Source organism: Agelaius phoeniceus, chromosome 4, assembly GCF_051311805.1.
Source record: "Agelaius phoeniceus isolate bAgePho1 chromosome 4, bAgePho1.hap1, whole genome shotgun sequence".
NCBI classification, from domain to species: Eukaryota; Metazoa; Chordata; class Aves; order Passeriformes; family Icteridae; genus Agelaius; species Agelaius phoeniceus.
The window spans coordinates 1,940,913-2,009,962 of record NC_135268.1 but is presented as its reverse complement, the minus strand read 5'-3'; the positions used below and the strand labels follow the sequence as shown (position 1 = coordinate 2,009,962).

Here is a 69,050-nt window from a genome sequence, read left to right as displayed (position 1 = left end):
GCACAGACACTGGCTTGGTTCTGGAGAGCTTTTAATGCATTCAGATGGAAAGGGAATGAGAGGCCAGGGCACACTGAGACTGCTCTACCTTGCACAGCACTGTCCATTTATTCTGCAGTTTTGGGATGATTTGGGGGCTTTCAGCAAACCCAGGGGTGCCTTTGTAGCCCATGGCCTAAACCCCAGTGTTCTGCAGGCTGTGGTTCCCAGGATTAGCTCTGTGAAAGTCTTACCCAAAGAAACACCAGCCAGGAGAGCTCTGGACTGGAAATGTGGGTTCCTTCTGGGGGCCCCAAACCTGGGTCTGATTCTTTCAGCCCTTTTTATGGGAGCCCTCTAACAGGGAGGTGCTTGGGCCTCCTCTCATCCCAAAGCAGCAGAGGCACAGCCAGTGTCACAAGGGGCCTGAGGAGAGAGAGCAGCTCCCTGCTCACTCTGCTTCCAGTTCTCCAAAATCCGTGGCAGTTCTGTAGCAGGGATCACTTCCATAGCCAAAGAGAGTGTGGCTGGTCCTTGGGGTGTTGGAAATCACAAAGCCTTGGCACTTGTATTTCCAACAAGCCCATTATCCTGAGGGGTCCTGAAGGGTGCAAGATGAGAAAGATGCAAAATGGTGCAGATGGGGTTTGAGACTGGTTTATGATGAAAATCAAGAATTTTTCCTTTTAAGAGTGCCAGTGTCTTCATCCCAAGGGAAGCTCACTGTTCCCAAGGAGCAGTCATTTCTCCTTTCACCCCACACGTTCAGCACTGATGAACATAGCTGGGCACCCACCTGCAGCAGGGGTGCTGGGAAGTTCCAGTGGAGTCATCAAACACAGAGGAGCCACTGACCTCTCTCCTCTCAGAGCTTGGGAAAAACAAACTGGCACAGTTAATCCATGGACAGCTGTTAGGGAAGCCTGGCACTGATACTGTGGGGATGGGCTCTTGCTTAGTCCGAATCTTTGTTCCTATAAATGTTGGAATATTTACAGCAGGTGTGTTTCCATACAGGGTAAATGCTATGAATCCCTTTTTTGATTAAAATTGGGAATATGTAGGCTTGAATACAGCCAGTCATGCTCTGGAATTGCATGTTCTGGAAGGTTTTACTGAAGTATTCATTTTTGCTGTAAATATTTCATTGGGATGAAGCAGCCCAAGGAAGCTGCCCATGGTCCCTGGTGTGTGCTGGGACCAGCAGTGGATTTGTTCCCTGTTGGTTTTGCTCTCTGGTTCCCCGAGGCAGCTGCAGGTGGGCTCTGGAAGCAGCTGGGACGCGCTGCCCTCACCTGGCCAGCTCCAGCAGCTGGAGGCAGGCGGAGCCTGGTTCCACCCCACCTGGGGGTTTGGCAGCAGGACAGTAGGACAGCAGGACAGCAGGCAGGGAGCCAGGGGCAGAAGGAAGCAGCAACTGGTGGCATTTGGGCAGGTGGTGCTGTTGGATTTCTCTTTAAAGGCGTGGGCACGTTGGAGTTTGGGAAAGGGAGGAAAAGTGACCAGAGCTCCTGTTGGTGCATCCCCACTGGAGTCAGTCCCCCACTGCCAGTCTCGGTTTATGCCCAGAAAAATCCCCTGGCTGCTGAATTTCTCTGGAGCAACAGTGACACCTCGTGGGTCAATTTTAATCGTGTTCCACGTGGAAATGTTTGTTCCACCCCCTCCACCTCTGCCTGTGTGGAAACCAGCAGTTGGAATTCAGGCAGCATCCTTGGCCATCTGCTCATCACATCCCCAGACCTGGCAGCACAAGAACTGATGGATGGCAGAGCTGCTCATGAACCAGGGTGCCAAGGGCTGCGTGGAAATTCAGTTAGCAGGATCATATTATTGGGAAATAGGGTTTTAATTGGCAACTGATTGGTAATTGGATATTGCACATATTTCATTAGGAAGGCACAGAGAAAAAGCTTGGTTGTGATGGACAGCAGAAGGCTGAGGCACTTGGTTCCACACAGGAGTTTAGGGATGGCAGTGTCCTTGTTTTAATTTGGGAGAATGCAATTAATTAATGTGCTTCAGGTCTCCATGCCCACCATGGTAACCTCCCCCTTTATATTTTGGTTTCCATCTCTGAGTATAGCTTTTGCTGCTGTGTTTGCCAGTCTGCTTGCAAGACTTTATTGGATTCAGACCTAATTTTTTTTTCTTGGCATATTGAATTTGTTGCTCCAGAGGATTCTTCATTCCAGCTGGGCTCCAGTTATTCTCACCTTCCCTCAGGTTCCATTCTGAGTCCTGCTGTGATTTGCATTTGTAGCTTTTCAATGAGTAAACATCAGAGCTCCTCCAGCTCTGTGCTGGCACATCCTCTCCATGGCACTCAGCTCCTGCTGGACTTGGGAAAAAGATGGATGCTTTGCATAATGTTTTGTATGACATTCAATTAGGAGATCCTCACATTTAAAAAAACCTGGAACTGGGAGAAGAGTGATCTGCTATTAATTAGCTGTCTGATGCCCTGGACTCATGCTGATAATAATGGTTCCCTTTGGCTATGGTTTTAGTAATGTATAGGAAAACATGCCATTAGAGATATTAAAAATTCATTTCTGAATTTATACTGGCAGCTTGAAAAGTGGCATTCAGTCTTTTAATTTACTACTCTTTTAACAGAGCAGTTTTAAATAAAACCTCCAGATCTGAAGTACTTATTTCCAGCAAACTTGAAGTTAACATCTTTGTGTGAGCACATACTTTGTACACAAGCTCTGCAATGTCTGCTTAAAGGAGCTTTGAGATCTCTGTTATTGAACATCCATGGGGATGGATGAGGTTTCTAAAGATGAAGCACCCAGGCTGATGGTTCAGGTCCTTTCCACCTATTTCTTCCTGATCCACAAAGCCATGCCCAGACATTTCTGCATATCCAGGCAAACTTCTTCAGTGGCTTTTTGGAAATGGATGTCAGTGGCACACATCTGCTCATCCTCTCTCCTTCCTTGTCTCCCTGCACCATCCTCATGTTAAATCCAGCCCCTGCCTTGCCATAAATGCAGTGCATTGCTCTGGATTTAGGACTGTCCTGCATCTTCTGCCTGCCATTGCTTCTCCCAAGGTTTCCCTGCAGGCTGCCAAAATACTCCTGGGAAAGAGAGAACCGTGGTTTTCTGTATCCCCACACATCACCTTTCTTGTAAAAGCAGCAACATCTACAAGGATTTTCTTCTTGGAATCACAGCTTTAGAAGTGAAGAAGTAGAAAATAGAGCCCACAAGCTAATAATCTCCTAATCTTGGGAAGTGGTAATTCATCCCAGTGCCATTATTTAGGAACATTCTCAATCAAATGCCTTCCCTCTGCCTGTAAGGGTGTCTGTAGCAGATTGGTGGGGTTTAATTTATTGAAAAGAAATTAAGGGAGATAACAACCCAGCAATCTATCAGTTCCAAAACTACATTCTGTTGGGCATTAAACATTAGTTAATAACATAATGCAGGTAGAGTTTGCATTTTTCAGTGCAGTGTTTCAGTTTTATAAATTTGTAAGGATTTTGAGGTCTGTATTTTCACCCTGTGTGCACATTATCAGGGCAAGGGGATGCCTGTCAGAGCAAGATGTATTGATGCATCATCCCTTAGAATTTATTCTGCTGCCTTTGGAGGAACATCATTTTTACCCACAGTGCAACTATTGGGTTTTTCACCAGGTTCTTTTGGCCTTTTTAGGTTGTGTTCATCCATTTGCCTTCCTGCACTTTTGCATGTTTAATAAATCCCAAGTGTTTCTTAGGTGTAGGAGCACCCTTAACCTGTGAGATGTTGTCCCTGGGAAGGGAGTTCCTGATCTGCAGCAAAAAGTGCTGGCATTCCTTTATGCCCATTTGTAGCCCTCTGTGTGAGCTGTAAGGGCAGCAGCAGCTTCTGAAGATTGTTCTCCAGGTGTGTTTAGGTCTCGTTCCTTCTTTCCTCAAATGGTTTCAATGTGTGACTGAGGAGAACTTTGTTCCAGAAGGGAGCAAAGGCAGCTCCTTGCTGCAGGAACGCTGCTGGCACAGCCCCTGCTCTGTCCAAGCTCTGTGCAGCCAGCAGCTCTGAAACCAGGCCTGGCTCTGGCATGAGGATCCAGCTTCTGGAAGGGTCCTTCCTTTAGGCTGTGCTCTAAGAGGTGTCTTTAATTAAAAGCCCTCAAAATGATGAGGGAAGATACTGCCCAAGTGCTTGCAGTTTATCCTGAGGGTCTGTCCAGCTGGCAGGCTTTTCATATGTCTGGAATTATTAGAGCATCAAACTGCATTTTTAAAATTATTTTTAATGACATGAAAGCTAACTGGAAAATTCAGATCTAAGTTTTTCTGAACACGAGAGTTTCCAGTTACACTGTAGTGATTGAAGCAAATCTCAGTATCTGTATTTTTTTCAATAAGGCTCACACTCTCACCTTCCCATATCCTAAACTTTATTACACGTGGTGCTGAGCACTTTTCACACAATTTACCCTGCAGTTCAGGGAAGTTTGGGATTTTGCCTGGTGTAGCTGAGAAGAAAACTGCCACCTACATGGGAAATGCAGTGAATTAAAACAGCTCCTGATATTTAAAAGGAAAAAAGACACTGACAGGTACGTCCTGCAGACCTTGCTAAGGCTCCTTAATAATTTGCCTGGATTTCAAGAAATGCCAAGTGCTTGACAGGCGGTGAAGAGCGGCATTTACTGAAGTGATGGAAAGGGATGGAGAACCTGGGAGTTCTGAAACACAAATGGGGATTGTTCTGACTGCAGCCTTTCTTCATGTCATCTTCTTAAAGACATCATCAACTGAAAAGTTTAGATACAAAACTGAGCGACAGCATCTTCTTATTGCAAACTTTAAGCCACTCGATGGCATTTTGCTGGGAGGCAATCCTGAACTGGTTTTGTTGCCAAATGGCAGCTCTGCCAGGGGGCAGCAGCAGGGACATTGCCAGGCTCAGCAAGGGGGCTGAGAAAGTGAGAAGGCCTTTTAGCAGAGATGGGCTAAAAAAGGGACAGAGAGCAGCTCCTCCTTCCCACAGAAATTCCTGCGGACATAAAAGCTGGAAAGTTAGGAACTATCTTCAACAGTAACAGCCATGAACTTCTCAGAGACAGGTGCACACGGTTTGGTGTGTTTGAAAGATGTCTGGTGTAACATTCTGGGGGATGAGGTTGGTGGGTTTCTCCTCTTTAAATAAAGCTGTGGCATTTGAGGAACGGCACGGAGGAGGCACTGCTGGGCAGCGCCGTGGGTGCCGCTGGTGCCTGTTCCAGGAGCAGCGGGAAGGGCGATTCCTCAGCCCGGCGCTGCAGGCAGGGCTGTGCCCGGAGCAGGCGGGGCTGATTCTGGCCCAGGGGAAGCGGACGGGGCTGGGGCCGTGCAGGGCGGGCGGGCCCTCAGCAGCACCAACAGGGGCAGCGATTTCAGCGGCCTCATCTTCTGTGCCAGGGCTTCCTTGGGAAAGGCAAAGGGAAAAGCAGCCCGGGCCGATGCGTCTTTTGCAGTTACAAGAGAGAACATTTTCCTCCTTGTGAATTTTTCCTCTGCAGCTTGGCCATGCATACAGAAATGGCAGGGTGTGTCTGGAGCGTCATCAGAGACACTGTCATTGCCCTTGGGTGGTGGGACCACAGCAGCTGAATGGGATACTGGCTAGAGAGGCTACAAGAGGATCACGGCTTGGAAGGTCTGCAAGGAATTCTGCGGGTGTTGGTGGCATGGTGCAGCATGGGGCAGAAACTCAGAAAAGGCTTTGAAGAGATATGACAGTCAATGTTTATTCTGAAATAGCTGTTACTCATTTTTTTGTGTTTTCTGGAAGAGGATTTGAATCCAGGCTACATAAGCTGGAAAATGAGAGGGAGAGATTGTGGCTAAAAGTGAGAAATTGAGGGATTTGTGAGGAAGACAAAGATTGTGGCATGTTTCAGGTTTTTGGTTTGTTTTGTTTTTGAGGTAGGGCTGACTGGTTTTTGGAGAGAAGCTGTGAGGTACAAACAGGGTGTGCTTTATGGCCCATGAGCTGAATGCACAGAAACATTAACAGCACCCTACATCACCCTGTGGATTTGTCACATATGTGACGTTTTTGTCACTGGGCTCCTGGTCTGAAGGCACAAAAGCAGCTAGAAGAGGCATTGAGACAGCTGGTCCTTGTTCACCTGGGGATGGAAAACTCTGCTGGCATGTGTGCACATCCTTCATCAAGAGATTATTAAAACCTAGCAAGACTTCTGATGCTTGCAGTAATTTCTCATGCTGGCAGTAACTTGTAGGAGTTGCCCACATTTTTTCTTGTTCTTTGTATGTCATGATTCCAAGTGTGTTTCATGTATGTGGCACAAAGGGTGGGGTAGTAACTGATTTCCCCCTCACCACTCCATGTGGACATTTCAGGGGCAGGAACACGTATTTCATCAGGCAGTTTGAATTTTGACAAGAATTTGAAAAGTGTACAGATAATCCAAAAGTCACTCCTTGTAGTTAACCCTGTGTTGAAAAGACTTCCTGTGTTTTAAAAATCTGTTGAAGCTGAAGGATTATGCTAAAGTTAGCATTACAGCAAGAGCTGTAGTAGGAACTAAAATCTTAACAATGGAAATATTTATAGCTAAATTCACATCTAATGCATTTCCTTTTGTAGGGAGGTGAGGGAAAGGAATTTGTGAAGCCAAAGGTTTCTTGGGCCCTATTTTTCTGTAAGTCAACATAAAATCAAAATACTTGGTCTGGACAGAGCAAATCCACTATTCTGAGTGCAGATGCTTTTGATAGGTGTGCTGGTTTTGGCTGGGAAAGAGTTCCCTTTCTCCACAGCAGCTGGTACAGGGCTGTGTTTGGATCTGTGCTGAAATCAGTGCTGCTGATTCAGTGACTTTGTTATTGCTGAGCAGCACACTCACTGTCACTTTTCTGATTCTTTCCCCCACCCCACTGAGGGGGGTGAAGGAGGGGCTGTGTGAGCCTTCCTTGCTGGCTGGGGTTAAACCAGGATGTGTTTAAGGTCTGACTCGTTCTGTACTTCCAAGAGATAATTTGTGTGTTTGTTACAACGTTGTGATTTCTGAAGCGCTCTGGCCTTTCCTGGCCTGACCCCAGCTGCAGCAGTGCCTTAATGCCTGCGCATCCCACACAGGGCTCTTCTTACCGAGCCCCTTTTCCCTCTCTGGCCAAAGGCCCTCCTGAGCCTCCAGGCTCCTTCAGCAGAAGGAAGCTCCAGTGCCTCCTCCTTCCTTCCCAGCCTCTCAGTGGATCCGGTGGAGTCTTGAGCATGGGATGGAGAGCAAAGCTGTGCCATGGAAATCCTGGTGGAAATTCCATGTGCAGTTTGGGGCCACTCCTCAGCACGGTGGTAAATGAAAAATAATAATGCCAATCTCTGTAGCACAAAGCCACAAGGAGCATGAGATGCCCGGTGTTTTCCTCAGCCTCATTTCTGATTCCTGTTGGTGACTGCTGGTGCCACTCTCTGGCACCTGGCCAGAGATCATCACTGATCCAGCTCCATTTATTCATTTCCCATCCTTGTGGCTGTGGGTTACAGAGGCTGCAGAGTTCAAAGCTGCCTCTGTTGGCTGTGATTTGTCTGCAGCGTTACTGAGGGATGTTTTCAGAGGCTGAGCTGGGCTAACAGGGCCACTGAGTGCTGTCAAGCTGCATTTAGCAACAGGCAAAAGGACTTTTTTTTTTTTTTGGTAAATACTGAGGAGCTGGTCACAGGCTGCTGGTGGGAGGGATCCTTTCTGTGCTGTCTGTGGTTTGCAAACCCCTCCCTCCCACTCAGATCAGCAGCTTGACTCACACAATTAATGGCCCCAGACAGAATTTGGTGTTGGCCTAAAGCAGTTATTGCCATCCAGCTGCTGGTTAAATGTGTAATTTTTCAATTCCATTCACTTCTTTCCTTCCTGCTGGTACCAGCCTGGCAATCACTGCAGTGATTTCCCCTCCGATTGCTCCATGGGCTCCAGTCCCGGGAAGTCGGGCAGGGCTGCATCAGGCTCTGAGTTCAGATCCCATCACTGCTCCTGAGAGGGGCCAGAGGCAGTTCAGGAGCTGTGGGCACCACCCTGGAGCAGCACCTTCCATGCTCTCCTCTGCTCCCTCCCACAGGAGCCGCAGCAGCGCCGGTGTCAGGGCTGGCAGGCAGAGGGGCGGGGCTGCCATGGTCCGTGATGGGCAGGGCAATGCTGCTTTTTCCTTTCAGGAGAGAGCATTTCCCAGGCAGGAGCGGGAATTCTTCCCTGCTCCCCAGGGGCTGTTGGAGGCTGCAGATGCAATGGCCACGTGCTGTGGCTTGGGCCTGCAGGAATATTCACACTCTGGGCAGGATTATTGTTCAGCAGGGCAGGCTGGGCCCAGTGAGGTTGGGGTGTTTTAAAAGGGGCCCCTCAAACACCAGCACTGACTGGGCTGCCTCAGCTGCACACATTGCACCTGCACACTGAGGGGACACTGCAGGGAATACCTGCAGCAGCACTGGCATCAGCAGTGCTCAACTGGGCCCCAGAGAGAAACCTGAATGGGATGGGGCATCAGCGAGTGGGGTTTGTTCCTCTTGGAGCACCAGGCTTTGCTTTGCTTCCCTTCAAACTCTCTTTTCTTATTGATCTCCCCATTTTCGGGTTTGTGTTGGACAGTGCCAGCCTGTTTCTGCAGCACCTCATCCTGTACCTCATCCTCCTCTGGGCTCCTGCTCTCTGCCACCCCAACATCTGTACTACTCCCCAGCTCTGCCACCCCAACATCTGCACTGCTCCCCAGCTCTCTGCCACCCCATCATCTGCACTGCTCCCCAGCTCTGCCACCCAACATCTGCACTGCTCCCCACCTCTGCCACCCCATCTGCACTGCTCCCCAGCTCTGCCACCCCAACATCTGCACTGCTCCCCAGCTCTGCCACCCCAGCATCTGCACTGCTCCCCAGCTCTGCCACCCCAACATCTGCACTGCTTCCCTGCTCTCTGCCACCCCAGCATCTGCACTGCTCCCCAGCTCTGCCACCCCAACATCTGCACTGCTCCCCTGCTCTCTGCCACCCCAACATCTGCACTGCTCCCCAGCTCTGCCACCCCAACATCTGCACTGCTCCCCAGCTCTGCCACCCCAACATCTGCACTGCTCCCCAGCCCCTCGGTGCCCCGGGCCCAGGGAGGGCAGGGCGTTATGGGATCCCCAGGGATCCCCAAGGAGCCCCTGTGGAATGGCTGCTCCCAGCAGCAGGGCCCGACATCCCAGCGCGCTCCCAGTGCCCAGCAGGGTGGTTTGCCTGCAGGAGCTGTCAGGCAGAATTTCCTGGGTTGGTCACAGCTCTGATTTCTCCATCCCCCAGAGTGGCCTTGCTTGGAGGAAGCATTGATTGCTGCCAGCCACGTGGGAATGGGATTCCCTTCAGCCCAGTCCTCAGAATAACTTCTGTGAGCTGTTATCCCTGCTAAAATGAGCCTTTTCACAGTTCTGTATTTCCACCTAGCATGCACACAGTAAAATTAATAGAGGGGAGCTAAACTTCCCTTGGCTTGGGAAGAAATTTTATGGTGTTGTAGGGGACTCTTTCTGAAGAAGTAACTGAAGTTCTCTTTCTACTGCAGCAATTTATATGTACCCCCAACACTGTGTTTATTTGGTGTCAATATAGGGTCAGCAGAAAGCAGCACAGGCAGCTGGAACTAAAGGTCCTCTTGTCCCATTTCACAATATTAGTGTTAAAAATGTAAACTAAAGGCCAGCTTCCACCCCAGTAATCTGGCTAAGAGAATAAGGGCTTATTCAATAGTAAAATGCTACACTCAAAATGTTTCTTTGCATTAGGATTTTCCCAAGTATCTCATTTGGCTTTTGTTAATAGATTAAAGAAATGGTGTTATAGTTTGGTAACCCTTTTTTAAGTGTACATATTTTCTATGTTAAATGGATGAACAGGAGTACAAACCCCCATGGACGAGGGCTATTGGAGAAATCCTATAAAATTGATTGTGTCCTAGAGACCTGAGTCATCATTTTGTCCTATTGCAGCATCTCTTATTCTTTCAGTTCAGATGAACCTGTAAACAATTCAACCTTTAGAGCTTTAATATTTTTAAAGAGACATTCATGTCCAGAAGGTGTCTCAAGGTGTTTGTTCCGTCAGGCTGGGTTTGATATCCCTATTAAAAATATATATGGCTCACTTGATGGGAAAATCTTCTTCAGAGAGAGGGATTTTTCTTCAGCTTGAAATCTGAAATATAAAATTGAGTATAATAAAGTGAAGAGGCAAGTCATGATGCAAGGGATAGAAAAGAAAAATGACTGTGACCATGTTCTACTGAAACGGTTTGGATTTAATAGGAATGTGATGAACACTCGAGGTTACAGTGACAGATGATCTCTAGGGATGGGGAAAGGTGCTTGCCTGTATGCAAGTTGGTCACATAAAGGAGATAAAAACCACACAAGAGTTGTTCTGACCTGTGCAAGGAGCAGGGAATGACCTTTAGAAGCCACTGGATCACATGAAGGTCACATTGTTCAGGTTCCTTAGAAACAACTATAAGCATGCAGCTTCCTAGAAAACACAAGGAAAAAATAAGCTACCGGAAGTGAAGCTGTAATTTGGGATTTTTCATCACTGCTTTGTCCTGCTACTGATAGTGAAATGTGTTCACTTCAAATACTGCATTGTGTGAATTTTAATTGCAAACATACTCTTCATGTTACATGTTGGACTAAAGTAGCACTGAGTACAATTTATCTCTTAATACCTGCTGGCTTCTGGTATCTAAAAGACAACCAGGACTGGAACTGGATATTGAGAGCACAGGATATTGATCATGAGAAGGCCATAGAAATATTATGCTTAACTGGGGAAATTGCTGCAGAATAAGATGTTGGCCCTAATTTTCACTGATTTCACTGAAGAAGCTCTTTTTTTTTTTTTTCTCCAAATCCAAAAGAGGAGCACAGTTATACTTTCAGGAATTAATCTCCTTGTTATGTACATGACTGACTTTGGAGGAGGCGGGTTAAATGATGAAGTTATTAATCAGCATGTGCAGACAAAATGAAAACAGTTAAGAAATATTCTTTATTAGTAGGATACCTTAGATACAGGTAGTAAAATGGTGTGCTGGGCTGGCTGCTTGGCAAATAACCAGAATGGACAGATGGTTTTTCATTATCTGTTCTATGGAAATACTAGGTTTGTAACAGTGTGTTTTGTATTGATGCTTATTCATCTGTGAGAGAGTCATTTTCAGGCTGCTTGTCCAGGAAACATTCTACATCTACCTTTGCATCTGCAGAACAGCTGCCTAAACTAGGATTGTCAGTGTCAATGTTATATTTCTGGGGAAGCTGCAGGCTGTCCTAATGTCTTCCCAAAGCCAAAGAAATGAGTAAAGATAGGATTTCAGGGCTAGGATGGAGGGTTTTGTGTCTAGGAGCATTCTTTATTTTGGTGTCTAGAATCTTACTCCATACTCACTCTACTCCTGCTAACATATGATGTCAACAATTAGCTCAGAAAACCCCAATTTCCCTTTGTAACAGTTTGCAAATGGTGGGGGATACATTGAGTTTAGGCATTCATGCAACTGGGATGTTTGCTGGAAAGAAATATGGTAAACAATAAGGCCATGGTATAAAATCCTCATAGTGAAGAGATCTGAGTTGGTTACTCTGGAGAGGGAGGCTGGGATTTCACATCTACAGGACATAAAAATTAGAAGTTGTAAATTCCAGTGTCTGTTTCAAAGCTTCAGTATGGAAGTTGTACTAGGTAAGGTGCAGAGTTCAAATCTTTTAGGTAATCAATATTTAATTTCTCATGTGCCAATAATGCTGGTATTTTTGTCCAATTCTGCCACCCCTTGCTGTTGACTTCCATTCCTTGCAATAGCTATGGGGAGCATAAACCCATGTCACAAGCTTGGAGAGAAGCTGTGGAACAGTCCCATGGTTGCCTCATGTTTATGGTATTGACAGGGGCTGGAGGAAACTCAGGATGAATCTCTCTGAAGCGCACACAGGTATCCCATGTGTGGGGCAATGCCACTCCTTAGACAGTGTTTTTCACTTTGGCAACTTCATCCTGGTGTTAATTCTGTGAGAGATACTGAAGATGAAGAGGAGTATTTTTCACGTGACCGTGCAGTAATGTGAATGTGTTGGTTTTTTTCAAAACTTCCCTCAATACGGGTGCATTCTATTGGGTAAAAATTAGAAAAACGTCTGCAGCATGATCATTTCACTTTATCCCGTTCTTTTGGATAATTGCAACATGAGGTTATCCTGACGTAAAATTTTCTCTAATGTGGTGATTGTTCACACAAAGATTTTTAAGTCACAAGAACACTCTAGTACTATTTTTGAAATGGTAAATAAGTGTAGATGATGAAATAATCGAGGTCAGAGTCAAGGGTTTTTTCCCATTTTGGGAAGGTTTAACCTTATTCCACCTGCAGACTGTGTGTTTCAATGGATGTTGCTCTTGAGAAGCAACGGTCACTATTCTGACCTGAGCTTTTCTATCTGTTGGATAAAATTATCTCCTTTGTCTTGGCTCAGCAAGGAATTTTAATTTTTCTGTGTTTCTTTCCTTTCTTTCCTTTCTCTTGTGTTCAGAGTTTCATTATTTCTATCTTTCCATTACAGTGAGCATGTCCTTCCACCTCTTAACTTGGTCAAGGCTCTGCTTGTAAAGATGTGGAATGAAACATTCAATCATGCACACCTTAGATCTAAGCATAAAAAGACCTTTTTCCTCTGAAATATTTTGAAAATTGTTGGGAATAATTTTCAAAATTTGAAATAGAAGAAAGAGCCAGTAACACAATATCATTTAATCATTTAATAGCTTTATGTATTAGGGTTTGACTCTTAGCCAGAGATATTTTTCTTGGCAGCCTGGCAGCTCCACTGTGGAACTGTGTGCAGGTCAATTCCCTTGAGAAGGATGGGTAAATCAGCTCCTGGGAGATGGGCACTGCCTGGCCCCGATGCTGCAGCGTGCTTGGGGTCAGGCTGGCTGGCTGACTGTCTAATAATAGTGTGTAATAACATAATTAATACTCTTTTTAATGGCTGATAAATAAGGTTTTTAAAGTTAAGTCTGTTTCATCAGTGACCTGCCTGACTTTAGCCTGAGCTTTCCAGTTCCTGCTTTTCTTATTTTCTCTCCTGTCCTTCTGAGAGGAAGTGATGGTGGCTGGAAGTGTGCGGCCAGGGGGGCCGGGGTACCACAGCACCCCTGCACACTCAGCCTTGGAGATCTGGTCAGGAATCTGCTGCTGGGTCTCAGCCTTCCAGTGCAGAGCCTGGCCATGCTGCCATCACTGTGCTCTACACCAGGGAGTTCTCATCTGTTGGGTCCAACTCAAAAGCAGCCTTCATTTTCAAGAGGAATTCTTTGTGGGTGATGCTGTGAGGAATGTGCTGTTTACACTCACCTCATACTGGCAGTAGAGTAGAACAACTCCTGACTGATTTGGCAAGGAAGACCTCGTTTTTTCTTCACTAAACCTGCCCTAGCAAAATTCACAGGCTGGTGATAGCTGTCTCTAAAGTGGAAAATGTTTATTGACTTTATTGACAATTTAATAGACTTTGTCAAGCTTTGTTGTTCAGTTTCTATTGATCCTGAGACACATGGGGCTACTTTTGCTTCCTAAGGGATTAAACTGGCAAGCACTTAGAATCAGATTTGGGGAAGGTGGGTGCAGAAAACTTTCTAATTCACTTCTGAAAAGCAGAGTAATAATTAATATTTCAGATAGAAATGATAGCATTTAACAAAATATGTGAAGTTTTTATTATGTGGGGTTTTTTTTTAAATCCTGGATAAATGAAACGAGGCTTTTGGAGATAGCATGAGCTGGATTTTCTATTGAGTTTGATAACCTCTGATTCCGCTCTCCTTTCTCTTTCTGGTGCAACTTGTGGCAAACTTATTAGGTCAAAGTATAATTTTGTAAGAATTATTTTTCAATTTGAGCCTTTCCCACTTGATGTTGGGGAGGGAGGGGAATGGAGAAAAAATGGCTCCTTTCACAAATAGAATTGGAATTTCATACTGATGATTTGACCCTTTCTAAGATTTCACTGAGCACTGGGTCTGCTTGAAACTGAGGGGACTACTCATGACTGAGGTATGAAAACTACATTTCATTCCCTGGATTAGGAGTTTTCTCTTGCCCACAAGGAAGTTAAGGGGGAAAAAAAAAGAGAAATGGGTTTAAAATTTCCTGTGCTATTTTCAGTTTGCTCACCTTTCTGGAGATACCTTAGCAACTGTAGGACATCTGAAAAACTTTGAACTGTGTCTTTATTTTTGAGGCTCTGTTGGACATTGCTTTTGTTATGATGTTCTTGTGTCAGTACTTTGAACTTAGCCAAGCAATGTTGGTATCAGCAGTGACTCTGATAAAGCTATGCCTTTCTCATTTATAATGCATTCTTCATGAAACAAAGAATATATTTCCCTGTGTTTTTTATAACCTGATGAGTCTAGGACTGAATGAAGTCAATGCCAAGCAGCTCTAAAGCAAAACACTGGGTTTTAATGTCTTTCAATGTAGGTTATGAACAAGGAAATAGACATTTATTCTTCAAATTCAGCTACCTTTAATTACTTCCTCTATGCATATTCCAATTCAGATTGATGAATGTTGAACCAAAAGCAGACCTAAAAGAGTTAATTGAAATTCTCCTAATTCAGAGGCAAACTGTTTTTATAGCTTTGTTTTGAGGGGTTTTTTGGTAAGGAAATGGCAAGTATTTATTTATCCAGCTCCCTCCACGTTTCCCACCATCATTATTCCCAGGGATCCCTGCAGGGATAAGTGGTCTCTGACCCTCACCAGGGTGAGCTGCAGGAGCCTTGCAGCCGTGCCTGTGATTTCTCACAGTGGCACAACAACTGCAACAGCACAGAGATGTTTTGCTAAAAGCTCCTACTGTTCCCAACAGGTTATTATACAGGCAGAATAAAATGCTTTCTTAAGGACCAACCACATTTTTTGTCTGCCTGAAAGGTCACATTTCTTTCGTTTTTTTTCTCTTGTTTAGGTGAGAGATAAACAAATGAAGATGAAACTCAGAAGAAATGTTGAAAATAGCAGCTGGCAGTACTTCTGCGTGAGTATCTCCATTTACACCTCACCTTGCTCTTAGAGACCTTTGAACTCTATTTAAAATGAATTTTGATAGGTGGTGGCTGCTGACTATCTGCATTTCTTCTTCCATTTGTTTTCTGTGCTTGTTTGGCATCACTGCTGAATGTCACCAATAAGGAAATTGATGAGGAAGAGATGAGGAACCAAAACCCATTCTTTTTTAATCCCTCTCTGTTATGCTGCCCATCCCAGGTTTTGTTGTTGTTTTTGGTTTTGGTTGTTTTTTCAACTTCATTCTGCACCCCGTTCTTACTTTTCTTCCTGTGTCCTCTCTGCTGCCCCTCCCTCTTTCTGCCTCTCTCCTGTGACTGCGGGGCTGGGGAGGAACTTCTGGGGGCTGCCCCCCATTCTTGCAGCAGAGTCCCATTTGGGAGAGATGTACTCGTGGAAAGGGCTTGAATAAAGCACCACTCTGCTGTCCAGGGCAGTTTGATTCCTTCTGTGCCTTCTTTGGGGGTGAGGAAGGAAGGCTGAGCGAGAGGGGCTGGAGACCTGGGGGCTCTGATGGCATTTGGGGCACCGCAATGTCCCCAGGAGGGAGAGCCAGGCTGTAGCCATGACATTTTCTGACAAATCCTCTCCTTAGCATTTTTTCTCCTGAGAGGCCTCAGGAACAAAATGTAAACAATGATTATCTGCTGCTGTGGAATGCAACAGGTGCATCTGGGATTGGTCTCATGTGGTTGTTTCTAATTCATGGCCAATCACATCCAGCTGGCTCGGACTCTCTGTCCGAGACACAAGCCTTTGTGAAATCATTCTTTCTTTTTCTATTCTTAGCTAGCCTTCTGATGAAATCCTTTCTTCTATTCTTTTAATAGAATATAGATCATAAAATAATAAATCGAGCCTTCTGAAACATGGAGTCAAATCCTCATCTCTTCCCTCCTCAGACTCCTGTGAACACGGTCACACCAGGCTGTGATGGAGGAGCAGGTGAGTGGGGAATGAGGGGGGGTCATGCTGGGTTACCCTGCCCCAGAGGGACCAAAAGCTGCCAAAAAATTCACACGGAGGGGTGGGTGTAGAACACCAAAACCTGTCAAGTTTTTCGTTTTTATAGGTATGGGCAAAGAATTGGAATTTATCTCTAAAACCATTTGGAAAGAATGATTTGGAAATAATCTATCCATTCTATTGTATACAGGAATGCAGGAAACTCTGACTAGAGATGCGTAGTCGTTTTGAAACCACTGTTATAACGTTTTTACCTAGGAATGAACCAATCAAGTGCCCTTAAACCGTAGGAACAGCTGCTGGGGCTGAAGGAAATCAATCCAAAATCAATCTCCGGCAGCTTCGGTCTCCGTTCCCTGCCTGCCCCAAGGCGCGTCCGGCCCGGCCCGGGCAGGGGGGCGGTGCTGCCACCTTGTGGGCACAGAGCGGTGCTGTGCACAGAGGGCAGCGGTGAAGCACAGCCAGGAGTGCAAAGGGGCGCGGCCGGGCTTGAGCGGCCGCCGTGCGGGGCGGTGGCTGGGAAGAACGACAGCGGCGGGGCCGGTTTCGGCGGGCGGCGGAGGCGCGCAGGGGACAGAGCTCCCGTTTCAAGACGGGGAAGCGCCCGCGTACCAGGATCCTGCGTGAGCCGGGTCGGGCTCCAGCCGCACTCAAGATGGCGGCCGCGGCAGGACTCTGGCAGAGGCGACTCCGGCAGAGGCGTCGCCGCCGCTCCCTGCCGCGGTTCGCGGGGCTCCGGTGCCGCTGACCCCGCCAACCGTTTTCTCCCGCCGGGAAAAGCAGCAGAAAATGGCGCTGAGAGCGTCGGGACCGGGTTGAGGCAGCCAGCAAGAGAAACGCCTGTGTGAGGAGCGGGGGATGCTTAAGGGTACCCCAACAAAGATGGCGGCTCGGCCGGGAGTGGCTTCTGCCAGTACCAAAGATTGCGGAGAGGAAATCCAGGAGAAATGGCTGCTGGCATCCTGGGCTTGCCAGGCAGGTTTTGTAAGTAGTTTTCCTGCCTCTGCAGGGGGTGAAAACTGGAAAGGGGAGGCAAAAAAAGGTCCTTTTTACGCCACACCCAAGATGGCGGCTGAGGGCGGCACTCACTTGCCCTTCCAATGATGGCGGCAGTTTGCTCATGCGCCTTGGGTAGGGGGAAGAGAGGGCGGTACAGGAAATACCCCGCTCCGGCTGATGGTACGAGTGCTTCCTCCTGGGTCTGGGCGGCATTGAGGTCGCAACGAGTTCCAAATTATCCTTGTGCCTCTCCTGTTGTGACTAAGTCGGTGTTCCCTGAGTGGCTGCAGTTCCCTGCGTGTGGAGGGAAGAAGCCTGTGCTGGAGAATGGGAGGAAGGTCCCTGCTGGTTGCTGTGTCCTCGGTGGGCACAGAACTCTGGCCAGATGGCTTGGTGAGTATTGAAAATGTGAAAAATGCGTATTTTGTGAGTGGCTTTTAGCAAATATTAAAATGAATATTATATGTGTATATATAAATGAATATTATATGTGTTGTGTTAGAAAGTAATGCTGTATTAATTCTCTTCAATAGCGTGTTAAATATAGTTTTAGGTTATAACAAAATGTTAAAATAGAAACTATGTTATGTAGGAGACTTTTTTTAAAGAAAGGACTCGCAGTGAGATAGCAGCTACAGGACACCTAAATCTTTCAGAGAAAAAGAATTTATTGCTCTCTTATTAGAAGAAACTAACTTCTTCCTGCCTCGAAGGCGCCGTTAGGATTCAGAGGAAGAAGTTGATGATGACCAGACAGAATCCTGTGTCTGAATGGAATTTATTCCTCATGTATGAGATGTATGAATATGCAACAGGCTGTTGTTTTTAAGGGTTAATCCTTTGTTTACGGGGGTCCTTTTTCGGGCTTATGCTGCCCAGAAAAAGGTACCCGGACTGCCTGTAACTCTTTGTCTCTATTGTCTCATATTGTCCTAATTTAATTTGTCCAAATTATTAGTACTCTGATTGTATTACTATTTTTATAAGCATGTAATTACTGTTAAACTTTTAAAATTTTAGAAAGAAGTGATTGGTGTTTTTCACAGGATCACTCCTGCTTCCTTTTCACTGAATTGTTGTAATGAGTCGTCAGCTTTTAGCCAGCCTCAGTTCCGTTTCTTTTTCATGAATCTTTTTGGTTGTTTCGATCCTGAACTTGCCAAACCCTTAATTTGCTAAATTAACCCTGAGAAGGTTCCACAAGCCAATGCTGAGGGGATTGGGGATTGGATAGTTAGGATCTTATGGCCTTTCAAGGGTTGGGTTCACCCCCTGTTTTTGGTGCCGAGGGAAACTCCAAGTTAACACAGATCAAAATAGGAAACAGTTCCCTCATCAAAGTCAGCTTTCCAAACCTCTGTTCAGGATCCAAAAGAAATGGGAATGCCCTTGGCAAAAAAGGGCATTTTGCCTAAATTGCCCTTGCCAATTTAAGCAAGCTTAAAATGCCTGTAAGCAGGAAATCCAGGAGGAATGGCTGCTGGCATCCTGGGCTTGCCAGGCAGGTTTTGTACTTGATTGCAAGGCAGTTTTCCTGCCTCTGCGTGGGGTGGCACCTGCATCCCACTGGAAAGGGGAGAGAAATAATTCCCCTAATTCCCTGGCCCAGCCCTGGAGTGGGAGCAGCTTGCCCTTATCCTGGAGTTCTCCTGCTCCTGCCCAGCATCCCTCTGGTACCCTCATGTACTTCCCAAGCTCCCAGTACTGATGGATCTAAACAAGGAGAACAATCCCTGTTCCTTCTCTTCTCCATCCTTCATGTTCCTGGGCCCTGCATCTCCCTGGTTATTCCCTGTCTGACTCCTCATCTCCATCCCACCTTCTCCCTGGTCACATCTGAGCCTGAGATGTGTTTAGCAGCAAATCCATTCCTTTAAAGGAAGCCCAGTGCAAAGAGCATCCAGCTGCAGGTAAGTCTTCCTGCATTTCATTTTTCTCTGTCCAGTTTTGGAGGGTTTCCCTCTGTGCTTTCCTGTGACCCAGATGTGTCCCTTCATTGTCCAGATCCAGTGCCAAAAGATTGAACAACTGCTGAGTGGGGTCTGGGATGAGAATGGTTCTGCTAAAATGAGGGAAAGAATGCTAGAAGAAAAATGAGCTTCCTTTGAATGTCTGGAATAAAAGCACTGGGAAAGGGCACTTTTTAATTCAATTTGGTGACACCTCCCCTTTTTTATGGCTCATACTCCATGGTGAGCAATCTAAGCCAAAAGATGAAATGCAGGAGGCTTTGATTCTGCAGTGAGCTTAACTTCCCTTTTCTCCTCTCTTTCAGGACAGGGAGAACCACTGAAGTTGTCCTGGCCTTGCCAAGGTGTTTGAGCTGCCAAACCCAAACTGGTCCTGATGATGGAGGACTTAAGAAATTACTCAATCCAGCTAAATGCTTTAAAAAGGGAGATGGTTTGGTTATAGAAATATTTCTGCCTGAGACTGGGAAGAGATTGGGAAAAGTTAAACCCCCCAATTCTGCATAACAGCACAAGGAATTTTTAATTCTTTGCTTTTTTTTCCCTTCCTTTGGATGGGTTTGTTTGTTTCCCCTTGGAGATGGCACACACAATAGGCAGATTTTCAAATTAAGCCATTTTTTCCCACTTTTAGTCTTCAATGGAGCCCAGGTGCCAATTGTTTGCTGCTTGGTTTCTGCCTTCCCTTTCCTGCCTACAGCTTAAGCCCTTTCTCTCCTTCCTGCTTTTTGGCCATCACTGGTCATGCAGATGATGCTGATGCAGATGGCTGATAAATAATTATCAAACAGCTTGGGAATGGTCTGTATCAGTAACATTAAAAGATGCAGTATATGGACCATCAAGCAATGAATTTAGCAACAGTTGGATAGTAACTAATCATCTTTCCTTTGAAGCCCTCTTCATAGCATATTTCCTTATAAAGGGAAAGCATTTGGTTTTTCTTTTAAAAAATACTACAAATCACCAACAGCCAGCTTAAGCGAGCATGGCAGACTGACAAAGACATGGTAATGTTTTTTCTTTTAAATCCCTCACAAGCCCATCCCCTACTGGGGAGGCAGCTCAGCGAGTTTCAGCCCTCAGCTGCCATCCTGTGCTCATGGAGAGCAACCTCTCCAGCTGTCCCAGCCTCAGGAAAGCACAGAAGAGGGCTTTACACAGATCAGGGATGAAGCTAGACCCAGGTTGGGCTCAGCTCAGTCACCATGGCACTGTTAGAGGCCTTAAACCCTTTTTCTATCAGATTGATTGATGGTGGTTGTGGTGCAGCCACTGTGTTGCTGTCTGTGTGCTCCCCTGCAGCCTAGCCTGACATGGTGAGCAGGGGCTTGGGGTTCTGCCTCATGTGTTAAACATCAAACCAGAAGATAAACAACAGATAAAACCCCTGCCCTGCCACGCGTCTCACTGCACCACTGCTATGAGAGGAGGGTGAAAGACCCAGTCAGTTTTAGCTCTGTAAAGAAGCTACAGAGCAGTGATGAGTGCCTGAATCACATCCCCTGCAGCCATCAGGGGAGTGAGGGCAGGGAAAAGGGCAGAGAAAGGGAAATAAAAAACCAACAGAGCCACCAAGACTGGAGGATGTGAGGATGAATCCAAAACTATGCTCTTCAAGAACTGAAAGAACACATTTCTTAAAACAAGACATCCAAACTGGAATGAGGGACTTGCACTCTTTCCAGATCTTCCCAGCACCATAACTCATTAAAAAAAAAAAAAAAAAAAAAGCCATCTGTGGAAATGGGATGCTCCTTTAAGCCTGGCAGAGACTTTCTCCAGCACCACAAACCACCCTTCCTGTTGCTCTTCCTTTACCACTCAGGGCTGAGCCATGGAGACCTGCTTCTTTAGTGTGTGTGTGTGTGTGTGTGTGTGTATTTCAGGTTTTTTTTAAAACCAAGAAAAAAATCAATATCATATTTTAAAAAGAACCCCCAGAGCTTTGGGGAAAGTGGGCATAAATGTTAAACAAAACACAAAGAAAGACTGAGCTACTAAGGGATCTTAGAGCAGCAGTGGTGGGGTGGGAGGGAAGAAATATAGCAGACAAATTTAACACCATTTAGGAGGGTTTATGCACAGTGTTTTCATTGCAAGCAGCATTTAGAAGTGACAATTCAGTGATTTATCATATCCCAGCACACTCCTTCCCTGTCAAAGTGATGGGCAGAACCAGCAGAGCAGCTCTGAACACACTGTTCACTACAAGGCACCACCAACAAATCCAGAACAGCTCCACCCTTGGCCAACCCTGTCCCCTTGGGCCTTCTGAGAAGCTGGGATTTAAGAAAAGGTCTTGCAGGGGAACAGTGTTTCAAATGTCAAAGGCTTTAAAAATCTACAAGGCTATGAAAGAACATTTCAGGGTTTTTTTCAGCTGATTGTTTAGGAATTTACTTGGAATAAGCTTCTTCCCCAAGAGGGATTTCAATTCTACACATGCACAAAGAGGAGAAAACATTAATGCAGCATTGAGACAGCTCCGTGCTGAGAGCAGTGGTTTTAAGGTAAGGCCCTTGTATATCTGGGAGGGTGAAACCTCTGTGTTCAACCCTCTGGGATCATTCACTTGGGCTTCCTGTGCTTCTCAAGCTCTCAAAGTAAAATTGACCTACCAAACTCATCTTTGTCTCAATCCTAATCCCTGCATCATCCTTCAGGTGTGTTTCCTCACAATGAAATTGGAGTAGAAAATGCTTTAGGAGATGCTTTGCAGCCCCTTCATCCCCAAAGGCCCAATCTGCTTTAATTTTTAGGAATGCTCTTCAAGCACAAGGTTTGGATGCAGCCAGTGAGACTCACATTTCAGAAGGACCATCAATGGCCTGATAAAGACGCAGCACTTGCAAGCAGGCTGCTGGGACTGAGGAGGATATTTGAAAGCTGTTGACGTGCAGTTCTAGCAGAAGTGCAAAATGAAATGTAATGTAGTAGAAGTGGAAAATGAAATGCTGTTAGACAAGGCTGCTGCCCAAATTGGCTCTCCCTGGATCCACCTGGCCTGCAGCACAGCCTTCTCCCTTTCTCCTCCCTGCCCTCTGCTCAGCACCAACCCAAACCTGGGCTATTTCAATTCCTGTCAGACACAGAGCAGCTGATGGGCAGCAAATGCAGCCTTCCCAAAGTGGCTGCCCATGGCCCAGCCTGCAGGGCAGAGCTCAGGGAGGAGGTGGCAGCTTCCTCAGTGGCTTTTCATGTCCTCTCTCTGCCATGCAGACACTGGCATGCATGGCACAGCTCTGTTTTGGCAGCCGGTCCCTTGGCAGGGCTGGGTGAGCACAGGGTGAGCACAGGGTGAACTCTCTGCTCCTTGCTGTGACACCTGGGCTGGCAGGGATGACACAGTGACCTCGGCCAGCCGATGCTGCCTGTGCTATCACCTGGCACTGACGTGTTTGATGAGACTCCTTTGCTGGGATTTTTCTCCTGAGAAGCCTCAGAACAGAAATGGAACCAGTAACAATCTGCTGGCTGTGGAGTGTGGGCTGGAGATGGTTTAGCAACAGGGGCATCTTGGATTGGTCTCCTGTGCATTGTTTCTACTTGATAACCAATCATGGTCCAGCTGTGTCGGGGCTGTGAGCAGTCCCAGGTTTTTATTATTCATTCCTTTCCAGCTTTCTGATGTCTCCTTGCTCTTTTAGTATAGTTCTACTATCTCATTTTCTTTTAATATAATAGAGATCATAAAATAATATTTCAGCCTTCTGAAAGGTGGAGTCAAGATTCTCGTCTCTTCCCTCGTCCTGGGGACCCTCAAACACCACCACAATCAGCGGCCGAGCGGGTTTGTGCGAGCCTCTCAGTAACCCTCGGCCAGTCCCAAGTCGGCAGAAACCGGGGGGGCAGCCCCGACACGGCCGAGAGCTGGGAGACACTGTCTGTGCCCCGAGGGTGCTGAGGGCACCTGGGCTGGGGGGAGACACTGTCTGTGTGTGCCCCGAGGGTACTGAGGGCACCTGGGCTGGGGGGAGACACTCTCTGTGTGTGCCCCGAGGGTACTGAGGGCACCTGGGCTGGGGGGAGACACTCTCTGTGCCCCGAGGGTGCTGAGGGCACCTGGGCTGGGGGGAGACACTGTCTGTGCCCCGAGGGTGCTGAGGGCACCTGGGCTGGGGGGAGACATTGTCTGTGCCCCGAGGGTGCTGAGGGCACCTGGGCTGGGGGGAGACACTGTCTGTGCCCCGAGGGTGCTGAGGGCACCTGGGCTGGTCGCCTTTGCAGCACAAGAGACACCAGAGACAGTGGTAGATGATAAAGGGCCGACTCTTAGCAGGGGTTAATCCAAGGTTTTATTAGGAGTCCCAAAGGAGCTCCTGCACCTCAGGGGCCTCCTGCCGAGAGCCCTGGGAGATGTGCCAAGGTTACATTTAAAGGGAGGTGGAAACCCAAAGTAGATAACATCTTACCAACCATTAAGTGACCCTAAGGGATGGATGCTGGGGGACAGACATACAGGACAGCGTATGGGGCAAGGCTTGGGCGGCTGACTCCCAGCCTCTGGCTGATCACTCGATGACTTGGACCGAAACTTCTGCATGGAGGGGATGGGAGGCTGAGTGATTGACAGAGAGCCAGGGTGGGGGTTTGGGGATGATCTCATCCCGGGAGAGGGATAACACAGGGAGAAGGAGGGGGGTGCAGTTTGGGATAAACCATTTGGGAAAAATATGGGGATTCAAAACAAAATGACTTCAAAGTATTACAAAGTATAAAAATGCACTACAGCAGGTTTGGGCAGCACCAAATAAAATGTAATAAAATGCTTTAAAAATAGAAAAATTAAAAATAAAAATTAAATTAAATTAAAAAACCAAAATTAATCCAAAATAAATGAAAAACAGAATAAAAACTGTAAAGTGCTGTAAAGTGCTGTAAGAATTCCATAAAAGGTAGTGCCATAATGCAAGACCCTCAAACACCACCACAATCATCAGCTTCAGTTGGTCTGGGCAGCAGCAAATAAAAAAAAACTAAAAAGCTTTAAAAATAGAAAAATTAAAAATAAAAAATAAAATTAAAAAAATAAAATAAAAACTTTAAAAATTAAAAAAATTAAAAATAAAAATTTAATAAAAAATAAAATAAAAAAATAAATGCTTTAAAAATAGAAAAGTTAAAAATTAAGTAAAAAATAAAATTAGAAAAATAAAATAAAAAGCTTCAAAAATAGAAAAATTAAAAATAATAAGTAAATAAAAAATAAAATTGAAAAAAAATGCTTTAAAAAAGAAAAATAATAAGTAAATAATTTAAAAATAAATTTAAAAGCTTTAAAAATGGAAAAATTAGAAATAAAAATTAAATAAAAAATAAATAAAAAATAAAATAAAAAGCTTTAAAAAGAGAAAAATTAAAAATAATAAGTAAATTAAAAATAAAATTTGAAAAATAAATTTAAAAGCTTTAAAAATGGAAAAATTAGAAATAAAAATTAAATAAAAAATAAAAAAATAAAATAGAAGTTTTAAAAATAGAAAAATTAAAAATAAACATTAAGTATAAAATAAAATTTAAAAAATAAAATTAATTAAAAATAAATGAAAAATAAAATAAAAACCGTAAAGTTCTCTAAAGTATCATAAAAGTTCCATAAAGGGTAGTGCAGTAATGCACGACTGTCGCAAAAGGTGCCGTAAAGCGCGACTGTCGCAAAACGGGCCGTAAAGCGTGACTGTCGTAAAAGGTGCCGTAGAGCGCGACTGTCGTAAAAGGTGCCGTAAAGCACGACTGTCGCAAAGGGCGTCGTAAAGCGCGACTGTCGCAAAAGGCGCCGTAAAGCGCGACTGTCGTAAAAGGCGCCGTAAAGCGCGACTGTCGCAAAAGGCCCCGTAAAGCGTGACTGTCGTAAAAGGCGCCGTAAAGCGCGACTGTCGCAAAAGGTGTCGTAAAGCGCGACTGTCGTAAAGGGGCCGCAAAGCGCGACTGACGCAAAAGGTGACGTAAAGCGCGACTGTCGCAAAAGGCGTCGTAAAGCGCGACTGTCGTAAAAGGGGGCGTAAAGCGCGACTGTCGCAAAGGGGGCCGTAAAGCGCGACTGTCGCAAAAGGGATCGTAAAGCTCAAATGCCGTAAAACTGCCGTAAAGCGCCACTGCCGTAAAATTGTGCCATACAGGCTGGCGGAGCCCTGGCTGTCACGGGGTGCCGTACAACATAGCAGCGCCGCGCCGTGGCCGTCGCGGAATCCCGTACAAGATGGCGACGGCCGCCCGAGTGGGCGTGGCCGGGGCGCGGCGCCGTGTCGACGGGCTGACGTCATTAGGCGGCACTCTGCCTGCAGTGCGCCGATGCAGACGGCAGGGGGCGCTGTGCCTGCAGTTCGCCGATGCAGACGGCAGGGGGCGCTGTGCCTGCAGTGCGCCCATGCAGACAGCAGGGGGCGCGGTATAAATAGAGCGTAAAGTATAAACTATACAGAAGAAGAAATAAAAGCTCTATGTCACCTGCAGCTGTAGAAAATTTCAGGCTCCCATGGAGGAAATAGTTTTCCTAAAATCATTACCGTTTTGGGGTTTTTTGCACTCCCAGGTAGCCTTAACGTTTCTACTGCTGCTTTTTTATTCTAAAGCTAGAATGGAAAGCCAAGATTAAAAATATAGGGAAAGAAGGAAAGAGAAAGAAAGAAAAGAAAGAAAAGAAAGAAAAGAAAGAAAGAAAGAAAGAAAGAAAGAAAGAAAGAAAGAAAGAAAGAAAGAAAGAAAGAAAGAAAGAAAGAAAAGAAAGAAAAGAAAGAAAGAAAGAAAGAAAGAAAGAAAGAAAGAAAGAAAGAAAGAAAGAAAGAAAGAAAGAAAGAAAGAAAGAAAGAAAGAAAGAAAAGGAAAAAGGAAAGGAAAAAGGAAAGGAAAGGAAAGGAAAGGAAAGGAAAGGAAAGGAAAGGAAAGGAAAGGAAGAAATAAAAAGAAAGAAGAGAAAGGAAGAAAGAAAAGTGAAAAAGGAAAAGGATGAGAGTGAAAAAGGAGGAGTGAGAGTGTAAAAGGGGGTGAAAAACAGAGTGAAAAAAAAGAAAAAAGAGTTGGAGCGGAAAAGAAAGGACATTCGGGAGGGGCGGTGCTGCCTAAGGTGCTTCCGCGCCCAGGAGCGAAGGAGCCGTTTGATCCCCTGGCGGGACCGCAGCTCCCGGTGGCGGCAAACGGAGCGGTGGCTGTCAGTCCGAGACTACAACTCCCGGCAGGCCCTGCGGCCGTAAAGCGCGGCGTCTGACGCAACGGCCGACGCGCCGTAGGAGTGGCTGGCGGCCCGAGGCGGCCGCGCGCCGGGGGAGCGGGCTGGGCGCGGGGAGCTCCCGGCGCCTGTCCCGCGCGGGACGGAGCCGCGGCAGCGACGCTGGAGGGGCGAAGCCTCCGTCCGGCCGCCCGCACGGAGCCGAGCGGCGCGGAAGGGGCGTCCGCCCGGTGCCTCGGCCTCGCTCAGCGGTCCCGGTGGCGGGGGCTCGGCTCGGGCGGGGCGCGCTGCCGCCCGCCGATGGCGGAGCGCCGGGCGGTGCTTTGCTGCCGCGGGCCGGGAGCTGCAGGAGCCGCCCCGGGCGAGCGGCGCCGGGCGCTGCCGCGGTCACTGTGCGGCGGCTGCCCTCGGGCTGGCGGAGGCGCGGGAGCCGCCGAGCTGCAGCGTCTCCCTCGGGCCGCTGCCGCTGCTGCGGGCGGGGGCGGACGAGCGGCTGCGGAGGCGGCTCCGCGGCGTGCTCAGCCTTGCGAGCAGAGAGCGCTCGACATCGCTGGCATGACACGGCTGCTGAGTGCCTCAGTGCTCGTGGCTCTTCCTTCCACGCAAACAGATGGAGCGGCATCGCTGAGCAGTAAAACACAGCGATGGCCCGGAGAATGGCGAGCGCAAGGAGCGCCGGGCTGGATCCTTCTGATGGCACAGGTGCGATCGGCAAACTCAGCCCCTTGTGCCCCTGCCCTCCCGACCCCCAGGGGAAATGCTCTCCAGCCTCGAGCTGCTGAGAGACAAAACGTGTGATTTGACACTAGGGTCCGGAAAAGGTTTCCGTTTAGATTAGCAAATGCCTCAATTGTTCTTGGTTACATCCTAGGATCGGTTTTAGGCAGTGACTTTATACCGCTTGTCGGATTTTCTTGTGCAATGGTAAGAAAACAGGCAGGTCTGATACTGGTTTCGCTTTTTTTCTACTTCATGTTCCATGAGCTGCTTTTATCCCAGCAATTGTTTTAAAGTTCTACTGTAGGCGTTTATGGTTCACTTTTTTTTTTCTTTGCAGCACCCATGACTATTTTTTTTCTCTAAATCGGCAGTAAATATAGCTGAGTAAAATTACCTTGGTTTTCTTCCTTCTTTTTTAACTGAAATGTTTTTATTGATAATCCTATTTGAATATGCAGAACAAGTGGGTATGTCCTCTAATATATCCCAGCTTTTCTTGTTTACAGGGTACTCAGAAAATCTGTCTCCCTTAGAGTCCCACTGAAACATTCTCAGTGCAATCTCCATTAAGGTATGGATTGACAAATAAGCCACCATCAGCTGAGATATTTGCCTGTGTACCTTTTCCTGTAATTCAGAGCTTGCGTTCTGTGGTTTTTATGATAAACCTATCAAACTTGTAAAAATGGTTTTACAAGTCTTAATCGTTGAAGGCAGCAAGAAGTGGTTTTAAAGCCTGTTCTTGACCAGACAAAGGGAAAAAGTGTGAATTTGATGCTGAACTTGTCCTTCTTCATTTGACTTGCCTTGAATTATTTAGGAAGAGAGAGAACTAGAAAAAGAGAGAAATAGAATTGGTTCTTGAGCCCTCCTAAAATGCTCCCCGTGATTCTGTGTGGAGCCCAAGTGAAGGGCGATGGAACAGAGCCCTGTGCTTCAGAAGGAAATCAATTTCAACCTGATCTCCACCCTGAGTCTCCCTAATTTCTGTTTTTAAAATGCAAACTAAGTTTAGGAAGTGTTGGGAGTCAGTATTTTGGGGAAGAAATGGCAGTTGCACAAACCGTTCCATTTCCCAGAGGCTCTGGGAAGGATTCATTTTGTAAGCGCTGTAACTGCCATCGGTTGGTGGTTCGGGGTTGGAATGTGCACTTGCCCTCCTATAAAGCACTCGTTCATTTGCATTTCAGTGCCAGGAGCCTGGAGAAACTGGAGAAGAGCCCAAGAGACATTTTTCATCCTGAGATACAAAAGGTAGGAAGGGACTTGTTTTTGTTTGGTTCTTTTTCTGTATTATTTTCTGGAAACAGAAGTAATTAAGTATAGATACTACTGGTTTGTCTCTTCCAGTAGCAGATAATAATAATAATAATTATGATGTGATACTGTTTAAACTGTCTTTATCCATTGAACTGGCCATTTCAAATCCAAACTTCTAAACACAAATAAAACCATCATCCTTGTAGAATCTTTAAGAGGAGGGGGCTAAAGATGCTGTTTTTGTTGACAGGATTTATTGGTTCTTGAAGGGCAAGAGGTGAGTACAAGCCTGACTACTTCTAGCTCACAGACCCGTCCAGTGAATACAGCTTTGTATTTTGATGGGCTTTTGATGACTTCTAAATCAATTGCTCATTACAGTCAAAAGAAGTAATGTTTTTTTGAACATGACAGCAAAAATAGCTTAAAGCACCAACTTAATAATAATAGATCACCAATTTAAGGAAATAATTTTATGCTGTACTATCAAAATGTAAAGGTAAATGATTATGTATTAGGAGCTGGTATGAGATGTATGTTCTAATGCGTAGGATGTATACAAAGGTACACACATACGTGAAAGTCCTTAGAGGAAACAAATTTTCATGTCTTCTGTTTGACTGTTTACCATATAATAGTTGGTTTTATGTCCCAGGGATCGGTGAATTTTAAATTTGGAGTCCTGTGTGCTATGGATGGTCAGCTTACAGATGATGAAATGTTCAGTCATGGTGAGTTTTTCACCTTCTCCTTAATTGTTTTGTTCACCTACATAAAAAAAAAGGCAAGTTAAAAAAGGTATGTTTATTATTTGTTACCCTGTTCTGATCGTTCCCTCAGTATTTGCTGGAGCTCTGCTTACCCAAGCTTTGGGTAAAACAAGCTTTGGGTTCCTTCTGTCCCACTGGGAGTTGCCCAGTTTGGTTGCATCTGGTGAAATTCACCCTGAGCCCTTACAGAACCAGCTCAAACCAGGTGAGAGCCATTCGCAGCTCTCTCAGGACACCCGGAGGAGGATGGGTGACGTTTCTGAGCATCTGGCAAGTGCACTTCTATCAAAACCCGGCCTGTGACATTGCTGGGGAAAACCCTTCTGTATCCTGAAGGGTTCCTCAAACTCTGTTGAGGATCCAGTTAGCAGTTGCTCACCTGGATGGTTCCAGCTCCTCAAGTTAACACTCGTACTCTTGCCCTGTAGTTTAGATCTATTGTAGTTTTGGTATTTTGCAAGATTTTACGTCTTTGGACAATAACGTGCATTTCACTCTTTGGAACCTCTGGGATCATTCCTTGGTGCAGCAGCACCTAATGGGACACTTGGCTGCTGTGCTGAAGGGCTTGGTTACTGGAATTGTAAATCCCGGAGAGTTTGTCAGTCTTCTGTCCCCAGGGAGGTGTCACGCTTTGTTCACCGTTGCTCTGTTTGTCAGGTGCTGCTTCTCGTCGGAGGTATTAACTTCAAACTGCCCTGTTCTTTTTTTAACTTTTTTTCCTGGTTCTCTCCGTAGGGCAGGGAAGGACTCTCGTATCCCGGTCGTCAGACTCAGCGCTGCCCGAGAAGATACAGAGATTGTAAAAATCATAAGGAGCAAATGTGACTGCAGAGGAAACAAACTGGAGAGAACAAAAGGTGATATTGTTCTCCTTCCCCTGGATTAGAAACATCCACTGCGCTTTGATGCCAGTGGCTGCCAGGGGCTCGTTAGGTCTCTTTAGGCAGGTGTAGGTGTTCACTTGTAGGTTTTCTCTCTGGACGAGTCAATTCAGGCTTTGCTGAGCTTATATTGGAAAATTACTCTCTAGTTCAGTCCAGCATGACATTTTTGAATGTTGTAAAAAAACCATTTTACTTCAAATTTGCTACTGATGAGAAGCTTTAGGTTTCAGGGTTGGGAGATATGAGAAGAATTTTGTGGGGACATTAGACTGGTGTAAAGCCCACTTTAGGCTGGCCTGGCACACTGGCAGATCCCCTATCCAACAGGAGTGCTTAGATTAGCCCGGGTGCTGCCCATTGTTTCTGTAGGAATAAATGTTTCCTGGCCTTCAGAAGTAAGCTGCTTTGAAAACCTGGAAGCTGCAGTACAGTGACAATCCACGTGCTTGGGATTCAAAGGAGATTTCAGAAGGGTGATGGGCTTTTGTCTTTGCCTACAAGTCCATGTAATCCTACGGAGGAGTTTTTAATTGCGTGTTGCCGAGTCATCCATCAGAGCCCTGTTGTACCGATCATCGTGCAAATACAAAACAAAAAATCAGAGCCTGTCCCAGCCCTTAGAGCCCAGCCCATTATTTCCTCAGGCTGCCTCTGTGTGCCATTGATACTCACCACGGGAGCGAGCTGAGGGTGGCTGCAGCTGTTGGGAGCAAACTCCTTCTCGGCACACAGCAACAGAACTGGGACGACGCCTGGGCCAGCGCCTCTCTGCTCTCGTCTCCCCAATCTCCAGCAGAGCAGCTCCGGCCCATCCGGGTGTGCGTGACCCAGTTCCCGATGGTCTGAACGCGCTGGGCAGCGCTCGGCTGCTGTGGGGGTTCAGGGAAGGCAGAGTGTGCATCATCATCCTCCTGAACCTACAGACAAACCCAAGGGAGAAGCCATAGGGTGGCAATCAGTCGCATCCATGCTAAATAAAACTCGCAGGTGTTTGTAAGGATTGTTTCTGCTTGTTCTTTGTTGTGCTTCTGTGCTTAGAAAGCGTCCCTTGAAAATGAGTTCAGTTCATCACTTGAACCTTTGTTTGCAGACCCTCACTGAGCAGAATTTGTGTCAGACTCGGTGCACGCTGTGCTGCCCTCCTGGGAGTGTGAGGAGCTCCAGCGTGCTACTTTGTGCTTTAGGACACTCTGAGGGATTTATTCCTTTTGGGATCCATGATGAGAATTCCCAAGAGAGGTAGTAATAAGGTATGAGATTGCGAAAAAGCCTGTGTCCTTGGAATGTTGTTGTTGTCAAAAGTTAATTCTTTCTTAGCCAGTAGTCAGCTTTTTGCTTTATTTTTTGTGGTGTCGGTATTTGATTGTTTAAAAAATGGCTTCAAAAGAACTGCAGTGGCTGGCCACCAGGACCTTGTTAGATTTGCCTATTTGCTTGTAGCTAAAACGTTTCCATATTGTTTATCATTCTCCTTAAGAATCTGCTGCCCAGTCAACTAAGAACTGAACATCTCTCTGTCTGGGACATGGGGAGAGGATTTAGGTCATGTCTTTGTTTCCAGAAAAAAGTTCCAGTGTAGTTTCTAACTAGAGGAAAAGGGGGGGTGCAGACTCGGGGCTCTGATGCCGTTGGGGGCACCCCGAGGTGCCCAGGAGAGGGAGCCCCACTGCGGTGCAGGAGCAGGTATGTTATCACCTACTAGAGAGCAAATTATAAATAGAAATATGAAAATTATAAATATAAATATATTTTTAAATAGTTAAATCAAGTGGGTATTTTTTCTTTGTCAATAGGCAGGGTTTTGATGATAAAAATTATAAATATAAATAATATGAAGGTAGAAATCTAAGTCTAGAAATATATCATAAATACATACAGATATATATAAAATTTAAAAAGAGAAGAAAAATGAGTTGTAGCAGTAGATATGTTACGGAATATAAATAATCATTTAAATATATTTTTCGAATTTTATATATATTATATCTAATTATTAATATAATGCACCAAAGAAACGATAAACAAAAATGTGAATATAATTATACAAAGTAGAAATAAAAATATTTCAATATCGTTTAAAAGAAGGCATTTATTGTATTTATTTGGTTAGAGATGGGGTTTATATTTGGAATAACAGAAATATTCTGGAAATATAAATCTAACTATAGAAGGATACAATCGATAGAGGAGGATATTTCTAAAACCACAACCGAACGCCGCCGCCTTCGGGGGAATCGCACGAGCTCGGCCGAAGCAAGGCGAGAGCGGCCGACCCTGACGGCCTCGAGCGAACCGAGGCGAGGCTTCCGAGGCTGCCTGAAGCGAAGCGAGCCGAGCTCAGGCGAAGCGAGCCTGCTGCTCTCGTGCGCGCTGCTTAGCGCCAGTGCGCTCCCAGCCTAATGAGCTCCTGCCCGAGCCCGCGCTCCCGGTCGTGTCCGCGCCGTGGCCGGGCCGCCCGCGGGACGCGGCAGCGGGAGAGCCCCGAGCCGGGCGAGCTGAACGGGAGGCGGCGGCGCTTGCCCGCCCTCAGGGAGCCGAGCCGAGGCGAGCGGAGCCGAGGCGCGCCGAAGGCACAGAGCGGCTGGGAGTTGGGCCGAAGCGAGGCGAGCTCGGCCGAAGAGGCGAATGCCGGCGACAGTAGCCGAGTTTAGGCGACAATAGCCGAGTTTAGCCGAAGAGCCGACTCGAGCCGAGTGTCTCCGGAGCGAGCCGAGCTCCGCCGAGCGCCGCAGCATCCCGGGCAGGGCGAGGCGCCGGGCCGGGCTCGGGGTGCAGCCGGGGCTCTGGGAGGCTTCCCCGCCTGTCCCTCTCTCTAGCCCTCCTTCCTTCTCCCCGTATTCGCCTTCTCTCGCTCCCTTTCCCCTATTCCCTCTCCCCCCACAAACCCGGCTCCTTCCTGTCCTGTCCCTAGCCCGCTACTCCCTTCTGTTCCCCCTCTCTCCTTCCTCTGCCCAGCCTCCGTGTACCCTCGTCCCGGGCTTTCCCTTCCCGTGCCGCTTTCCTGCACAGCCCGAGCTCCCTCGCCGCCCTTTGTCATGCCCTGCTCTCGCTCCTCTCTTCCCGTGCCCCCTTTCCTTCTTTGCCCCGCAGCCGCGGGGCTCGGGCTGCCGGAGAATAAAGCCCCGAGGGCCGGAGCCCGGCGCCCCTGGGCCCTTGCGGGAGTCCCCGCGCGGGGCCGGAGGCTCTCGGCGGATCCCCCCGTGCCGCTCAAGCAGCGCGGCCGACAGCGCCGGAGCTGCGGCTTTGCCGGCATCGCGCTGAGAGCGGCCCCCGCTCCGTGCCGGGCCGTCCCCGCCGTCTGTGCCGCTCCCTCTCTCGCTGCCCCTGGCCCGGGACAGCGAGGCTGGGCAGGAACCTCAACCCTTCTGGGGGCTGCCCCCCCTTTCTTGTTGCAGCAGAATCCCTTGCTGGGGCCATGCACGTGTGGGAAGGGCTTGGGGGAAGCGCTGCGCTGCTGTCCAGGGCAGTCGGACTCGTTCTGAGCCTTCTTTGGGGGTCAGGAAAAGGGGGGGTGCAGACTCGGGGCTCTGATGCCGTTGGGGGCAGCCCAAGGTGCCCAGGAGAGGGAGCCCCACGGCGGGGCAGGAGCCGGTGGGGGGCGGGCGAGGGGCGGGGGTCACGCTGGGTGCCGTCCCCCAGAGGGACCCAAAGCTGCCACCAAATGCACAGGGAAATTGCATTCCAATGTCTTGGAACAGAGGCTCATCGGAAGTTTTCTCAGCTATCCAAGGCACGGAGCCCTGGAGCCAAGTCAGCCTGAGCTGCTGCGTGCTTGCTGTGAGCCTTGAGGTGAGCACGCATCATTGCAGGCTCGGGATCGATTGAAATGCGCTAAGGAAACCAGCTCTGGGGAGGGAGGGAGGCAGGGAGGGAGGGAAATGCTCTCTTAACATGTGCCAATGCTTCTGTCAAACTCATCAGGGCAGGACAGCGTTCAGACTGAAAGTGTAAGAAGATGTGAAGTGAGACAGAGAATCTGACAGGAGCACCGGACTCAGAAGTGCACGAATTTTGCTTTTGGCTTGGATTTAAACTCAGAAGTTGTAAGGAATTTGGGAAGGAGAAGGGACATTTCAGAAGGAGAAGTTGTTGCAGTCCTGGCAAAATCTTTGGTTCTGGCTAATAAAAGAAGGTAGTTTAAAAAATAAAAAAGAAAAAAAAGTGGGTTTTTTTTCCTTCACTGTGATATTCATTGGTGATATATGGTGTGTTGTTTTAATTCTTGGTCTTATTAACTCTGTGTAAATAGTTTTTTGAGTGAAGCTCACTTTCTGGACGGGTTGGTTTGTATTTGAGGTACGATTAATTTCAAGAGGTTTCTTTCCTAGACTTCTGACAGGTATTCCTGGGATTTTGGTTTTGTTTACTGCATGTATCAACAGAGAGATTTGGTAGGGCCAGCTGGGCTGCTGGAGTTTTGGGTGTTAATTTATGAGATGGCTTTTGTTCAATGCGGTTTTGAATTGTTGAAAGGGTTTTTAATTGTAGTTGTTTTAAGGCAGTTTTTAAGAATTGTTTGTATTGTTTCATGTTGTTTGTAGTTGGTGTATGATCAGGGATATGGTGGAACTTCTTGAACGTTCTGGTTTTAGCGTTCCTAAGTTCCGATTTCTTTCTGGTTTGTTTTTTGTTTTATTTTTAGTTTTAGAGACAGGGGCATTTATATGGTGGGTTTTTATAGGCAATATGTTTCTAAATTAGGGTAGTGATATTTTTTAGTATTTTAGTAGTTTAGATTTTTTATTTTCATGCTTTTATTTATTTTTTTAATTTTTTAAAATAATTTTTATAGATTATTGGTTATTATTTGTGAGTTAGCATAAAGGTAGACCTTTGGAGGCTTTTTTAGTAATGTTTAGGGTCAGTTGTAGGGTTTTGAGTTTAGTGAGTTGGTTGGATTTAATTTTTCATGGGTGTTTGTTTTTACTAGCAGTTCTGTCATTTTCCATGTGTATCTGAGTTTTTAGGGTTTTGAGCCATTGCTTTAGGAGGAAGTTTATGATGAGAATGTACGGAGCTTTTGGGCTAGTTATAGTGGGATTTAAAGTTTCTTGACAGTTCGGTTGGTTTGAGTTTTTCTTAGGGTTAAATGTCGTGGGGTCTTTGTTCTGTTAGTCCTAGAAATAGGTTTGGTTTGGATACGCTGCGATGGATGAGCGTGGGCTGCGTACCGGTGCTGCCGAAGGTGCAGGATTTTTGTGGTTCTGATGTGTTGGGTTAATGAATTGATATGGTCTAATATATAGATTAAAGTAGAAATAAATACAAATATAAAAATAAATATAAAATTATAGTGGTAAACATAAATATAGAAAACAGATAGATAAATATAAAAAACTATAATATATAGTATATTATTGTAACACACCATAATATATATAAATGATGGTCTATTTTATATATATATCTAAAGATATATAAATATAGATTGTAAATATAAAAATATTTAAATATAGTTAAAATAAATTGGGGATTTTTGGATTTGATTTGGTTATAGGCTGGGTTTTTTTATAAATAATATAAATAATATAAAAATAGAAATACAACTATACAACTATATATTATATATGCTGATATCTATAAATATTTATTATAAATAAATATAAGAAATATACAATATAAAAATGATATATCTATTTTTATATTATTTATTAAAACCCCCCCTTCTCTGTGCAGTCTGTCACAGTTGCCCACAGTCTGTCGTGCTGCTTACAGAAGTGCCAAAAGCCAAAACCTTGAGGAACAGACCTTAATGTGACTCTATAAATGGCTTTAATAATCCCCTCCTTTCTTGTTTTCTTTTTGAGGCAATCCTGATTGCCTTTGGTTTTCTCCAGCCAGAGTTAATCCAAAATCTGTCTCTTCAGGCCCCTTTCTGGCCTTGCCTAGAGCACAGCACACTTTGTTCCCCCTTGAATGTTTCTCCTGGCTGGTGAGGCCATGAAAGGAGTGGGAGATGATGTGAGAGGAGCTCAGTGCGGGGCAATTGCAGAGTTCCTCGCTCTCCCCTGTGCAATAAGGAGGGGAGCAGTGCCCAGCAGGCAGACGATGGAACGAGTGGAGATGCCTTGTGAGGAAGGCAGAAGGAATTAATGTCTGCAGGAGCCCAGGGAGCGCTGGGGCTGTAACTGGGAGATGCACAGCAGACATTCTCCCCACACAGGGCAGGGCCGGTTTCTCCTGTTTCTGGGCAATGCCGGGGTGGCTGTCACTGCTGCTGCCACTGGAACTCTCAGCCCAGGGCTCAGGCCATCAGCGCCAGCAATCATCTCTGCCAGCTCATGGGCATTGCTGAATGTCTCCTGTGCTGCTCAGTGACGCTCAGCAGTCTCAGTTCTGCTCAAAATCATTTCAGTGGGAGCTATGAGGCACAAAAATGCTGAGACCGATTTCACAGAGCCACCTGTCCCCCGTGAGTGCAGGGTGCAATCCCAGCAGAGCAGGGGCAGCTCTCCCTGGCTGTGCTTTCTCTCAGCACCTGAATGACCCTCAGTGGTTGGCAGGAAAGGGGCTCCAGTAAAGTGCCTCCTTTCTCCTCTTCCTGGAGTCCCAGCTGCAGAAAGAACTGAGCAGTGGGGTGCAATCCTTGTTTGAAATGGCTGAGAATGAATCTCGATCCCAGCCTCAGAACTGAGCCCCGATCGTTGCGTTTGCCTTCTCCTGGGTGCGCTGCAGTCGCTGCCGTGCCCCAGGGCAGGGATTTGTGTGCCAGCCTTAGCAGGCTGAAGTGTTGGAGATCTCTGGGTGGGCAGGAAATGGAATGGGCTGCCTTGGCCGCACCTGCTCCTGCCAGCTGGATCCAATATCCATGGGGGACTTTGCAGGCACCGCGTGCGTCAGTCCCGCTCCTCAGGACAGGCTCCCAGCTCTGCCCTGGCACTGATCCGGGAGCTCTGGGACACCAAGGGTTTGGAGCGGCCCCTGAGCCTCGGCAATGCCTGCAGGGCTGGAGGCTTCCCTGGGCCAGGGCAGGGAATCCCTGCTCGTTCCCAGGCGGGAATGCCCGGGCTGGAGCAGCTGGGAGGCGTGGCCCATGGAAAGGGACGCGAGCTAAAGGCCGAGAGCTCCGGGGAAAGCAGCGGCTGCCAAGGGAGCTGAGCCAGAGGCAGCCCGGGCAGGGCAGAGGATGGGAATCCTGAAAGGTGAACGCGCCCAGGCCGGCAAAGGGCAGAAAGCAAAAGTCCAAGCCAGCAAAAGACAACGTAAACCGTGGAGATAAAAAGACTCTTGAATTTGCCTTTTCATAATGAAATAAATCCAGCTGGAACAACAGAAATAAAAGCAGTGGGAAGGATCATAGCAACAGGTGGGGTTTTGCTCAGCTCTGCTTTGCTTTGATTCCACTACAAAAGATCAAGGCTTCTCAGGAAGATGGAAATGAACACATAGGTTGATCCAAGAGCAGTGAAAAGTGGGAATGAGGCACTTTTAGCCCCAGGAATGGCTCTGCCCTTGTGCGCTAAGAGAGCTTCAGCAGCAATTCCCGCTTTGGTGACATTTTCCAACAACGTGGATTTTCTACCGGGGCAGACTTGGAAAAGAGCAGCTCCACGTTGAGATCATGTTGAGAGCTGCTCCTGAGTGTCACAGCTGCAGCTCCCCAGAAGCTGAACTGTTCACTGCAGAAAGAAGGAGAGGCAATTTGTTTTGCCATTCTCAGTGTGCTAACAATGTGTGCCATGCAAAGGTCACGAGCAGAGATGGCAGCAGGCTTTGCTCTGAGAAGCAGAACAGGTTGGATTTAGGGCATCCTAATGAGATTAGAGTGAGACAAAACTTCAGCTCATAGGAGCAGAGGAGCACGTGGATCCATCCAGGGATTTCTGTCATGGAAAGCTAAATAGGCAAAGATCTGGCATCGGGTTTAATTGATGGCTGTCATCTTTCCGCTTTTGAGACCTAGTCAGTGGCATGGTATTGGCCAGAGTTTTAAACAGACAATGGCATCAGGTGTTATGAATCTTAGCTGGGTGTGATTGCGTAAAGAAGGAAAGGAGAACAGCGCTGTTTCTCTTTGTTTTGGAGCCTGCAGCCATGGTGGCTGCTTTGCACAGTGCACGTTGGTAGCGGTCGGTGTGCGAGAGTCTGTCAAATGAATATGAAAGCTTCTGGCCATGCCTTGATCCCGCGCAAGGAGCACAGAGCGAGTTCTCCCCTCAGGAGCAGCCCTGTCGGCCGGCAGTGCCGGCTCCTCCCGGGCACTGCCATCCGCCTCCTCCTCCTGGCGGAGCCCGAGCAGAGAGCCCGCGTCCCCGAGTCCCCGGGCGGGATGCGAGTCCCGGGCTCGGGCCCGTCCCTCTGCTCCCGCTCAGTGCAAGGGGCTCGGTGCCGGCTGCTGCCGAGCCCCGGCCGCTGGGGCTCCGCTTCCTCTGCCAAAGCTGCCGCTGTCCCTGAGCGAGGCGGGGCAGCTGCCATGGCCCGGGAGCGCGGCCATCCTCGGCGAGCTGCTCCTTCCCGGCGGCGGCAGCTGGGAGCTGCCTCAGCCTGAGCTCAGGAGCCGGGCAGGAGCGCCCGGATCGTCACCCGCTGCTGCCCGCTCCGGCCCGGCCACCGGGCACCCCTTCGCTTCCCCCGGGCCGAGCGGATCCGGGGCTGTTCCCCGCGCCGCGGCAGCGCCCGGAGCCACGAGCGGCATCGCTCCGTGAGCCGGAGGCGGCGCAACAAACCCGGCTGGGGATAATGGGATATCCCAGTGCTGGGATAACGCGGTATTGCAGACAGGCTGCATTTGATGGCATCCTTTCAGGGCAGGCTTCCTACCTTCTAATGCCACGGGTGGGTTTTCTGCTAGCCTGGAGCAGTTCTCACAAGAGAATCAAATGTGTGAGAGGTCTATTCCCTGTGACCATCTGTGGGGATGTCCGCAGTCAATTCCACGACCCTGTGAACTGAGACTAATAAACTGGGCATTTTTCTGGTCTCAGAATCGAAGTCTTAAGTCCTGTGAGTTGTTTGGTTTTTTTTTTTTTTTTTTTTTTTTTGTTTGTTTGTTTGGTTTTTTTTTTTGTGGTGGTGAAGGTGAGGAGGGCTCAGGGACAAAGTCCTCCGCTGCTGGCACTTGGACCCAGTCGCAGCTGGCCAGGCCGAGGGCTGTGAAGCCGGGACTTGAGCCCTGTGTTTCGGGGGTGCAGAACGAGGCTCGCCCAGGCCTCGAGCACAGAGGCCGAGTCCTGCATTTTGGGGCCCGGGGCCAGAGCCCAAATGCTGCGTGCGAGTGCTCGGAAGGCGGAGCCCCGGCCCGGCGCTGTCCGGGCCCGGCCCCGGCCTGACGGGGGCGGCTTCGGGGCTGAGAGAAGCGCTCAGGCGCTCCCTCGTGGCGCTCGGCAGCGGAGGCCGAGCTCCGGCCGAGGCTCTTCCCGGAGCCGGGACACTCGTGGGGCCTCTCCCCGGTGCCGATGGGCGGGGGGTGAGGAGCCGGGAGCGCGGCGTTGCGGGGCGCGTGGGGCCGGCGTTCGGGGGCTCGGGCCCAGCCCCCGCCGCGGTCTCGGGTGCCGGAGGCCCCGGGGCCGTTGCCGGGCGGGCGGGGAGGTGCCGGGGGCAGGAGGCGGGGCGGGAGCCGCGGTGTCCCCGGGCCTGGGCGGGTCCCGGCCGGTGCTCGGCGAGCCCGGGCCCGACGGAGCGGGACGGGAAGGCGGGGCCGGCGGTTGCCGCTCCCTGCCCGCCACTCCCGCCCGCGGCGCCGGGACACGGAAGGTGACACCGGGACGGGGCTCTGCGGGCTCAGGAGAGCCAGGCCCCTCCCGTCCCATAGCGATGCCAGTCCCGATGGCGACGGGGGAGAGGCGGCACCGCCCAGGGCCCCCCGGCAGAGCCGGGCAGCGCTCGGCCCCCGCAGCCCGGGCCACGGTCACGGCCCCGCCGCAGCGGCCCGGGCTCCGAGCGGTCCCCGGCGGGAGCAGCCGTCGGGCGGGGCTCGCACAGCGCCGAGCGAGGCTCCCGAGCGATGGCCCCGGGCCCGGGGAAGACAGGGGGGCGGGGCCGTCACAGGTGTGAGGGGCGGGGCCACGGAGCGCGGGCACGGGGCGATGCGACGGTGCCACCGCCACCGTGGCCGGGGGTGGGGGGCAGAGCGCCGCTGGGGTGTGCCGGGCGGTGCCGCCTCTCCCCCGTCGGGCGGATGGAAGCGGCACCGGGCCCGGGACCGGTCTGGGGCCCGGGATGGGCGCGGGCACGGGGCGCTGCCGGGTGCGGGATCGCGGCCGTTCCCCGGTGCGGAGCCGCCGTGTGGGGCCGGGACCCCGCAGGGCGCCCTCTGGCGGACACGGAGCGCGGTGCGAGCGCGGCGCCCCCGCCTGGCGGGGGACAGCGGTGCGGGGGGCGAGGCCTGAAAACAGGGGGCGGGGACAGGGGCGGAACCGGGCGGCACAAGGGACGGGGCCTGAGAGAACGGGGGCGGGGCCAGGCGGCACAAAGGGCGGGACCAGGGGCGGGGCCGGCTCAGGTGTGCACGGCGGGCGCGGCTCAGGTGTACGGGGCCCCAGAGCGGCTGCGCGGGGCGGGGCCGAGGTGTTTTAAACCCCGGAAATCACCTCGGCCGCCATTTGCTCACTCAGAGCACGGTACGGACGGGAGCTCCGTGTGCGGGCTCCGCAGGTAAGGCGCGGAGGCTTCGGCCTCCCTTTCTGTCCCTCTCTCTAGCCCTCCTTCCTTCCCCGCGTATTCCCTTTCTTCTTCCCCCTTTCCTCTCGCCCTAAAACGCTCCTTTCCTCTCCTCCCAAACCCGACTCCCCCCACTCGTTCCTGTCGTGTCCCTTCCCGCTACTCCCTTCTATTCCTCCTCTTTCCACCGTCCCTCTTGTCCCCCCTCGGCCTTTCCCTTCCTGTCCCGCTTCCCTCATCACTCCGACCCCTCTCCCTCCCCGTCCTCACCACCCCCATCTCTCCTGTCTCCCCGTCCTCCCCTCTCCTCCTTTTCTCGCAGGCGCGGGGCTCGGGGTGCCGGGCAATAATAAAGCCCTGAGGGCCGGAGCCCGGCGCCCCCGGCCTCGCTGGGGTCCCCACACGGGGCCGGAGCCGCTCTGCGGGTCCCCCCATTGCAGTCGAACACACGGCCCGACACCGCCGGGGCTCCGGCTTTCCCAACATCACACTGGGGGGATCCTGGGGTGGGGGGCCCGAGTTACAGGGGCCCCCTCATTAGGAGGGGGTCCCAGGGGGGGAGGGGGGGTTAGGAGGGGCCCCCTCATTAGGAGGGGGTCCCAGGGGGGAGGGGGGTTAGGAGGGGCCCCCTCCGGAGGAGGGGGTCCCTGGGGGGGGGTGGGGGAGGGCCCCCTCCGGAGGAGGGGGTCCAGGGGAGGGGGCGGGGCCTGGGGGGGTAATTCCCCCTCCAGGCTCCGCCCTCTTCCCCGGACCCCCTCCTCCGGACGGGGTCCCGCCCCGGCCCCCTCCAGGGACCCCCTCCTCCGGACCGGGGCCCGGGAGGGCGGGTGGGGTGGGGGGGAAGCAGAGGGGGGCACGTCACTCTGCAGCGTCAACACACGTTAAAAAAAAAAAAAAAATTGCCAGACACACGACCGTCCGCTGCGGTCCTGTCCCCGCCCGCCCCACCCTCCCCCCCTCCCGGGCCCCGGTCCGGAGGAGGGGGTCCCTGGAGGGGGCCGGGGCGGGACCCCGTCCGGAGGAGGGGGTCCGGGGAAGGGGGCGGAGCCTGGAGGGGGAATTACCCCCCCCAGGCCCCGCCCCCTCCCCTGGACCCCCTCCTCCGGAGGGGGCCCTCCCCCACCCCCCCCCAGGGACCCCCTCCTCCGGAGGGGGCCCCTCCTAACCCCCCTCCCCCCTGGGACCCCCTCCTAATGAGGGGGCCCCTCCTAACCCCCCTCCCCCCTGGGACCCCCTCCTAATGAGGGGGCCCCTCCTAACCCCCCCCCCCCCCCCCTGGGACCCCCTCCTAATGAGGGGGCCCCTGTAACTCGGGCCCCCCACCCCAGGACCCCCCCAGTGTGATGTTGGGAAAGCCGGAGCCCCGGCGGTGTCGGGCCGTGTGTTCGACTGCAATGGGGGGACCCGCAGAGCGGCTCCGGCCCCGTGTGGGGACCCCAGCGAGGCCGGGGGCGCCGGGCTCCGGCCCTCAGGGCTTTATTATTGCCCGGCACCCCGAGCCCCGCGCCTGCGAGAAAAGGAGGAGAGTGGGGAACGGAAAGCAACAACAGGGGAAGGGAGAAGAAGGTGGGGAGAGATCGGGGTGTGCAGGACAGCAGAGGACGGGGCTGGGGGGAAGGCAGGCTGGAGGAAGGAGCGGGATTGAGGGCGGGTGGGGAGCGACTGGTGGGGGGGAAGGGGGAGCTGGGAGCGGGGTCAGGGGGGAGTCCGGCTGGGGAGGGAAGGCAGAGGATGGGAAAAGAGGGTAGGGTAGGTAGGGTAGAGAATGAGAGAGGGGCGGCCGCAGGGGGGGAGGGAGGGGAGGGCTAGGGGGGAGAGGGAGGGGGGGGGTTTGGGGGGGGGAGGGTGTAGGGGGTGGGGGAGGGGTGGAAGGGAGGGTAGAAAGGAGAAATACAGAGAAATACAACAAAATAGAAACGCAGGAGAAAAGAAACACAGAGAAAAAGAGATATAGGGCCCCGGCCAGCAGCAACCTCCCTCACCCAACGCCGAGGAGCAAATGGCTCCGCTGTGACCTCCCCGCGCCTTAAATCCCCCAAGGCCCCGCCCCGCGCAGCCGCACTGGGGTCCCTCACACCTGTGCAGGCCCCGCCCCTCGCACCTGTGCAGGCCCCGCCCCCGGGGCCCCGCCTCCCCCCCGCCTCCCTCCCCGCCCATAAATCCCGGCGGATTGGCGCCTGTCCCGTTTCCTACGGGAGATGCTCATCTCGGGAAGCGGCGGGAGCGTCGGTCGGAGCGCTGTGCGGAGATCCGGATCGGGAGTTGCTGCTGGTGCTGCGCGGGATCCAAGCTGCTCGGGTGGGACCGGGACCGGGATGGGGATCTAGGCTTGCGTGTTTGCATCCTGGTCCTGCCGGTATTTCTTGTGGCAGCTGGGCCAAGCTGCTTCTTCCTTGGCGAGCAGGGTATGGGTGCCGGGACCGGAGGATCGAGGTAGGATTGGGGCTGGGATCGGGACCACTATCGTTGCGGTTGGGAAAAGCCGCTTCAGGACAGGCGCTGCCGCTCCGGTTGCGGCCAGTGCGGGGCTGGGTCTCGCCGGGGCTCCAGGCACGCTCCGGCTGCGGCGGCAGGGAGCCGGTGCCGTGCCGCTGCCATGCTCGCCAGGAGGACGACGCTTCCCCGGAGCAGCCTCTGGATCACGGCTGGCAGCGGGAAGGACACCGAGACCGCCCGTACCGGCCCCGGGACCCCATGGGCATCGCCGCTCGCTCAGCGCCGCCGCCCGCCCCGCGGGGCGCCCCCTGGCGGACACGGCGCCGCCCCGCAGCGCCCCCGGCCCGGTAACGCCACGAGCGCCGCGCTCCCCTACGAGCCCCAGCGCCCGCAGCCCCTGCTCCGTGCCCGCAGCCCCTGCTGGGGGCTGCAGCTTCCCAGCCACGAGCAGCCGCTCTGGGACGGCCGCTGGGGCCGAGGCGTTGCTGCTCCCGCTGCCATTGTGCCTGGGGTGGGACTGGAGCCCCAGGGAAACGCTAGGAAAAATCCCTTGGGTTAAAAAAACCAGTGCAAACGATTTGTTCTTTATTTCCAGAGCCGTGAGAATCATCAAGTCAAATGCTGAGAAGTGACTGGCCCAGCTGTGCATCAAACCCAGAATTTTGACCTTCTCAGCACCCTGCTCCAAACACCTAAGCCAATCCCAGGGCTGTTCCAAAGGCCCTGTGTGGGATGGGAATGAGTGCTGCCACTAAGAGAACTCCTCTGCAAATGCAGCTCCTTCCCTTCTGCTACTGCTGCTTTGCACAGCAGCCCCTGCAATGGCTGTGGGGCAGAACTGGCTGGCACTCAACATGGCAGCACCAAACTCTTCCCCATAGCCCTGATTGTTCTGCCCTTGCCAGGATTTCCCCAGCAGCTGTAAATGTGCTCCCACAATGTCCCTTTGTTTCCCCAGGAAGAAGCCAACAAGACAAGCCCTGAGGGTTACCTTGCTCCGTGGCCAAAGCTCTTCTGGAGAGTGCCGGGAGGCGTTGCCTGCAGGTGAGTGTTGCCAGCTCCGAACCATGCTGGCTGCTGAGGCCAGGGCTGTTTTTCTGGCCCAGAGGCCTCGGTGTCTCCTGCTGGCTGCCAGCCATGCTCCTTGGTGTTCCCTGGCTGTGTCCCAGCTGGCTGGGAGCGCAGGGCAGGAGGAGGCCAGGAGCTCCTGAAAGGCAGCAGCACCTCGTGTCTTTGGCATCTGCAGGGGAGGAGCTGTGCCTGCACCGTGGCTCCTGGGCCAGGGGCTGCTCTGAGCAGGCCCCTGGAAATGCTTCAGCCCGGACAGAGACCACCAACAGCCCAGCAGGACCCCAAGGAGCAGCTGGCATTGCTGGGAATGGAGGCACGGGCCCTTTGCAGAGGGACTCAGCAGCAACTCCTGGCTCAGAGCTCCCACACAGCTGCCAGCTGTGGCCCAGCCACCCCAAATCCCTTCCCTCCTCCCCAGCCTGAGGCCATTGGCCATCAGCAGCATCAGAGCCAAGGCCATCTTCCCCCACAGGTGTTCAAGCCCAGGCAGCAGCCCTCAGAGGTACCTGAAAATCAGTGGGATGGAGTTTAGAGTTTTCCAGGGATCCAGCTGGAAGTGCAGAAGTGATGGAAAGCTTTCCCAGGTAGGTGCCACTGGAGGTGTGCTGAAGACAAAGCTGTGCATCCCTTTCCTGAGAGAAAAGAATTTGTAGAGGCCCCTGCTGAGGCTCTGAAAGGAGCTGAGCTTCTGCAGGGAGAGATGTCCCCCCCTGGGCACAGGGGCTGCCTCAGCTCAGGCTGGGAGCACATCTGGCCACTGCCTTCTCCTGCTCTAAACCATCCACTGGATCTTCTCCATCCTGGAGCTCAGGGGGGTGAAATGGGCTCCATTCCAGGCAGCTCTGGCCAGTGAGCCCAGGGACACCATTGGGCTGAGGGTTCTCAACAGCCACTTCTATGGAATAGAACCCTGGCCTTGGCCCTGTGCTGCTGAGCTTCCTTGGAAGCTCTGCTGGCTCCTGACACAGCTGCTGTCCAAGGCAGCAGCTCTGCATGGGAATGCCCACACTCCATGGGGCACTGGGAGGTTACTGCAGTGGGAATGGAGCAGGGAATTTGGGGCTATGGGTAGAATTCATCAGAACTTGCACAGCTGACAGGGAACCCCAAATCTGGGCACCACACAGAGAACAATCTTTGTCCTGCCCTGTCAGCTCCAACCCCTGGGCTGAGAAGTTTTGGGAATTAAATGGATGGAATGATACAAACCACAGCAAGTGGCATCACCCAGAGGGACAATCCAGGTCCCAGACAATTGCTCCACAATCCACTATGGGGGAAAACACCCTGTGCCTGCCAGGAGCTCTGACTCTGCTTTTCTACCAGCTCCTGAGCAGTGTCAGGGCCACCATGAGGGCTTTAAAATCCAAACAAACCCCATATCCCACACAGTGAATAATCCAAATAAAGAAATGCATTCTTGTCATCAAAGCTCCAAACTGTATCAGGAGCTCTGACAACAAGTTAATGGGATTCCCAGGAATCTCATTAATGCTCTTGGTTTCATTTTTATGTATTTTTAGTCCCTCAGTGGGCAGCCTGTACAACTTATCCTGGGATTTAGAGGCTGAGCAGGGCTGGCTTTGGATTGACCTTCACCTCTGGCCCCAGCCTGTGCAAACACACCTTGTGCCAGGCTGGGTGAACTCCTCACCTCAGCGTTTCCCTCCTAAATATCCCCTCCTTATCTCTCTGGAGATTCACTGACATTTTGCCCAAACCATGCACTCCTCACCTCCATGTGGCCTCCAAGTGTCCATTCTGTTCCTCACAGGTGCCCTGGTGCCACCGTGTTGGTCCCTTGGCCTTTCTCCAGCCCGAGGCTGCTCCTCTGCTCGCTCTCTGCAGTCTCATCCCACAGGGATCCTCTTCTCCCTTCCCTGCTGGCTGCTGCCAAGGAAGGAGCACACAGGGAGTCTCCAGTGCTGCCCCCTCAGCCCTGGAGAGTCCTGGCTGTGGGCCCGAGGAGCCTGGGATTTCCCAGGGAAATTGTCTGCTGGTCTCCCTTCAATGACCTCAGCAATTCCCTCCAAAATGCCACCTCACTGCCCCTGACATCCCCTCACATTCCATTGCCCTACACAAACAGTTCTTGGATCCCCTCTAGATCACACCAGGTTTTCAGCCACATGAATGGCATCACCTGTGCCCACTGCTGGTTATTCACCCAACCAAAATCAAGAGCAAATGTTGGCTGGGCTTTAATAACAACTTGAAATAACTTTATAGCAAAATAACTCACCTTTTCCTTCTGTGGGTTTTTTTCCCTTCAGCTGCTGGGCTTCCCTGTGAGGATGTGTGCTGAGCTCTGGGTGGAGGGGCCTGTCAGGCTGAAGGGCTGTGGGTTTGTGTTCTTCTCCCTGGGCATCAGCCACTGCCCCAATCCCTTTGCCCAGGCTGTTCCCTGTGCCTGTGCTCAGGCTGGGGCAGCACAGGCAGACGCAGCTCTCAGCACTCCCTGCTCCAAACACAGCTCTGGCCTCCGCTGCAATCTGGCTCTGCTGGGAGGTTTGCTCCTAGAGAAATCCAAGAATTGCTCATGGCAATGTGGAGAATCAATCTCCACAAAGGGAGGTAAGGAATAAAATCCTGCTCTGGGAGCCCTTGGGATCTGCAGGGCTGCTGAGGGAAGGGGACATTCCCTGCCTGCAGTGCACACAGCCCCACCTGCAGCAGCCAGCCCAGCCTGCCAGCTGGGCTCTGCCAGCCCCTCTCTGAGCACCCTCCCTGTGCTGCTCCCTCTCGGTGCCTTTGGCAATCCCAGCCTGAGCCTGAGCAGCCCAAAGCTCTGGCTGGCAGCCCAGGGACAAAGGGACGCTCCCAGGGATGGGGCACATTCCCAGCAAACGCTCCCAGCAGGGCCCAGAGGCACCCCTGGAGCTCCTGGCTGGGGCTGGCAGGAGGGCACAGCCCCCAGCTGGGCTGGCAGTGACAGCAGTGACAGCAGCCAAGTGCCACGCTCTGGTGGCACAGCACAGACACCCAGGCCAGCACTGCCCGTGGGAGGGGCACAATGAATGCTGCTCCCTGTGCTGCCCCATGCCAGCAGGAAAGCTCCAGGGGCATGGAAACTCCTGCCCCTTCCCCCCAGCCCAGATGAGCACTCCTCAGCTCCCAACACCCAGTTCTCACCTCCAGCCTGCTCCCGGGGCTGCTGCCACCTTCCTGACAAGGTGCCAAAGGCCCCTGGGCACAGGGCTCCTCCCTCTGTGTCTCAGGGCTTGGGCACGGCAGGGACCAGGCTGCTCCAGCAAGGACAGCCTGGAAGCAGAGCAGATGTCCCAGGGCTGGCAACGGGCTGGGGACAGCAGTTCTGAAACCCAGAGTGCTGAAAACAGCCCCCAAAGTGTTCTATGGTCACACCTTGAACATGGCTCCAAAGGGCAGCAGCTCTGGTGCCAGAGCAGCACCTGCACCATTCCCTGTGCCAGCCCTGGCTCACTGAAAAACAAAACAAATCAACCACACCCAGGCCTTGTTTGCACAATTCCTGATCCAAACCCTCACCTTTCCTGCCCAGCACTGAGGCAAATCTGACACAGCATTGAGAAGTGACCTTTGCTGAGAGCAGCCATCATCCCAGTCCTCCAGCCTTGGCAAGACTGTGCAGTGAATGGACCTCAGTTCTACTCCTAAACCTCAATTTCTGTCAGTTTTTGTTAGAAAGATACTGGACAGGAAATCATGCAGCAGAATTTGCAAATTGCACAAGGAATAACAAGGCCCAGAGCAAAGCCAACCACCCCCATCACTGCTGCACCCCAATTCTGGGAGAAATGCTGATCTCATCTCTAAATACTGCCCTTCCCTCCCACTCAGTCCTTCCCTGCACATCCCTGCAGAGCATGGACTCCATCTTTTGCTGCCAACAGCTCCTCTCCAGCCCAGAGCCCACTGCTCACAGACACAAACTGAGCAAGCCTAAGGCAATGTTCCCAGCAGCAGATGCAATTCCTGAACTCCCTTTTCCCTGGATTCTGAGTCCTTGCAGGAAACTCAGCTCAGCCCAGAGTCTGTTCTGCTTTCCCAGAGGGAAATACAGCCTGATGGGCCCCAGCTCTGGCACCACATTGCCCTTGTTCCTGCTGCCCTGGAAAGGCACAGGCAAAGCCAGTCCCTCAGAGCCCATCCCTGGGCCCCAGGAGAGCTGGAGCTGCTCCCAGATGCCAGGGCCCTGCAGGGCTGTGCTGACACGAGCACAGGCTGACCCCTGTGCCCAGCACCACCCCTCACTCTGCTCCCACGGCTCCCAAATGCTGCCAGCCCTGCCCCTGCCCCTGTGCCAGGGCCATGCCTGCACCCAGCCCCAGCAGAGGCTGTCACCCAGCCCTGCAGCGGCTGCCAGCCCTGGCAGAGCTGGGCATGCACTGAGAGCTCCCCAAGGAAGGCCCAGAGCAGCCCTGGGCTGCACAGACAATGCCCAAGCTGCCCTCAGGGTACAGCCAGCACCACAGCTCCAGCATCCCCAGGGAACTTTGGCACTGCCTCTGCACCTCTGCCCTTCTCCAGCAGGCACAGCTGGGGCTGGGCTGGCAGCAATGGCATTGCCATGGCAGCTCATGCCAGCAGAGAGGAAAAGGGGAGCCCTGTGTCCCCCTGACTCACCCCACAGCGTGGGCAGGACCAGAGCCCTCCAGCGCAGAGCCCTGCTGCTGAAGCCTCTTGCCTTTGGCTGCTCCAACACCAAAGCTTCGGGCAAACATGGGAGGAGTTGGATGATTTTTCCTGCCCTGAAAGAGAGGAGAAAAGAAAATTAAGTCCACTGTGGAAGTCCAAGGATCCCAGCTCTCCTAGCTCTGCTCTGCTGGCTCACTATGGGGTTTTACCCAGGAGAGGTGACACCAATTCAAACACAAACGTGTCCTTTGCCAGCACTTTTATTCCTGACTATTTCAGACAATAAAAGGATGCTCATTTTTCATCTTGCATTCTCTGCCTCATTTGAACAGAACCATTTTTATCCCAGAGCCCACGTGGCAGCCATTCCATCCTTTCCCATTGGACTTGGCACAAAGGAAGGGACACCCGGGATGCTGCACCACAAGAAATCCCAAAGAGAATCCCCTCCAAAACCTCCCAGGGAAAGGGTTTTTGCTTTTGGGACACAAGAAAGGCCTTGGGCCATTTGCACCCACATGGAAAGCCCACACTGAGCACTTGCTTTTAAAGATGTTGCACTTGAAGTTACAGACATGGAATTGCTTTGGGATTTGGCATTTCCTGCACCCACACAAACACATTCAAGGAATTAAGTGCAGAGTCCTGAAGTTTGGTTATTCCAGTGCTGTTTTGGTAGTGCCACTTGACACACCAAAATCCACAGCAACACTTCAAAAAATGAAAAGCAACTTTCACCCCCACAGCCCCCTTCCTTTCCATTTTGCAGTTTTGGGCTCCTCTTAAGAACAGGTTAAAGCAAAGAAGAGAAAAGGCCAGGACCTGCTCCCAGCCAGTGCCCCAGCCACCTGTTTGCCAGAGATTCTCCTTACAGCTGATGGCTTTTCTAAGAAAGCTCCAGCTCAGCCTTATCCCAATGCCCTGGCAGCCCTCACCATGAGCCCCAAAGGCCAGGGCACATCTGTGTGCTGCCTCAGGAAGCTCAGGGGCTCTCTGGGCGACAAAACCTGGTTTGGGCCCAGAGCTGACTCTGCTCCCTGCTGGCTGAACTGTGCAGCTGTGGGATGCAGCTGGGTGCTGCAGGGCAGAGTGTGTCACCCTCTGTGCCAGCCAGGCTCCAAAGGCAGCCCTTGGTGCCCCAGCAGCGCTGCTGGAAGCGCTGGCAGCGCTTGGCACAGATGGGATGGAGCCTTCCCACAGCTCTGTGCCCTGGCACCGAGGCTGGCACAGCAGAGAGGCCGATGGCAGCAGAACAAACCCAGCTGGCTTTCCATGGGCACTGATGGGACTGAGAGCCCCAGGCCAGAGCTGCTCCCTGCCCAGCCCAGGAGCTCCCAGTGCTGCTGCAGGGCACGGGCTCTGAGGGAACCCTGCAGCTGGGACAGGAACGCAGCAGCGACGATTCCCAGGCACAAAGAGATCCCCACCTGCTCCAGCAACTGAACCTCTGGGGCTCAGCCCCACGGGCTGTCCCTGCTCCAGGCAGGAGGAGCCACACAGCCCCCGAGGCTGGGCTCACCCCCTGCCCTGCCAGCAGGAAACAAGGGCTTCATGAAGCTCTGGGGACACCTTCTGTCCCCAGAGGGCTCTGACACAACATCCAGCAGTGTGGATCTTTAATAAAGACACCTCGGACCTATCCTTGCCACACACTCGCCTTTGTTATTGCCTCACAGTCTCTGCTTTAAAATGTTTTGCTATTACAAGTGTTTAAACAAGACTGACCGTGAGCCCTGCACCCTTGCCGTGCTCCAAGCCCTAAGGCAGAGCTGGATATCCTCACACTCATCCAGCCTGAGGGAGCTGCTGCAGCATTTAAAACATTTACAAACCACCCCTGCCCTGAGGCTGTGCAGCCCTGGGAGGTGCCTGGCTGCCAGCCCAGCATTAGAGATGGGACATCAGGAGAGCGAGCAGACAACGCCCACTGCAGCCTCTGCACTCTCAGCGCTGCAGCTGCACGATCCTCACTGCTCAGCGACTCTCAGCTCTGATTCCAGGACTCCCGCCAGGAAACTGAGGGCCCTTTCCAGATGCAAATCCCCACAGAGCCACTGCTCTCCTCTCCACCCACCCTCCTGCTCCACCTTTTACCCCTTTGGTAGCCACCACCCCACCCAGGACACAGAGGAGGCTCTCGGGTGCCAACTGAGACCCAAATCGATCCAGGTGCCTCAGGAAATAAATACAAACCAACTCGTCTCTTCTAGGCTAACAAAATGTCCCGGTGCCCAGTTCCTGTTTCCTAAGGCAAAACCCACGGATCAGGGGAAAATGGCAAGTCCCAAACCCAAGCAAACCCGGTTTGGCATCGGTTTCCATCAGGACCGTTCAGGTTTCCCAGTGCCCCTCAGCTGCAGCCACAGGAGCAGCTTCTCTCTGGGACCCAGGGGGGTGGGCACAGGGACACCCATCCCGCTGCTTCCCGGCAAACAGAGCTCAGCCCAGCCCAGAATGGAACAGAACAAATGCAGTTCTTGCCCTTGCCATTTATGTCTGAGCTCTGGCACGGTGTTATTGACCACAAAACTCCCGAGAGGGGAGAGTCTGTAACTACTGCTCTGGATCAAGGATAATCAGTCAGTTCGTGTATGCACTGCACAGCTTTCATAAACAGCACTGTAACAGACACTAGTTTAGACTGCAGCATCATAGAGACTGTGAAATGTTCAAATGCTGTTACATGTAAGGAACTCAGAAAATGGTGTCAGATAATGAGGTGATTTCCCACAGCTGGGGACAATCTTATCTGAAACACAAGATAACAGAAACCAGAGCACTGAAAAAAAGGAAAAATTTACTGACCCTCGTTATTTGATAACGAGGGAGTGAAAATAAAACAGGATGGCACCACAGGAAGAAAGAAAGTATATTGGTTTAATCCACAAGATGGCACGAAGGTTCAAACCAAGCAAAAGAACATCTAAACTGAAAAGGACTGTTTGAATATGTATAAACTCTAATGAATATGCACACACCACTGCAATGGAACAGAATCTAGAGAACACGGTTTAAGGGAACCGGGTGGTCCTGGCAAACAGCCAAGCACCCCAGCGCTGCCTTTTATCCCTTAACAAACGTGTAAAAATTCTAAAGAGCGAACTCTGTTTCTCACCCAATAAAACGCTGTTCCCGCAGCTGGGACGAGCCCCAGCTTTATTCCACGGCACACGATCCCAGAGAGCCGCAAGGCCCGGGACAGAGCCGTGCCACCCGCAGCGGGTCCCACGCAGCAGCGCCCAAAGCAGCCCCGGCCCCCTGTGGGTGCCCCCGGCCCCGGTGCCCCCGGCCCAGCTCCCTCCCCTCCGGCCGCTCACCTGAGGGCACCGCCCGCTGCCTCCCGGCGCTGCTGCCGAGCCGAGGGCATTGTCCCCGCTCCTGGCCCAAAGGCCGCGTTCTGCGCTGCAGGGCGCGCTCCGGGGGACGCGGGGCCGGGCAGGGACAGGGTGAGCCGGGCTGAGGCGGCTGTCCCAGCGCTCTGTCCCCTCCCGGGGCTCAGGCCGGGGAGCGGGGCCCAGCCAGCGGCCGCCATTGCAGCGCGGAGCAGAGTCAGGTAGGGCCGAAGAGCCGAGTGTGGCCGAGTGGAGCCGACAACAGCCGAGTGTGGCCGAGTGGAGCCGACAACAGCCGAGTGTGGCCGAGTGGAGCCGACAACAGCCGACTCTGGCCGACAACAGCCGAGCCTACCCGAACGGCCGACTCTGGCCGCGATTTGCCGAATCCATCCGAGCTCCGAGCTTAGCTGAGGTGAACTGAACGGAACGCGACGGAACCGCGTTCAGCCCGACCGAACTAGATAAGCCCGACCGAACTAGATAAGCCCAAACGAACTAGATAAGCCGAACCAACGCGAGATCAGCCGAACCCACCTGAACATTACGGCGTCGCTCACTCACCCATCTCTCAGTGTGGGCAGGCAACCTCAGCTCCAAGGAGCTGTGCAGAGCGAGTGCTCCGTCCCTTGGGAAGCACGGAGTGATCAGCCCCAGGGACAGGAAAGTACAGACAAATGCCATGGTCAGCCCTGAGGATTCAGGAGGATTCCGAGCCAGTGGCCCAGAACCTGCCACAATTCTATCTATAATTGCAATGTAATTACGGTGGGACAGTGCAAGGCTGGAGTTCAGAGAGCTCAGCTGTTCCACTGGGGCTGGGGACATGACTGAGGGGGTTTTGTGTCAGTCTGATGGGCCTGAGCAGCATCGAGAACCAAAAGGAAATTTTACAGAAATGTTTTGAGACGGATTGCCCCAAAAACTTGGGCTGCTTCTAGGGGGACAAATGATTGAAAAAGCTTTCTGTTGAATTCCTGTCAGAAAGTCCAGACCCACTGGTTCAGCTATGGAAGGGATGGATATGATGCACCACAGAAAGAGACAAAAGCAGAAAGGTAAAAAGGTCTATCTCCCATCCTTCCCCAAACACGCTCCAAGGAAAAAGTTTCAGACCATGAAATAATAAAGAACTGGTTCCTACCTCTGGAGTTCAGTCCTACATTTTGTCCAAGTGCTGAGTGGAATGAGTGGCAGTGCTGTGCAGCCCTCATCAGTGGAGACTCGCCCTTAAAAGCTGCCACACATCAGGTGGCACCAGGCACATCTGCAGGAGCAAGGTCTGGCACAGCGCTGGTCTGGAAAAGGAATCACCCTGAGCACAGGAGACAGGAGCTGCCTGAGCAGACCTGCCGTGCCTGGGCTCCTGCCTCTGTGGGCACATCCATGGCCTCGTGCTGCAGAGGACTTGGATGGGAGCCACTGCAGACACTGGCTTAAATGGTGTCATGTGCTTATCCATATGGGGGACTGCATCTACATCCCTGGAATAAAAGCATTGGCATATAAATTCTGTTTTGTAGGAGGGTAACTATATACTGAAGTCATACAAACACATGAAACTTACACTGCTCACAGAAAAAAAAGGAAGCACTGCCATCACTGTCAATAATACAGAACATGAGAATATGCACCTCACCTGTCAACATCCAAAGGTCAGAGCATTTCCATCCTGGAAGTGCTTCCCAGATGGATCCTCTGAAGATTTATAGAAGCATGCTGAAGCAAAATACAAGCTAAACATATTTGGGGTGAGGGGACAAAAGAAGGAACTAAGACAATTATTCCAGCTGAGCCTCATCTAGTGTCAGTTCTGGGTCTTAGGTAGATCTGGAGGAGCCCCATTTCTGCTGCAATCCTCTTTCTGCACGGCCTGACGTGGTGTTCTGTGGCTGCCTGGAAACTCTGCTCCTTCTGGGCTTTGACTGAAACACTGCACACAGTGTGCAAGGCAGCAGAGACTCATCCCGAGACGTCTGAGTTATTCCTGTTCAGCTGGAAGCTGACATTCCTCTGACAGGCAGCTCCCACCTGCTCTATGCTCACAGCTTTTCAGTTTCCCATCTTAGGGACACAGAGCAGAGCAATGCTCTTTTCTTTTTCCTGGCTTGTGTTCTTTGTTGATTTGCGAAAACATCTCTCGGGACAGTTGATAACTTCTGGCTTTGTATTGCAGGCACAGTTTTTCTCCTGGTATCAGCTACCTTCAAAGCCTGAAAGATAAACTTTTTTTCCCTCACTTGCTAACTTCATGGAGGTTGCCTTCCTGCTACTCAATTAGATTGCATTTCTGCCATGTTGGATAGACAGGAATAGAAAGGAAAGAAAGCAGAAAGAGCCCCCAAACGTGCCACTGTTTCCCATTTTTGGCACTTCACATTGCAAAGAAATCAATCAATTCCTGTAACTCCCATCGTGGCAACACCAAAAATCTGAGGCTCATCTAAGCTCCACTGAATGAGAAATAGAAACAAGGAATTTAATTTTAATGCAATTTTAGGATTGAGACATAGGTTGAACATAGATGAATCTGATTGTTTTCAAGTTCCCTGATGCATGAGCCTTGACTTAGCACGTGACACAAAAAGCTGTCATTGATCTTTACTTCTTCATTTTGCCCTTCAGCCAATTAGGTACTATGAGCTCCAAATTCCAGAACTGCAGCTTTTTGCCTTAATTTAGGGTCAACAAAATTATGCTGCAGCCTCTGACTGTTTAGTAGAGGTTACTACATGAAATGAATGACACAAGTGCACAGGCAGAGTGAGATAAAGGCGAATCAAAACATTTTATCTACAACTTCTCCCCTTTTACAAATCATCTTGGAAGAATGCAAATCACCCTGCACTGCAGCTCACTTGTCTCTCAGCTTCTGCCCCATTAAACAGCGTTGTGTCCCTTCAAGTCTCTTCCAGTTTCTTACACTTTGCACTCTTCCTTCCTTCCTTCCCCCTGTGTCTGCTAGAACATCACTCTTCCTGCTCCATCACTCTCCCTGCCAGATTCCTGCCTGCAGCTTTGGCAGAGCTCTGCTTTTTGTTGTAGCTCCTGTGATCTGTTTTGGTGCCCAGGGTGTCAGCTTGTTCCTGAGAGGACAGATCTGATGGAAGTGAAGATCTCTGCTCCCTGAATTCCTCATGTAAACAACTCAAACTCTGCCTGTGGAGGGACTGGGAACCAGACCTTCCTTTCCTTTTTCCTTCACTGTGCATGAAGGAATGTGGGTGCTGACTCCCAGAGATGGGGAGAGAGGGACAGGTTTATATCAGAGCAAAGACAAGTAAGGTGGGAGGAGGAGACTTTTCCTGTCTGACTATGGCTGGACCCTGTGAGAGTGCTTGCTATCAAAACATTTCCATCTCCGATGAGTCTGACATTATTCAGCCCCTGTGAGTGGCACAGGAAAAGGTCACGGGGATTATGCAGAGTAAGAGATTTTCTGGGCCCAGGATCATCAGATGGTTCAAGCTCAGCCCCTGTACAACACATGGGCAGTGACCCCACCCTGTGGCCCTGGAGTCCCTCAGAAATGGGCAATCAGACACTGCCTTTAGAGTGGCGTTTTGGGGATAAAATGTGCATTGTTACCTCATGCTGAACCAATTCAGAAAGTTTTGAAGATCCCTTCGTCTGTCTTGAGATGGTGAAATACTCCAGGGAATATGCAGGAACGACTTGAGGTGTTTAGGCCTTACTGAAAAGGAAGAGCCCTGGGAACCAGGAATGCTGATTGTTAAAAGGAGCACCAGGACTCACTGCAGAATTGATTTGTCCTTCCTGAGATCAGTCAGTGGTGACCCATCATCCTCGGGAGGACATCCTGCCCAAAGAGAGGGAAAAGGAAAAGGGATTTTTCTGAATGGCTACTCTAAGTTTTAACAAAAGCATGATCATATAAAAGGAGAAATACCAAGAGAGTAGGGAACTTTCTGGGGGGAAAAGAGAAGAGATTGAGCATTCCAGGCCAGACACTGTCAGAACAGACTTGGCCACCAAGTTTAGCTGCAACTGCAGCAGTTGAATTTGCTGGATAGAACACTTGTACACCGAGGCTCCTTGACTTGGATTATTCTCAGTTGCAGACTGGATGCAGAATAACTCACCTAAAAATGAAAATAGTTCTTGATCTCGGTTTGATTCTGGCCCAGGGCAGGTGCTCACAGCCACTGAACTCACTCACTGATGGGAACTGTAATCAGGGAAACTTCTGGTAATGGCAGTATTGGACCAGAAATAATTTTGGTTTAATTAGTCCCTCATTTATCAGTCTAAAACTCAGTTGTCCTGTGAAGAACTTTATTTTACTTGCTGAAATGTTATCATATTGGTAGTTGCTTATGTATGGTTGTGGGGTGCCCTCTAGTGAAGAGAAGAGAGAACTTTGCTTAACAAGAACTGCACTATAAGGGCCATAACTCAGGATGAATTGTAACAGAAAATGAGACTAAAAATGAGCCTAAAACCTATGATAAACCAGTAGCGATAGTCATGGAACACACTGTTTTCACATACAAAAATAAATACACTTAAAGTTAGGCAATTCCTCTCCTGAGAGTTTTTGATAACAGCTTGGTAACAATGTGATTTAGTAATTTTAGACTGACTGGCATATGGTGAAAGGTGTTAATCTGCTTTACCAGGATCTGAGATCTATGGGTGGATCCAGTTCAGAATCTCTGTGACTCCTTTAGCTGCAAGACAGAGGTGTTCCTCTGCCCTGGGCAGTGCCTAAGTACAGTCAGACCACCAGGAATAGGGATGGATGTTTGTTTGCTTCACAATAACATCAAAACACAGGCAGATACTTATGAAAAGGCAGCTTGCTTTTTTTCCAGATGACACTCGGAAAACACTTAAATAACCTACAAGCCAAATATTTTCATTGTTTTCCTTACTTATTGAAAGCAAACAGATTTTCTCTAACTTGTAGGACACCACTTGGGAGAGTAAAGTTTAGTTCCTTTCACTTCCTGCATGTGGACACTTGACAATCATTACAAATGAAGTGCTGCTTAACTACAAAATAAATCTTTCCCTTCTGTTTGCTCTTAAAGTTTTTGTTTAGATTAATTTAAAACAAATTAATTTAAAACAAATGGTTTCTTTTGGAGTTTTTTTGATAGTATTTGGTTGGTGTTTTTTTGGTGAAAATGGATGCTTTTAAAGGAAGGCTTCAGCATTAAAGCATTTTTCTTTAGGGTATGCTAAGTTCAAGCAGTAAACTGATTTCTTCAAGGGCTGCCAGGACAATTCAATGTGTGAGATGCTGTGGCCTGGCTGTTAACACTGCTACACGTTATCATGTTGTTGGACTATTTGAAGAGCAAGTGTGATTACTCATCCTGTTTGCAGCAGGTTTGCAAACCAGTCACAGACAAACAGAAACTCATGTCTCGTGCCAGTAAGAATTGTGCTGCATCTGGGACTCCTCAGCAAAACTGACTTTTCATAATTTCTGTTTACACAAAGCTGCTGCCTTTTAGATTTGGGTTCTTACCAGGCCAAAACTGAGCAGAGCTTATGAGCATTTGCTCCATTTTGGTTTGTTTGTTTTCTTAGTAGATTCCAAAATTATTCTACGTTAGATGATGGCATCTCAGTCAGATGCCAGATACAGCATCAGGAAGGGACAATGTAGGGATCACTCATGCATGGCACTGTTTGACTGGCTCAGGGCAGAATGAGAGTTGCAAACTACAACTGTGCACAGCTGGAGTCAGCACCAGTTCCTTTCACTCCAGTCACAACCGTCACTGCACTTACCACAGCTGAGTGCATGAGAGAAGGGGTTGTTTCCCACATTTTCCTTGTTCTGTCCTGGTGGTTGCTGGCCAACAGACCCAATTCTGCCATGCTTAGGCCATTCTAATGAAGTGCAGACCTCAGCCTGACTCACCAACCTTTCTTCTGGCTCAGATGTTAAGCAAAAAGTGTTAACAGTTTTGTTCCAATCATTATTCTAAAAGTAAATAACCAGCCTTTCCACAAATTTCAAGGAACTGAATATATTGGTACCATAAGTTCAGTAAAGGTAAAGTCAGAGCCACAAAATTTCCAGAAATAGAGTTTGAGTGGTGGCTGGTACCAAGAAAACACCACTAAACAGTTCTGTTTATCATAATGTTCACAACAACCTAAGATGAAACAAACTGGGGGATGACTAAATAACTATGCATTGAAGTGGAAACAGTAATGAAAAAAAGGCCACAAGAAGCCTTATTAATAAATGAAGACAATTTATTACTTCAAGTGTTAATGGTAAAAAAAATTCAGCACAGCTGTTGCATTTAAAAAAGTGAAACTACAATTAAGTACTATGTTCTAGTTCAATAAACAGATGAACCCAATGTTCTTCAAAACAGTTAAGCATTATACAGTACATCTTATGAAGACCCGTAAATTAAAGAACTACTTCTTAAATTTAGAGATTAAAAAAATTCTGCATTCACAACTTTAGCTTCTTTTTTCTCCCACGCCCATCAGGAGTGCCATCCATTTTGCGCTTCTGTGCCTGCAAGGTAAGATTTTCTAGTAAGTTGTTGTCATACAGAAAGGCTGTGAGCAAGCAATGTGTTTCAAAACAAAGCAGATGGAGAAGATCAACACCCTGGCAGCTTTAAAATATGATAAATTGCAAATGTGGCATTTAGCAAATACGCACATCTTTTCTGTTGTTTTTCATGCTCCAAATCTGGAAGAGCATGATTCACAGAGGTAGAAAGTGTATAAAAACAAGTAAGGATGGTATAAAGCTTCCTATTATGAAAAGGTATTTCTAAATACCCATTTAAATATTCTGTGAACACGTCTAAGAAACTTAATATTCCATCACTATTAACCTTACTGATTTCTGCACATCTGTCAACTAAGTTGTGCTTTTAAGTTTTTGCTTCAACAGCTCAAGGCAACAACCTGAACAAATGGAGGTAGGAAAATAGATAAAGGTGATATTTTATTTACAAAATAGGCCTATTTGCATATTAGCAATACTTTGAATTTAGTCAGCAAAGAGCACTGTCAAGCATTTGTGCTGTTTTCCCAAATCTAGCTCTACAGGCCCATTTGTAAATAGATCTGTGGATGATTTAGCAGATTCTATAAATCAAAATACCAAATACATCCCTGATGTACTTACCAGGGTAAATCTATACAGTGTACCAACCCAGTGATCCAAAACCTAACAAGTTTATCTGCTCCAAAGCATGTGAGCTATACTTAAGAACCTTTTTTCTTCTATTTGACATCCTCAACTGGACTAGCTGAACACTGACATGAACTTTAGGCAGCTTTTAACATTGCTCTCTAAGTTGCTGGTTACAAATAACTTCAGATATCACTTGTCCTAGACACTTGGAAAAATGCTGTTTTCAAGTGAGCTTTTTCACAGAAATGCCTTTTTAAATCTTACTGAAGATGGTTTTGGTCCACGTTTCTTCTTTTCTGCCTTTTCCTTTTCTTCCAGTTCCATGTTTTCTCTTTCAATGAGTGTGATTAAAGTATTACACCTCCTTTGTAGCTCCTGCATTACACAACATATTCAATCAGTACCTTAGGCAGCCACTTAATGTAAAAATCCTCTTAGAATATTAAAAATGCTGGTGAGTAGGTAAGTATTTTGCTGGATCTTGTCAGAATAACAAAGAAACAATTAAATGTTTCATGCTACTTACTTCCTGGCTGGCTTCACAGGGATGGATTTGATTGCAGATGTTTGCTTTGTAAAAGACATTTATATTTAACTCAAATTGGAAAAGCGTACCTTAGAATTTTGAACTTCTCCTCCCATCTGCCATGGCTACATTTGACACCCGTACAGTTGTCAGAAAGTTATTAAGAGGTAAAACCTTGTTCCCATGCACCTACCTCAGTATTTCAGCAGCAATTTAATTAACTTAATTTAATATTGTGATAGGCATTCATGAACAAAAAGGAGCTATATATATATATATATATTTTTTTTTTAGGTAGATATATATATATATACCATTGCAGTTCTGGACTTGAGAAACCAGTCAAATCTGAATTGCGGCGAGTTTCGGATACATTGTCTTAATTCATCATAGACATTTTCTTTATCAAATCCTAGTTTGTGAAGCATACAGATTAGGAAGCGATCCTCCTCTTCGGTGTAATTCTTCCCTTTATTAGTACCATAGGATATTCTTAGTTGGTGGAAAGGGGCTTTATATCTCCCAATCTGAACAAAACAAATAAGACCACATAAAGCTAAGAAATAGGTCAGAATTAGCATGGAAGTCTTTTGTATAAAAGCATTAAATCACACGAAGACAGAAAACTATAACTTTAAGCATCTCCCATGCTAAGTCTTCACAAGAAAATGACTGTAGGTTCAGAACAGTGCATTTATCAAAGCTATCTAAACAGGCAAATTCTGGTTTCGACAATAGACAGCTTTGTCATCTTCTGACTAATGGCAGGCTTTCACTACACTTAAAAACAGGCAAGACTGGTCAGGATTCAAGTGGCAACGATCCTTTTGGACAAAAATCTTCAGGAAGCGGTAAAGTCAGAGTAAGAGTAAAAAGGTACATGACAGCTGGCACGTGGTTTGGCTGCCTTCTGGTTTATTGACTCTGACACTTCTTCCCTAGAAGACAACTAACTCAGCAAACCTGAAGTGGGGAGAAAATTGCGACAAAATGTCTTAATTAACTATAAATCTCTTCACTACCAGCTACTTGGTGAAACACAAACAAGAACAAAAGCTTCCTCTGTTGGATTAGTCTTTTTTAAGTGCTCTCTAATCTCATGTTTCTAACTCCCTCTGTCTTCTGCCATCTCTACCTGTTTCTACTTTACTCCAATTCTCTCCACCTGTTTTCCTATGTTTCTCTCCCCCCCATTGCTCTACCCACCTACCTCTCTCCCTTCTCTTCCTCCATTTCTCTCTCTCCATTCCTCTCCATTTTTCTCTCCATCCCTCTATCTCCCCCATTTCTCCCTCTCTCCATCCCCCTCTCTCCATTTCTCTCTCTCTCTCTTAATTTCAGTTCCACGTGTCCAGAAGGAACTGTGCTCCTCCCCAAGGCCTGTACTATGTGGAGTTACACAGCGCTCTGAACTGTGTGCTGTAATACAGAAGACTGTTACAAACACCAGGGTAGACCATAGCTAAGGGTGTCATCACAGCACTTCCATGGGATGGAAAAGCCATAGGAAGAAATTGCTGAGTGTTATGCAAAGAGGCCACTGTCATGCCCAAGATGTCTTCATACATCAGCAGCACTGGCCAGACAGGGGTCATGCATCTCCCCTCAGTGGCATCAGGAAAAAAAAAGGAAACTGAGCAAACCCACCTTTGTATCAAGAGCCTTTTTTATGCTGATTCGTCTCTGAATTCTAGCTTCTCCTCTTTCAATCTGAGCCATGATCTTCTCTATGTCTTGGAGTTCATTGCATCTTTCCCAGAACACAGCTAAGAAAAGAACAACTTCTTAGTATCTTATCATGCATTGTAAAAGTCAGGGGTTTAACCTTAAAAAAAGGATGTTAGCTGTTCCTTCCTTTTACCAGAGCTTACTGCTGTGTAACAACAGACATGCCTTGAGCTGGTAAGAAACCTTCCCTTCCAGCTACCATGTGCTGCAGTAGTACAAATGCTGTTTTGAAGAGGGTAGATATAGGAATCTTCAGTTTAAGTGAGGTACAATACAGGCCAGTAAGACTTTTGTGTGTCAGTCTCCTCAAAGGAAACAAAGCTTCTTCAAATGAAAACGGATGTAACAGAATACAGTTTTATCAATAGAAGCAAGAGGGCAACTGAGTGCCTGAAGACAAGCAAGTGCCTGAAAGACCATTAGGTGTTTAAATAAGGGGTTTTTGTACAAGATTTTTGCACATTTTCAACTTGCTCTGTACCTTTAGAAATGTAGTGCCAGGACTTTGCAGCTGCACTACAGTGGAAAAAAAATCTCTTCTAATGCGAGGTTAAGACTCAGGTTACCAGTGGTGGCTGTAGGTTCAATCGTGATGTATTTACTGAGTTCTGCTCTTGAGGAGGAGGTAAAGGTTAACTTCTCATTAATGAATACAAGGAAAAGGGAAATCTCTTCAGCTAAGCAGTGTTTCTCAGCATTTCCCTTTGCAAAAATTAATAAGAACTGAAGACAGTGCTGCCCAGTTAGATTCAAGATATAGTGAAATGGCTCAGCAGGAGTTTATGTGTGCATTTTAGTACAGCCTTAGTTGTGCAGGGGGTAATGATGGTAAAAGACAGAGCAGCAGATCCAAAATACATCAATATAATTCTACCCCAAAAATCTTAGAACAGCAGTGTAAGAAATTCTCAGCAGTAGGATGTTACCATGTTCTCAGGCAGTTCAAATGAGCCAAGCAGAGTTAGATACTCTCAGAGCTGAGTACAGAATTAAGTTACCTGAATACTCAATGACTTCCTCTGGGGTTTTTCCTTCGACTTCTCGTGCTATATTTTCAATGTCATCACGGCCCCACTTCTCATTGGCTTTGATGAACTGGTTGAAATCTCTCTTATTCCAGTTAGTGAAGCCCTATACAGCAATCAAGAGGAAACATTGCACAGAGGTTCAGGATTTGTCCATCTCCGAATTTGATTCAACTGGTTTCTTGAAATTGCCTGTAACACTTCCATCATTCCACAGTGTTAAACCTTTTCTTTCTCTGCAGTTTAATTTAGTAGAACTCTTTTTATACTGCAGTCACTGTAGTCTCTCTATTTAAATACTGCAAAATGACTAGCACTAGTTCTTTATTTACCTAGTAATTTCTGGTAAGTTTTCAGCTGAAAAATTAATCCTTCCTCCTAATAGTCTCTCTGTGGGATTACTTTCTAAGAAAAAAAACTTGCTCAAGTGAAAGTAGTGTAATGGCTTTTGTTTTGTCAAAAAGGCCCCCCAAGTGCCTCACAGACACCCTCAGCCATTGCATCATTGCAGTGACCGCTGCATGGTCACTCTCCCTCAGAAGGACTAAAGCCACCTTGTGATGGTGATTTTCAGCAGAGACACAAGTAGCACTGCTGAAGTCATGAGCTAAAGTAGGTTCATTTCATATTACCAGTAGCTTTTACAAGTAGTGGGAAGTAGCAAGTTCTGCCAGCCATGTTGTGATTTAGCCACAGCTTACTGGACTGTACTGATTCCTGACCTCTGTGATTCTGGTGTCTCCACAGTGAGCTGTTCCAGCTCATTACTACGCAAGCAAGAAATCCTGTCCTGTAATTCCGATCCCCTGCCAAAATACAACGTGTAAATAAAATATCCAAATAAGGCATATCAAGCATTCACCTGGTTTTAAATTATTTAAATATACAGGCTTCCTAATTATATACCTATTCAGCTCACACCCTCTTTCAGTAAGGGGAACTATCCACTACCAGATGTGGTTTAGGAAAACTGACTGTTCAGACCCCAAGATTCACTTCCATAAGGGTGTGAAACTGAGGCAGAATATGTGCATTAAATCATGTGGAATGCAGCACACCCAGCTCTGCAGCCATTCTGCAAGGTTTCATGGAAAGACATCACAGTCTATAGTGAATGCCAGACTAGGATTCAGGAGAATCCTTGGTGCACATTCCTCAAAGATATCCTATGACATAGGCCTATGACAAACCTAATGCTGGAAACTCTTTTCAGTCTGAACCAAACTGTGCAGATGTGTTAACTACGGCACATGCCGATCAGTGACCAAGAAATGCTCCCATAATGCTGTGAAACACAAAACAAGCTTTGGCTGATTTCAGTCTCACTGAAGACCTGACAATACCTGGGTTAGAAGTTTCTCTTTTTCTTCCAGTTCTTCATCATTAAGAGGTTCAGCCTCATCAATCTTAAGTTGCTCTTCCTTTTGTGCTTGGGCTGCATTTGGGAGATCAGGATTACGAGGTACCTGAAAGGTTTTGCACTTTGTAAAACTGAATTAATTTTTCACAGATAATTACTAATTGTCACCTTTCTGTTAATATAACCTAATAGTTTCTACAGCTGAACATGATTTTATTTCATTTAAATTACTGTGAAAGGCTGGAAAAGTACTTATTCTCCTACTGTTGCATTAAACTGTTCCATTGCAAGAATTTAGGGAATAACACAGAAGGGACTGGACCTTAAAGATCACCTCTTTTCCAAGCCCCTGCTATGGGCAGGGCCACCTTCTGCTTAGACAAGGATGCTCAAAGGCTCGTCCAACGTGGCCTTGAACACTTCCAAGCAAGTGGAATGTGGGTCATCCACAGCTTCTCTGGGCAAATTGTGCCAGTGCCTCACCACACTCACAGTGAAGAATTTCCTTCCAATATCCAACCCAAACCTGCCCTCTGTCAGTTTAAAGCTGCTCCCTTGTAAAAAGTCCCTTTTCAGCTTTCCTGCAAGCCCCCTCTAGGTACTGAAAGGCTGCAATCAGGTTGCCCCAGAGCCTTTGCTTCTCCAGACTGAACAATCCCAACTCTCAGCCTTTCCTCCTAAGAGAGGTGCTCCAGCCCTCTGGTCAAGGAAATTCTTCAGTTACCTTGTAACCAATTGTTTTCCTGTAGTAGAGAATCTCTTTTTCCAACAGTTCAAACAGGCGAGGAGGAAAGAACTGGAAGTCCTGTACATTTGGCTGTTTTGGAGGCCGTGGAGCCTGAAACACAAAGCTTGCATTTGCTCCCTTTCACATCCAGAATCTGCTTGCTTGTAAGAAGTAATTTAAGTTTATGAGCAAACAAAAAGCATTATTGTTACAAAAATGCACTGTCTTAACTTGGGGGGAAAAAAGTCACACCATGCAAGACACACCAACCACCACAAAGAATTCTAAAAGTAAAAGAGCAGTGAGAGAAGGGGAAGAGAGGTCTTTTGGGAGGAGGAGGAGGTGGCTGGTGAAAAAGTCACACGTGTTTAAAGCATCAATCTTCCACAGGGAAATTTACAGCTGCTTAAATAAGAACTAGAAAAAACTTGATCTTAGCCTCCCTAACGTCTTACAAGTTTCATACTGTTCTTATTTTTTCTCACAGAAGTTTGTCTCAAGTCTTTTGGAAATTTTTTCTAAATTTAGATAGTCCCTCCACTTTATAAAAGTGAACAGAGCAGTTTTTATGACTCAAGACCTATTTGTTGCTTAGAGCTTTAGCCATTTACCATACATATTGAAAAAATTTATTTCTTTTGATTAGTCAACTCACCTTGGGTGCTTTTGGTTCACTGACTCGAAGAGCCTCTCTGAAGTAAGCATCCACAGCATAATTGGCTTTTCTTTCTCTTTTAGGTGGTTCAATCCACTCTGTAAATGCCAACTATAAAAACAAAACCCATCACCCCCAAAACCAAAAATTAAGTCTTGCAAGATCATGAGACCAGCTACAAGTTTTATGTAAAATTAGATCTACATCTACTTCATTATAAGTGTTATAAGTGTTATTTAAACTATTTTCATAGATGACACTGTATTTTACCCAATACCTCTTAAATAAGTATGATTAAAACATGCAATTCAGTGCATTCCTCCAAAAGAAACTTAAAACATTACCTTCTGTTTTTCTCTGTAGTCTTCCCCTTCAAAATTATACACGCTAGATTCAGTATCCATAGTAAAATTCCTAAGGGAGCTTTCACCCATCTTTGAAAGTTTTTCGTTCATTTCCGCAGTCTTGGACAGGGGATACAGAAAAGAATAGTAGCCATTTGGATGGTACTTCATTATTTAACATCTCATTCCCAGATAGAACGGGAGCCATTTTGGAAGGCACGTCATTATTAAACACCTCATTCCAGAAAGGAGCCACTCTGAAAGGTACTTCATTTTAAAACATCCCATTGCCAGAAAGAAGAGGAGCCATTCTAGAAGGTACTTGACTATAAAACATCTTATTGACAACATCAGAAAAAACAGACACGATTGAGTAACACAAAAACCCTCTACAGCAAAAACCCCTTTTCTCTCCAGCTTGGAACCAAGTTATCATCCAGAGACTCACTATCTTGCCATCACATTTAAATCTACAGGTGAGCTTCCCCTTTTCAAACCTTCTCACCTTCTTTGCCCCTCTTTCCAAAATGTGATCAATATCTTCATCTGTAATCTCACTATCCTTTGAAGCAAACACGTGTGTTGCTCCATGTCTGATCATTTGCAGCATTTCATCCTTTCCAAGTTTATTCAGGTTTTGATCCACCAATCTTCCTAAAGATAAAAATGCTTGAGGATAGCAACTCACTAAAGAGTTTATGTTATGGAAGGAGCAATACAGGATTTTCTCCCCCTTATATTTCCACATACAAGCTACATATTACTGATTCCAAGCAAGTCAACTAAGGTTACCTTACTTTTCTCTGTCTATTAGAAAAAGGAAAGGCATTCATTTAAATTTAAAGTGAAAGAAGAAACTGAGTGCTTTAAAAAGACAAATCTGACTATATCCCACTAGGCAGGTAAGCAAAAAGTTAGTGAGGAAATGCCTACTCCTACAGTAAAACAAATTTCCAAGTGGATGAGGCCTTTGCACATGAACTCCCTTCAGAGTTCAGATGAGGCAAAAGCAACACTCCCACTGGTTCTTACTGGCTGATTGCACCATGATTTACAATGGGAGAAGAAGGGAATTTCATCCTAGATCCGAAGTGCCTTCATATAATACTTGCCTTGCTGGATGACTATGGAATCCAGGCGCAGTTTCATTTCTGCACGCTCCACTATCCTTTCCTCCACGGTATTGTCTGTAATAAACCTGAACACACGGACAGTCTTGGTCTGCCCAATTCTGTGCGCTCGATCCTGCCCAAAACAGTAACAAAAAAGTCAGCACTTGCCTTCCAGCATGACTACATAATGAGGTTTAAGATTTTCATTATTTACAGCACACAAATTTACAAAACAGAACAGCACAGGTTACTAAAATGTTTACAGCTATCCATGGCTACCCAAGATATTACATTTTTATCTACATTGCAGGTTTGGGGTTTTTTTTTTCAATAACACTGACAGTGAGTGTGTCTCTATGTGTCATAGCTAAAAAACAGCAGGATTTGGGGTTTTTCATTAAATCACACAGAGGAGAAGATTTGGATGCTTCTGACCTTAAGCAACCTTCTGTAGAATCAAAGCATGAAGAAATCATCTCTCTGCTGACCAAAAGCTGCCTTTCTCAAAATCCTTCAGTAGTGCCATGAATAGTTCAAGAAAAATACAATACCCTGCCTCTCCTGACTAGTGAAACATGAACCACTGTGAGAATCAGTATTCTCAACACACACCTGTAGTGGGAGCTGGTACTGCCTCATTTGAGCTATTAGACACCAGTTCCATCATTCTTTTGAAGTGATTTTTGCTAGAGTACTTGAGACCCACAGGTTAACTGAAATAATTTAAGATATTTCCAAGACTTGTCTCTGAAAGGCCTCATTTGTCAAAAAAAAAGCAAAACAAAACAACCAAAAATCCACTGGCAGTTTTTAGATAGCTTTGCTTTCTTAGGTGGTGACTAATGTCCTTGACATGTATCCAGGATGGAGATGCATCCACATCCACTTAAAAAAACCCCTAAGGATAGTTACTAAAATGAGATCCTTTAGTTACCATCACCATAAAAGCAGCTTTTGAAAAGTTTAATTCAACTTTTCTTTATCTCATTTTCAAGATAGCAGGAAAAACAGTGAAAACACATTCACCTCCACTCCCCACAACAGTAAAGCTTTAGCTTTATAGTTCTGGGATTACCAACCTAGATTTAATTCATTTTTACTTACTCAAATAGGCTATTTGCATTAAACAATACTATGAGGTGTAGCACACACCCAGCATTTCCCACTACATAAAACACTGTATAACCCAAATGTGACTGAGGACTAATGGTTCCACACAGTGGAAGCTGCACTTGAACTGAAAATTAGTCTTACAAATCCTGCTCCTGTGCTAAAATGGGAAAATACCAGTTTATTTTGGAAGTACACATTTCTAGCAAAGTACTGTGAGAAAAAGAAAAAAAAAAACCTCATAATTTCCATCTGGAATCTTACCATAGCCTGGAGATCTACTTGTGGATTCCAGTCTGAATCATAGAGAATTACAACATCAGCAGTAGCCAGATTGATTCCAAGACCTCCTGCTCGTGTACTCAACATGAACACAAATTTTGAGCTGTCAGGATCATTGAATGCATTAATGGAAGCCTAAATCAATGAAAAGAATGTATCAGTTAAACAAAATGTTTTACAAGTAGTATTTTTACATAAATACAATCCCTGAAGTTGTAAATACCTGTCGTTCATTGTGAGGAGTTTGTCCATCCAGTCTGCAATATTCGTAATTTCTCCACATACAGTAATCTTCCAAAATATCTAGAACTCTTGTCATCTGACTGAAGATTAGAACCCTTGAGCCTGTTTGGGTAAAAAGGTTTCTTATGCTTTCACCAAAATGTAAGATTAAACAAACTCTCCAAGTCTGCACTACCAGAAAAGGAAGGAGGGCAATTCCATGTACTAAGAAGAAAAGTCGTTTGAATTTCAGACCCAAACTACAATGCAGGGCTGCAGCTGCTGCTGCCACAGCACATCCATGCCATAGGACACGTTTGTCTTACCCTGATATGTCACTGTCTAATTAATGGCTGGCTTCTTTTCATTTTGTGTTGTACTCCTCAAGAAAAAGTTCCCAGACATGGCAGAGTTAGATGGTAACACAAATATAAAAACATTATCAAGTATAAATAATAAAATTTTGAAGTATTTGATTGTTTTGGATTTAAGATCTCTAGAAATAAAGTGAATTCTTCTTAAGTACTTGTCAGTTTACTTACCTGCCAAGAACAACTTAAATAAAAAAAAAAAAGAAAAGGTTCAGTACTTTATGCATATACACTCAACCATTTCCAGTCTACTGGAGAAATTTAAGTAAAACACAGGATATAACAAAGTTTCTACTTCCTTTTCTCCTTTGGACTCAAGGGTTAATACTGAACTCTCTTGTTTAAGATACTAATTTGATTTGAGACCAGTCCAGTATTAATTACAACACCTCATCAATAAACTTGATATCAGGAAGAAACCAAGATCAAAAAAGCACAGTAACCACTGAATTGCTTGGTTTTCAGTCTTGAGTTATACAGTCACAGCTGCCTGGATGATACCTAGATACAAAGTACAGTTTACTTCTATACTACAGAAGGTTGAGGTTTGGACGTGGTTTTGTTTATC

The 69,050-nt window shown here is 48.5% G+C and overlaps 3 protein-coding genes and 2 long non-coding RNA genes across 6 annotated transcripts in view; 2 read left to right on the top strand and 3 right to left on the bottom strand.

Moving 5' to 3' along the window:
- Positions 1–9,799: 9,799 nt before the first annotated feature.
- LOC143693902 (uncharacterized) lies at positions 9,800–16,767 on the bottom strand. Its single transcript, XR_013181898.1, has 3 exons — positions 16,660–16,767; positions 10,388–10,484; positions 9,800–10,157 (listed from the first exon to the last, which is right to left on the bottom strand). It is a non-coding gene; the product is annotated as an uncharacterized LOC143693902 (long non-coding RNA).
- On the top strand, positions 15,038–33,985 carry LOC129120189 (uncharacterized). The gene is made up of 11 exons (XR_013181897.1): positions 15,038–15,052; positions 15,912–16,026; positions 16,306–17,439; positions 19,322–21,529; positions 27,411–27,475; positions 28,095–28,158; positions 28,415–28,441; positions 28,820–28,895; positions 29,673–29,794; positions 33,520–33,610; positions 33,743–33,985. It is a non-coding gene; the product is annotated as an uncharacterized LOC129120189 (long non-coding RNA).
- Positions 33,986–42,151: 8,166 nt separating this feature from the next.
- LOC143693778 (uncharacterized) lies at positions 42,152–43,548 on the top strand. The gene is made up of 3 exons (XM_077176569.1): positions 42,152–42,169; positions 42,335–43,203; positions 43,452–43,548. Exons 1-3 carry the CDS (start codon positions 42,152–42,154, stop codon positions 43,486–43,488), a joined length of 924 nt encoding a protein of 307 aa, XP_077032684.1. The 3' UTR covers positions 43,489–43,548.
- LOC129120380 (uncharacterized) lies at positions 43,420–52,421 on the bottom strand. The gene is made up of 4 exons (XM_077176567.1): positions 52,414–52,421; positions 51,862–52,296; positions 48,533–48,657; positions 43,420–45,817 (listed from the first exon to the last, which is right to left on the bottom strand). Exons 1-4 carry the CDS (start codon positions 52,419–52,421, stop codon positions 45,696–45,698), a joined length of 690 nt encoding a protein of 229 aa, XP_077032682.1. The 3' UTR covers positions 43,420–45,695.
- A 5,671-nt stretch (positions 52,422–58,092) lies between these two features.
- Positions 58,093–69,050, bottom strand: part of SMARCA5 (SNF2 related chromatin remodeling ATPase 5) — a 22,971-nt gene continuing 12,013 nt past the window's right edge. Inside the window, exons 12-24 of one of the 2 annotated variants that reach the window (XM_077176715.1) lie at positions 68,113–68,234; positions 67,872–68,024; positions 66,494–66,630; positions 65,891–66,035; positions 65,386–65,505; positions 65,042–65,152; positions 64,384–64,497; positions 63,643–63,765; positions 62,273–62,405; positions 61,194–61,312; positions 59,861–60,073; positions 59,285–59,395; positions 58,093–58,387 (exon numbers count right to left, since the gene is read on the bottom strand). In XM_077176715.1, coding sequence (XP_077032830.1) covers positions 58,322–58,387; positions 59,285–59,395; positions 59,861–60,073; positions 61,194–61,312; positions 62,273–62,405; positions 63,643–63,765; positions 64,384–64,497; positions 65,042–65,152; positions 65,386–65,505; positions 65,891–66,035; positions 66,494–66,630; positions 67,872–68,024; positions 68,113–68,234 — 1,667 coding nt within the window. In that variant the 3' untranslated portion in view covers positions 58,093–58,321. The remainder of the gene's footprint in view (positions 58,388–59,284; positions 59,396–59,860; positions 60,074–61,193; positions 61,313–62,272; positions 62,406–63,642; positions 63,766–64,383; positions 64,498–65,041; positions 65,153–65,385; positions 65,506–65,890; positions 66,036–66,493; positions 66,631–67,871; positions 68,025–68,112; positions 68,235–69,050) is intronic. The other variant, XM_077176716.1, reaches the window with a different exon arrangement.

Bases quoted from the DNA above. Each gene is read 5' to 3' on its own strand.
- LOC143693778 (XM_077176569.1), top strand. The intron at 43,204-43,451 runs GTAACGCCACGA...CTTTATTTCCAG, and splicing joins CCCGCAGCGCCCCCGGCCCG to AGCCGTGAGAATCATCAAGT.
- LOC129120380 (XM_077176567.1), bottom strand. The intron at 48,658-51,861 runs GTGAGCGGCCGG...CCTCTCTTTCAG, and splicing joins GCAGCGGGCGGTGCCCTCAG to GGCAGGAAAAATCATCCAAC. The intron at 45,818-48,532 runs GTGAGTCAGGGG...CTTCCTTGGCAG, and splicing joins GGTCCTGCCCACGCTGTGGG to CAGCCAGCAGGGAAGGGAGA.